This window comes from Pongo abelii, chromosome 15 (assembly GCF_028885655.2).
Source record: "Pongo abelii isolate AG06213 chromosome 15, NHGRI_mPonAbe1-v2.0_pri, whole genome shotgun sequence".
NCBI lineage: Eukaryota > Metazoa > Chordata > Mammalia > Primates > Hominidae > Pongo > Pongo abelii.
This window is the reverse complement of record NC_072000.2, coordinates 30,550,117-30,622,205: the sequence shown is the minus strand read 5'-3', so window position 1 is coordinate 30,622,205 and position 72,089 is coordinate 30,550,117.

Sequence of the window (72,089 nt, the reverse complement as noted above, 5' to 3'; positions counted from 1 at the left end):
ATTTTAAGCATATACATATTCTGGCCATGCCTTCTTTCACAGTAGACAATGCCTCTTAAGAAGTGCCTGGTCTAGAGAGGGAGGAGAAATAGGTCTTCTAAGGAGACAGGAACAAGAAAATGGCATCTAACTGTGCCTAGGAGGATCAAACAAAGTTTCCTGGAGTAATGGAAAGGAGAAAGAAGAGATCTTGATGTGAGAGAAAACATAAAACTGCAAAGAATTCAGCAGACTGAGGTGAATTTACAGACTATTTTATTTTGCTTTCTTTTGCTTATTTTTAGCTCTTCCAAACATTTCTTTAAATATAATTTCTATTATTTGAGATATGCATGCTGTTTCAGTAATTAACTCCACATACAAAGAGCTTGTCACAAACAGTGATTAGAAATTTTTATTCAGAACTCCAAAGCAACATTTGCAAAAGTTTTTTATCATAGATCAGTGGGCCCCAAACTAGGCATATGTAGGCTTCACCATGCATTTTACCTAATAGGTGGGAGGACTGGCTATATTTGTATACCTGGTACATTTCAGCCAGTTTTAAGATTATGAATACTCTACATCTATGTCAGTAAACACATTTTCCTTAGTTTCTGAGAGTCTATTTATAATAGTCAGCTGATATAGTCATTGTCATCTTAATCTTAACGGTTTTCTCAATTGACAGAGAACAATTATGACTTAAAAAAATTGTACATGTGGAATTGTAAATTTCTCTGGCTGTAAGATGGTCTAGAATAAAATGATGAGTAATTCATAGTATAATATTTGCCATCACCTCACGGTTTGTGTTAGCAGTATCAGTACTTATGAAGAACTTGATTTCCAACTTTATATCATGCCTATAATAAAAACATAAGTAGTACCAAAATACAGCTTGCACTTGCAGTGAAATAGAAACTGCCTATCAAAGGCAGGAAAAGTGAATTAATATCTCTGTATTTCAAATGCTCAATACTGTTGGTATTAGTAGTTGCTTCATAAATGTCTATTGAATAGATAAGTAAAAATATGCGCATAAGCACTGTTTCCCACTCCCTGTATAGGAGCATTTTCAAGTTGGCTTAGGAATGCTGGGTTATTTTTCCTCTGTCGTCATATTGAGTTTTTATTCATTTAATTCATGTGTTAGAGAAAATTGATTTTCTTGCCTGGCTTCTTAACTCAGCAGTACAGTTTTGACAACGCTGGAGCCTGGTGTTTTTGTTTATTTGTTTTTGTGTGCTCTGAATGGATCCCATTGGTTTGTTCTGTGCTGTTTACTATTGTAACCTGAATTTCAATGAGAGTTTTGAAGTGTCACAAGATGTGTGTGTGTGTTGTGCGTGAGGGGAGAAAGCCTAAGGTTAGTGGGTTTAATATTCATTATTCTTTACTTGTTTTACTAGACTCGTTTATGTGTATTAGCAGAGATATGTTTTTTACACAACAATATCTGAAATGATTATGGGATGATCGCATAATTCTGGGGAGTTGTTTACACATTTGACATCTTTAAATGAGAAAGAAAAACTACCAACCATCTGTTTATTTACACTAAATAATCAAATTGTCTGTCTTTAAAAATAAAGTCAAGCTCTTTGTATAGCTTTTTCCTCCATTGTATAGCTTTTTCCTCCATTGTATAGCTTTTTCCTCCATTATAAAATGTTTTTAATTTTAATAAAACAATATTTAACAATAATGAGTTATTTTTACTGTCAAACATGACTGAGTCAAAAAGACATCACAATAATTTCCCAGAGATCAAAATGACAGTGGTAGAACACACTTTTCCTGGATCTTTGCCCTGGTTTTGATTCCATTGAACTACGAGGTACAATAGAATAAATAACTGGAATTTACTAAATTGCTTTTTCAAGCAATAATTTACATACATTTAGAAGACTTTGCCTCTTAAAATGTCTTTATATCAATTCTGGTGGATTTTATTCTATAAATGATACAGGACATCTAAAGGTACAGTGATATGATAATGGAAAGACACCATCAGAAATAATTATTTAAGGAAAAGTATGAAGAAATATAGATCATTAAATAAATAGGGAGGTTATGTAGCATATTACCAGGCTTTGGTATAAATTTCCAAGTTCCCCCAAAGTTTCCCAAGAAAGCATTCCAACCACATGAAAGACACTTTTCACTAGACGTGAAGAAGCCCAGTTTTGACATTGCCAAAGGATATTTATACAGTTCCCAAGTCCACCCCACCTTCACCACGCGTCTGTCCTGAGAATGAGCTGTGAGCTTGCTAATCACAACGCATAATTGAAACAAAACTAGACAATATTATTTTTCCTGGAGCAAAAGTTAGTTCCTAAAGTGAAGCAGTGTTTTTTAATAGGCTGGGTGACGCTATTAGCATTCGAAGCAGGATATTTAAATCCCTGGCTCCTCCCTAATAAATTCTAGTATTGTCTTTTGGTCATTTTGCAAGGAAAAGAATATCTGATACAAAAAATATCTGATTCACATTTGCAAGTGCCATAGATTAGACCAATAGAATGGAATGCCTGATAAATCCTCCTCTATCAAATGTTTCTTTAAACAAACAAACAAAAAAACCAAAAAACTTTTATTTTAGGTTCTGGGGCACATGTGAAGGGCTGTTACATAGGTAAACTTGTGTCACTGGGTAGTTGTACAGATTATTTCATCACCCAGGTATTAAGCCCAGTACCCAGTGGTTATATTTTCCGCTTCTCTCCCTCCTCCTGCCGTCTCCCCTCAACTAGACTCCAGTGTCTGTTTTTCCTTTGTGTTCATGAATTCTCATTTTTTAGCTCCCACTTATATGTAAGAACATACCGTATTTGGATTTCTGTTTCTGCATTTGTTTGCTAAGGATGATGTTTCTAAAAAAGAAAAATTTCTGCTTTTATGTCTTCATATGTTGTCGGGAAAATACTGCGGAGTTTCCATTAATCAATCTTGTTCAATTTTTTTCTTCTGCAAAATTAGCTAAAAGACAACTATCTAGAAGGGCTAATGAATATCATATATCATATATATTGCATAAGTACATATATTATGGATAATAACAGTTAACAATGGCTGACGCAGCATATACATGGAGTGGGATAGAAATATGTAATTGAATATAAAAATCAAAAGTGAACATTATCACTACTATCCCCACCTCTCAGTAAATTCAAATACACTTCACAGAGGGATCTATTCTCTGTGTGAATTTTTTTCTGACAGGAAATGTGTACCCTTATACTTCTGAACAACTATAAATGTTAAAGTTGTTTAAGGAATTTCCTTATACACCCATTATCTGCTTATTTATCAACAAATGGTTTTAATTTTGATGTCTAGAGTCACGTAGAATGACTAGTCTACCTTTTCCAAGATAATCCTTAAAAAATTTAGAACAGTAAACTTTCTAACTTATTAAATAGCCCCAGTTCCTCCATTATCCCACATATAACACCATGTCCAGATATTTCTCCATTCAGAACCCTTTTCTCCAGATAGATGGCAAGCAGTCAATTTGTCTATTAATATGCAGATTCCCAAAGTGAACAAAATAGGCAAGACTATGTAATTAACACAGAATATTGTGGAGATGTCACAACCCATGTTCTGGATAGTACCAGGGCTTCTACTGATCAAATTTGTAATATCGTTTGTGGTTGGGAAGTGTGCCTTATGGTTAACAAAAATTGTTACCAATTGATTTTAAACATTACATTTTTGTTCACATAATAAATATTTTGAAAGTCCTATTTGCAGTAACAATTTTTAATTTAAGTATTTCTATATAAATGTAGTGCCTTATATAATTCTCTAATTTAATATGTCAATTTCATCTCATAATTCTGATTATTCATCCAATATTTTGAGTATACTTCCAAACTTCATCTTTCAAAATTCAATAAAATAACCTAGGCTAGTTATGTACTCATTTTTATCTGTAAAGTTGTAATAATAATATCTGTAAGTCATTAATAATAGTTTAAAGTTGAGCAGTGCCTACATAGCAGACCCTCAATAGCTATTAGTTCCTCTCCCCACTCTTCATTATCTCTTACACTTATTGCAGACTTCAAGATGAAGCTATAAGATACCACCACCAATTTCCCTCTAGATTCATCATGATCTATCAACAATATACTTGGAAATGGTGATTAATTAACTATTAATATGCCAATCTATAATCCATTCAGTCTACCATCTCCCATGTTATTTTAAATATATTACAGTAGAATTTATTTAATGACTTACAGAAATAAGATATATCCACACTGTTCACCTCTTCCATCGCTTTAGTAATGAAAATCAACAACCACAAACATGGTTTGCAAAGATTTATTCTTATTAAATTTATTCAGCTCCCTAAGTGATTAACAAATATTTCTTTTGTTTTTACGTTTTAAACATAATGTAACACAACATGACATAAATAACATAACACAACATAATAAACATGCATTGTGCAGTGACTAATTTCCCCTAGATTTTTTCTGCGCTTTTTCCATTTTGTACTAGAAACCAACTCCAGTTCTCAGAGCATCAGCAGTGCATACAACTGCCCAGTTAAAGATCATATTTCACAGTCTCCTTGTACCTGCATGTGGACATATGTTTAAGTCCTTGCAAAAGGAATATGAATGGAAGTGGTATCTACAACTTCCATGTCATTTCCCCAAGAGAAAGTTACTTGCTTTCCTCTGCCCTTCTGCTCCCTTACCCTAGGCCAGAAAGGGATGTGCTGCTGACCAGCAGCTCAACCACATGTCAGGCAAACATCCTTTTGAAAGACAGAGCTAACATTAAGACAGAAGAAAGCCAGACCCCATCTTGATCTTGTTGAGTAGAGCTGCCTGCCTCTACACCGCATACTGTGTAAATAGAAATAAGCTTCCGTTGTGTTTTCAGCTTCTGTGTTGGTGTCCATTTCTTTACATCATATTAGCTTATATCCTATTTTTTGCCCCTATATAGTGAACATTGAATTTTTAAGCATTAACCTTTACCACATTTACTTCAGACCTTTTTATTTTGCAAAATAAATATTTCAAACACCATCAAATCATTTTCCTCCCAATGGTCATATTTTCCTCTCTCTTTACACAGAGGTAATCACGTATTTGAAATCAGACTGTACCTATTTGGCTAGACCAGACCACAAAGGCAAGTAGGAGTGACTATTTATTGCTTTAACTCTGATTTGCTATTGACCCAGCAAACAAACAGCAAAAAAGATACACTACAAGAAGTATGAATGAGTAAATAAATACAGCTTCTCAGTGGCTGCCTAGTTGCTCGTAGATTGAGTTAACAGTTTGATGAGGAATGTAGTATGTATAGAATGAAAGATTTGCTGTAATGAAGGACCCCAGAGTGGTTTATACAATTAGGCTTGAGAAGAGGAACATCTGAGTACTTAAGGTCTACCTGATACATTAATTTAATTTGCTGTATCACAGTTATATTCACCTGTGAGTATATCATCAGACTTTTAAAATACTGAGCTGTAGAATATCCACGCTTTATGCTTTTCTGACATTCAACAATATCTTTAAATGCTCAATCTTTACAACCTATTAATTGGGTTCAGGGATAAAGAATCTTAAAGTAAGAGCACCCAGTTAACATTGCACTGTAAGTCTGTAATACATTTAAAGCTAAATTAAATTTATATTATAGTGCAATGCAGTCAAAACTAGCAAAAATCAGGTAAAAATTCTGAGAAGTGTAATGATTCTATACACTGAGAAGTGTATAGAATTTTTATTGTGATTTAGGGCACTCTGCTTTTTAGTATGTATGAAAATTCATACAGTAAGAAAAATATGTACCACATAATGGATGAACTCATATAAAACTGGTTTTATATCATCACAAGGGAGATATTTCCAAATGAAACACCTATGTTGATATCAACAAAATTAAGCATTAACAGGCAATACCAAAATAGTCCATCCTTTGATTAGTGTAGCTTCCTACTGTGGTTTATACTTTTACCACCTTTGCATGTTTTACCAAATCAATACCATTACATACACACACATATATCTATGTGTGTATGTGTGTGTGCATGTGTGTGTGTGGTGTATGAGTGTGTACATATATTATATATATAGTGTAGTAGTATGTGTGTGTATATGTATATATAGTGGGATGTATATACATATATATACAAACACATATATAGTGATGTGTGTATGTGGTGTATACATATATGTATACACCATTATACACACACCTACACACATACATATATCACTACATATATATACACATACACACTATACATACACTACTATACATATATACTATAAACCACAATATTTATATATACACATACACACATACAGCACTATATGTGTGTGTATTTGTATAGAGATAGATATATACAGTTCGTGTGTGTATATGTGTGTGTGTATATATACAGTGTATACATATATAGTGTGTATATATATATAGTGTATATATATATAGTGTGTATATATAGTGTGTGTGTATATATATATATACACACACACAATTGTTATTTTATCCTGGTCCCAAAAGTTGGTGATAAATGCTGATAAAGTGTTGGAATACAGATTTAAGGAACAGTAAACGCTTTTTGAAGAAGAGTTTAATATATCAGCTTCAGCAATTCTCAGTATACGCTAGTGACTGGAGCTTAGACTTTACCTAACAGCCAAAACATCCTCTAACCACAGCATCCAAAAGTTAATCCCAGTAATTTTATCTTAGCTTGTGATACCTTTGCAAACAGAGCCTTACATAAGGATTTAAATATTGCTCTAGTTTGAATGTATCCACCAAATTTCATGCATTGGTAATTTAGTCTCCAAAGCAACAGTGTTGGGAGGTGGAACCTCATGAGAGGCTCAGCCCTCTTGAATGGATTCATGTTGTTTTCAGGAGAGTGAAGTTAGTTATCATGAGAGTGGTTTTGTTATAAAAGTGAGTTTGGCTGGCTCTTCTTGCTCTCTCGTGCCCTCTTGTCCTTCCACCTTCTGCCATGGGATGACGCAACAAGAAGGCCCTCACCAGATACAGGCCCCTGGATCTTGATTTTGAACTTCTCAGCCTCCTGCACTGTGTGAAATAAATTTGCTTTCCTTATAAACTACCCAGTTTGTGGTATTTTGTTATGGTGGCACAAAATAAACTAAGTCAAACATGAAGTGTTTGTTTGGGAAAGTCATCTAGAGTACAGAAGTGAAAGGACAATGTAATGAAACAAAGCAAGAGGAAACGCAAATGCAAGTGTCCTTTATGAAGCCTATTTCCATCATGAACAACAGTGGCTTAATTCTACTAGAGATGCTCTGGTTGTTTCCCAGAATGTTTCCCAGGATTCTCTGCCTGTTACAGAGAAAGGAGAGTATATGTTTACCTCTCCTCTTCTTCTAGCATGTCTTTAATACCAAGCTAAGGAATTTCAATTTCATTTTATAAATAATAATATATTGAGCACTATATATGTCACAAAAACTTTTCTAAGTATTTCTATGTAGTCTACATTTTAGAGGACCAAAATAACATTAACTATTATATAAACATATAATATATATGAATGCATAAATATTATTAAAAATAACATTAAATGAATTTGCAAAGTTTACCCAGGAGTAAATGGCAGGGTCAGGACTTGGAAATAGATTTTCAGTCAGGAAAAAGATGATACAACAAAATTAGTATAATACAAGAGAGTTTAATGAAGGGATAATCTATAAAAATATCATATAGGATTAGTGCAATGCCCCAGAGATAGTAAGGGGGTGAGGGCTAGTTCAACCTTTGCATCTGAAAATGTAAGGAGAAAATGTTACTGGAAATTGGAAGGAGAGCATCCCATAAAGAAAACCACATTGTCAAGAGCTGTAAACTTTCAGCAGTGGGACACAACCAGACCAAGGCTGCAAGGATAGGGCAGGGAGAATAAACAATGTACAAGAAACTGAAGGATGTGAATGTAGTCCATGATACTTGAGCCTCTGCTGAAGAAAAAAGCAGGGTGGAAATGAGGAGATGGTGAATCTGAATAGAATTCAAAATAAAAGACGTTCAGTAGAAGAGGACCATTGAGTCCCAAAGAGGACCACAGAGTTCCATATTTTAAATCACTGTTATTAAACCATTTTAAAAGGAAACACTATGTAATCTAAATATTTGTTCCAGAAGTTTGATCTACATGCTAATGTATAAAAAATATTGAATGGAAATGGGGAAAATAGGTTGATTTACAGTGATTAAAGAGAGAGTACTGAGGACTTACAACTGTTGTTGCTGTCTGTGTGAACTGATAAGGATTACCCTGTATACGTAGATTCAATAATACTTGAAAAATAAACTACACACAAAAATATAAGACAAAAGAGAGTAAATGAGTCATGTTTTAAGCATGGATGCCTTGCACAAAATGACTCTATTAAATAAAGAAGAAAAAATAAGAAAAAAGCAGATATAAGAAGAAACATAATTATTTAATTTGGGGCAGACTATATTTGAATATACTGATGAAAAACATCTAGCAAGTGGACATGCAGAAATGTATGTAGAGGAAAAGTAAGGATTTAGGATACAGATGAAGGAGTAACCTGTGAAGAGGTGATATTTAGTCATCAGTTAGGATAGGAAAGAACATTAAATACATAAAGAAGTGCTTTATATAGTGTGTACAATTTACATGAAAAATTACATTTGCTTGAAAGATGTAATAAACTCAATGCTGTACCTAATAACTTCAAATATATAAAGCAATAATTGACAAAACTAAAAGTAGCAAATGAGAAATTCATCTTCAGAGAAAGACAGTTTAACCTATTTTAACAATTAGTCTATCAGCCAAGTTATCTGTAAATTCATAAATGATTAGAATAATGCAAACTAACAAATTTAATCCAGTCGTTGCACAGAAAAATAGTGCTCCCAAGAGTGCAGTCTATGGATCCTTTTCAAGAACATTTGTGAGGAATAAACAAAATAAAACTGAATATTGCTTTTTTCCTGACATCATATTTTTTAAAAAATATATTTCTACCAGATAAAGTGATACATGTAAGGGGAAAGATTTTTAAACTTTGAGAAGATATTATGTGAGAATATATTTAAGAATTTGAGGCAGGGAATTTTTTTTAATGGCACAAAAATCACAAACTATAGTACAAAGAGTCATTTATTTTACTAAATTTGAATCCTTTAATTGTATATGTCTAGAACACAGTAAAGAAAATGAAGAGAAAACCCACAACAAGAAGATTTTTGGCACATTTACACTGAAAAATATTAATAAGTGAAATTTTTTTAAATTCCCATGTATCAATTAGAAAAAGATCAACAATATACAAGAAACATGTAAAAAAATGCACACACAGACTGCACTCAAAATCATCAGCAAAGAGAGAATAAACAATGAGCCACCACTCACATACACTAGATTAGCAAAGCTTAAAAGTCTGACATCATTTCTTGGCTAATGGGGGTCTAAAGGTGAACTCTTACACTATTGGTAGTTACATAAATTGACGCCACCACAAAGTAAAACAATTTGTGGTTATTTAGCACATTTGAGCATGTAAAAATGAGCCAACAATTTGATTCATAGATATTTGCCCTAGAAAAATGCTTGCATGTGTGCCCAGGAACTATGTAGGACAAAACACATAGGATTGTTATTCATAAGAGAACAAAACTGGAAATTACCTAGATTTTCATCAATAACACCATAGGTAAACTGTGTTATAGGAATCAATGAACACATTAGAGCAGGAAAAATTAGATTGGCATTCTCACCTTTGAAACTCAGCCATATTGTGTACTTCAAGGCACATGTAGGCGGTCTGGCTGATAGACCCACCTGAGGTCCCAAGCTGTAGCCAGGAATGAAAGTGAATGAACCCTAAACTGAGTTTAGTCTCCAATTTTCAAGTCACACCACCTCACACTGAGTGGAGCAAAGACAAGATGTCCCTGCCAAGCCCTTCCAAATTGCAGATTCATGAGCAAAATATTGTTATTTTAAATCCCTAAGTTTTGAAGTAGATTGATATGCAACAAAAGATAACTGGAAAAGAAGAGCTTAAATATACTGCTAATATTGCATTTTAATCTGAATTGAAGTATATTGAGGTTTATTTAATGATTCATTACATTTTCAAATTAACTATTTTTATGTATAATACATTTTTCATGTAAAATAATGTGCCAGAAGGTGCTCTCCCATTTACAGTAGCAAGACAAATATTTAAATATCTAGAAATAAACTGAAGACATATTGATGTTGGATATAAAGATAATTTTGAAGTCTTGATATATTTAAATGAATAGAAAAATAGTGAATACTGTGCTCAGATGAAGATGATAATATTGTAATGATTTTCATGCTCCCTGAATTGATCTATAAATTCAATGCACTTCCATTGCATTTAAAATAATTTCTGGTTTTTATTTACTTTTTAACCAAGACTGAAGGTTTCACACATTACATTTGTTTGTAAGGTATCTTCAGTGTCTTAGTAGTTTCTTAATTTTTACTCATGACAGTTTTTTTGTGAAGATTCAAGGCCAGTTATGTAGAAAGTCCCCTGTTATACATTTCACTGATTGTTTCCTTGTGGTTATATCAAAAGGCTTAATTGGATTCAGGTTAAATATTTTTGGCAAAAATACTACATAAAACATCATATTAGAATGACATAATGTTAATTTGTCCCACTCTTAATTAGCTGTGTTTAATTATTGCCTTATCATTACCTGCAAAGGAAAGTTTATTCATTTGAAATAAAAAGTAGGGTAGGATTCAGTAAGCCTGGGCAGGTCAATGGCTCTTGCTGGCAAGAGCTAGTAAAACATGTATAAATTACAGACAAACAAAACAAAAAAAATTTTAAAGGCTTCAGAGTGCTGTGAAGTAATGAGAGCTAAATCATTTCCGGAAAGTGAAAAACTGGTCAGAAGTGAGCTGATAACTCAGCAACATTTTGTTGCTGTTGTTTCTGTTTCTCTTTAAAATTTTCCCTGCCCCAGAATGGGCAGAAGGAGGCATGTGATGATTCTGAATGCAGACTGTGGATCAATGCCTATACTAGGTAGAGGACATCTTCTGGGGAAAGAAACATCCAGCAAAGCTTTCAACAGTTGCCAGGGCCTTGAGTGGTAGAACTGGAAGGTTGGAGATCCTATAGACCACACAGAGACATCCTCTGAAGGTGTACACTGAATTCAGAGGCTGGGTAAGAGGAATAAAAGTTTGGCTGAGAGCTTTTAAAAGTCTTCATATTTTACATAACCCATGTTTAGAATGTCTTCTAAACATGGGGTATTGGGGAAACAATTGCTCAAGGAAGTGGACCTGAAACAAAATAGTCAAGAGATGAAAGCCCGGGATGGGATGCTGGATTGTCCTTGAGTTTGCACAGCCTCTTCACAAATGTCAGTCTGGTCCAACTCTAGGGGGCAAGGGGAGGCTAAGAACCCAAGGCTGGCCCTCTTAGAGGCCGGTGCTAGGGACAGAGAGAGCAGCAGGAATTCTGGCCTTCACTGGAGGCTGAAGTGATAAAATGAACAATTTCAATAACCTCAGACACACAACCAGTCTCACCTTGAAATATTGCCCAAATTATGAAGCCCTGTAGGGTGGGAGATTGAAAAGCTCTAAAGGTTAGGGCTGTGCCAATATTTCAGAGCTGAGCAGAAAAAGACTTACAAAGCTCACAATCAAAATAGACACACAAAAAAACAAGGGCAATTCAGATGTAGAGTTACTCCTGCTCTGTTACTCAGCTCCCACTCAGCTTATCCTTGGATGGATTGAGATGATCAGGTCATCGCCCTGCTAGAAAAAGGAAATAACTCTTTCTCTTGAAAGATACTACCATCTTCATTTCCCAATGTTGTTTTATAGATAGCCTGTAGAATAAAATAAAAATTGTACACTTGTAAATAGACAAGATTATTTGAGAAATAATAAAATATTGTACTTAATGGAGAAATCTTGACAGTATCCTCTCTGAGATTGGGAATGAGAACAAAGAAACATGCTCTCATCATTTCTATTTGAAACTGTATCGAGGATACTAGCCAGCTCAGTAAGACCAAAGAAAAGTATAAGTAATACGAGAACTGTAAAGAAATAAATAAAACTGCCAAAGAAATCTATGAATAGAATATACAAATAAGTAGATTTTGTGATTGCAGGATGCAGATTCAATATGCAAAATTATTTTAATAATTACATGTCAGCAGTAAACAAATAGAAGATAAAATGTTAAAATAATATGCTGAAAAATACCAAATACCTAGCCACAGATGCAATAGACCTCAACACTAGAATGTTATTGTGAGAAAGTAAGGAACATCTGAATAAATGGAATGATATGCTATATTCATAAATTGGAATACTTATCTTAAAAGTTCTATACAAAATAATCTATAGATTAAATGTATGTTTACTAAAAATTATGTTAGTTTTTTCTGTAAAAACAAATTGAATTTAAAATTCACAGGGAATGCAAATAGTCCAGTATATACAAGACATTCCTGAAGAAGATTTCTGTTAAGAACTTAGATTGCTACATATCAAAATCCATTAGAAATCCATAGTAAGATCTTATGATGTTGGTATAAAGATGAGCAAATTGAACCATTGAGCAGAAAAGTCATTCCAGGAACAGCCCAAAATGTATGTAGTCATCTGATTTATGACAAAGGGATACTACAATATAGTGAGAAAATAATAACCTTTAAATAAAGTTCTAGAATAATGAAAAATTGATATGAAAGAAAGTATATCCTGAGTTCTGCTTTAGGCCATACTGTATAACAGGAACTAGAATTATCCCCGCTGTAAATACCTAGAACATGTGACAGAATATGTAAACAACTATTTTCTGGCCGTGTAGGACTATGACCCTTCCTGAAAGAATAAAATTAAATAAGTTAAGTTTTCTAATATTCCAGGTTTTCTGTTTGGAGACATATTGTAAGCTGCAGACCAAAGAGGCAGGACCCAAACAGAGCCTAGAATTCTCACTGAGTTGAGGAGAGAGGAGGGCATCAAGGAGATTATGGTGATGGGAGTGTATTGAATTTAGTAAGCAGGTACAGTACTAACATCAGATAAACTAGGGTTCAGAAAAAATATTATTACAAAGAAGAATATTTCATGATAAGGAAAGGGGCTTGTTCATCAAAAAATCAAAGAGATCTCAAATGCGTATGAAGACAAAAATGATTCAAAATACATGAATTAAAATGGACAGAACTGAAAGAATAGAAAACTCTACAATTGTAGAATATTTAAACACACTTCTCACATTAATTGGTAGAACGATATACAAAGAGTACAACACCATCAATCAACTAGACTTTATTGACATTTACAGAACACACCAAAAAACTGAACCATTTACATTATTTTCAATCATACATGGAATAATCACCAAGATTCATGAAATTCTGAGTAATAAAACAATTGTCAATAACATTAAGAATGATAAAATGAGAAAATGTTCTGTGACAATGGAATAAACTAACAATAACAGAAACACCTCTAGAGAATTAAAAAGCATGTCAATATTAAACAGCACACTTCTAAATAATGCAAGGTTTAAAATACAAATCATTAAATGCTAATATTAAAAAATAAGAAAAACCTCAAGCCAATGATAATACTTCCAAATTGATAAATCATAAAAATAAAAACACGGATGAAGCTGGAAACCATCATTCTTGCAAAATATCACAAGGACAGAAAACCAAACACTGCATGTTCTCACTCATAAGTGGGAGTTGAACAATGAGAACACATGGACACAGGGAGAGGAAAATCACACACCAGGGCCTGTTGCGGGGGTGGAGGGCTGGGGGAGGGATAGCATTAGGAGAAATACCTAATGTAAATGATGAGTTGATGGTTGCAGCAAACCATCATGGCACATGTACATCTATGTAACAAACCTGTACATTGTGCACATGTACCCTTGAACTTAAAGTATTTTATGTATATATATGAAAGTATTTTATATATATGCATATATATATATGAAAGCAAGAGAAATCAGTGAAACACAACACAAAATAACAACACAGAAAATCAATGAAGCCAGTATTTTTAATTAATGAATTTAAATGACTATCTACCCATCTGAAACAGGGTATCACTACGGATCTTGCAAATATTTAAAAAATATATATAACATATTATAAACAACTTAAGTGGCAAAATTGTTTAAAAGACAAAAGTTGCCAGAACCACCTCAAAAAGAAATAAAACACATTTACAGCCCTATATTTATTTTTTAAACCAAATTTATGATTAAAACTGTCCTACAAAGAAAATTCCAAATTCTCATAACGTCTATATTTTTAAGGAAGAATTAATTCCAATACTATACACATATAGAATAGAATGAAACATTTCTCAGCCTATTATATGAGTCCTCATTACACTGATAACAAAGTAAACAAGAAAATACTAAATAACAAAACTAGAAAACAATATTCCTCAGAAACTTAGATGTGGAAATTCTTAAGAAAGTTTTAACAATGTACCTTCTTATCCAAAGAATAGTACAGCAAATCCATATGGAATATATGTCATGAATGCAAAGTTGGTATAATATTCTAAAAGTCAATATCATTCACATGAAAAGATTTATGCTAAAAATATGAACATTTCAACAGGTATAGGAAAAGCATTTTACATAAATCAACACACATTCAAAGTAAAATCTCACCCCAAAGTCACATTCTTTTGATTACTGAGAGGAATCAGTTAGTATATGGAATCAGGTATAGTCTTCCAAATTTGTTCTTTTTCAAAATTGTTTTGGCTATTTTAAATGTGTTGCATTCCTAAATACATTTTAGAATGTTAACTTCTAAATGTCAATCAAAGGGACTGTGAAATTTTGATTAGGATCGTATTGAATTTATAGATCAATTAGCAGAAAATTGACATCTTAACATATATTCTTTCAATTCATGAACATGCTATATCACTTTAAGTATTTTAAAATTTCTATTAGCAGTGTTTTTAGTATTCAATAAAAAGGTCTTGACATATTTTGCTTGATGTAATGCTTTTGGAGGTTATTGTAAGTGGTATTTTGTAATATTTCAATTCTCAACTGTCAGTAGGGAAATACAGTCTATCTCTGTACATTGACCTTGTATTCTGCAACCTTGTAAACTTATTATTTCCAGCTGTTTTATTTAAGATTCCTTATTTCTATGTATAAGATTATTTCATAAAATTTTACTCCTTTATTCTCAATATGTATTCCTGGCATTTATGAAGATATCACAGTAAATTTTCAATGCTCTGACAGAATAAAATTATATATTTTTCATAAGTAATATAAAAGACACTATACTGGCTCCACTAAACATAAGTAACATATCTCTGGACCAGTGGTTTTCAAATATTTTTATTTTATTATAGCCCAAAGTAAAACATTTTATGTTACAACACAGTGCATCTACACACACATAAGCGCACATAACTGGGACATAATTTTCACACAATATTTACCTTTAAAATGTGTGATAACCTGTAATATTTTTTATTATATTGAATTACATAATATTGTATTCTATTGTATTTTAAATTACTGCTAAAAATCCATTAAAATATCTGCTGTTGGGTTACAAATATCTGTAAGTTATTATAAAGTTTAGGTATTATAAGTTCCTCTCAGAACTGTCCCCACAAAGAAGGTAAACTATTGCGGTGAACAAGTATACAGAATGTATTCATCCATTTACAATCATTCAACAGATTTCTATTGAGCACTCATTGTGTTCATTTCCTAGAGCAGCTGTAACGAAGTATCACGAACTAGGTGACTTAACACAACAGAAATGTATTCTGTTATAGCTTTGAAGCCTGAAAGTCTAAAATCAAGGGGTCAGCAGTTACATGCTGCCTCAGAAGGCTCTGGGAAAGAGTCATTCTTTGCTTCTAACACCTTCTGATGGCTCCTAGCATACCTTAGCTTGTAGATACATCACTCCAATCTCTGCGGCTATCATCACATTGTCTCCTCTGTGTCTGTGTCCCTTTCTCTTTTATAAGAACCTCAGTCATCAAATTTAGAGCCCACCTTTAATTCAGGATGATTCCATACTCAGGTTCTTTACTAATTATATCTCTAAGATTCTAATTCCAAATAAGATCACATTCTGATGTTCCAGATGGATCTGAAATTTAGAGGGATACTATGTAAGCCACACCACTACACTTAAACTTTTCTAGGTGATAGGACTATAATAACGAATAAGAGATGAAAAGCCTTGTCCTTATTCTAATAAGCACCCAAGAAAATGGAACAAAATAATCAGTTACTTAGAAACCATTCCAGATGTTATCTAACGAGGAAAGAAAAACAACTCGTTATGACTCCAAGAGGAAAACAGAGTAGGCACCCAAGATAGGCAAATTATTAGTTCACTGAGCCAAAGGGTCCAAGTTGACCATTAATGAATGAGCAGAGCATCTTAGTCAGTTTAGGCTGTAAAAGCAAAATACCAAAGGCTGTGAGCTTAAATAACAAACATTTATTCCTCAGAGTTCTGGTGGCTGAAAGTCCAAGATCAAAGAGTTGGAAGATCCACTTTTTCTGGTTGGTAGACGACCCTCTTCTCATCTTATCTTCATATGACCCAGAGTAGAGACAGAGAGACAGAGAAAGAGAAAGCATCTATGTCTCTTCTTATAAAGGCAGTAATCCCATTCATGAGGGCTCCAGCCTCATGACCTAATTACCTGACTTTCCAATACCATCACATTGGGGGTTGGGATTTCAATATATGAATTTTGGAGGACACATTCAGACCATGATGCAGAGCTAAGATTCAATGGAACCATTGAGACTACTTTGCAGTATATTTGGGCCAAGTGTACATAAGGGATATGATAAGCACAAATGGCGCTTTTTTTTTTTTTTTTTTTTTTTCTATGTGTGGCTTGGCTTCAACGGGGCTGCAGCATGCTCTTCCAGAGGTCAAAACTTTCATGTGCAAAACCAATCTTTTCTCTTAAGGGGCTTGAGTTTTCAAAGGAAAATATATGATCTTTACAATTCATAAATAATTTAACGCAGTAGTTCTCAAAATTCTGTGAACATCAGATTTACTTTTTGAAAAATAAGGATGTTTTAGTCTACCCTCAAATTTCTCAATTAGAATCTCCACAAGGTAGGAATCAGCTATACATATTTTTGCAAAATTTCACAGAAGGCCCAGATAACCACAGTTTTAAGATTAAAAAGGTTAATAATTAAGAAAAATGCCATTATATCAATCCTGTTTTTATTAGAGTATTTGCCTTGGGATTATGTGCCAGCTCACAAATTGAAAAGAGTTATGAGAAATATACACACTTAGGAATGTAACCTTAAGTAACACTAGTTACTGTGACTGGAAATATAAAAATATAAGCCCCAGCCTCTGAGGCAGGGGCTCACAGACTTGATTTAGCCAAAAGGAAAATCATAATGTTCTACATTTTGAGGTTATATTTTTAACTTTTCTTCACAAATTTTTCAATAGAAAGAATTTTTTTTATACTCAGATGTCTTCAGTTCTTCTCATTTGTTGAAATTCACTGCAATTAATAACCAAACTCTTATTCGATTTGACTATAAGTTTAAAAAAATTCTGAAGCATAATAAGCATGGCCTCTGTTTCTTATCCATGTTTTATAGAAGGCCACTAAGTCTCCTGCTCAGGGATGAAGTATAACTTCGTGTAACCTCCAGATTTTCTGACTTTGATGGTGATGGGTCCCAATGGTTTCTTGGTTGCACAGATCTGGATTATAGATCTGTATATTAAAAGTTTCAGACGCTAATAATGTTATCTTTGAGAACTGCATTTCTATCATTATAAATAAGAACTCAAAAGTCATGGTATTTTGTAAAGGCATTTTTTTGTGAAAATCCCACACCTGTTTTCACTTATGATGTCTTCTTCCTCATCACTATCTTAGACCCTTTAGGAAATATTTAACAAAACTTCTCATTGGTAAGACTTTCGTCATGGGCAAATAGTTAAATGAAGCCAACTTTTCCAAAGCCAATGCTTGTTGATGCTTGCTCCCTGGCTGGCAAAAGAACTTTTGCACAAATGCTAAGAGGTTTGTTGGTTCCACTATGCACTATAATTCACCCTGTTATGGAGGAAAACAGCTGTTTTGTGATCATGCTCTGGACATTTGCCATATTGGCTTACTGAGTTAAAACTCCCAACTTGCCTCTCAGCACTGCAATTCAGTCTCTAGGCTATTGGAAAGTGAATGGAGGAGAGAATTTTTGGACTTGCTTTTTTAATTCGATGACTTTGGTTCTCCTCTCTAACTTATGTCGTGTTTTGTTACCTGTCCATAGTCAAATTTATAACAATGTATAGCAATAAAAATATATCTTGAAATTTTATGTCTCCAAATCAAGATAATCAAAGAAACCCCTAGCTGTTCTAAGTGAATCCCCCGTACTGCAATTAGTGGTGGCATATAACTTCACAGGCTCATGAAGATGGTTTTCTCCCAAATCATGTACATAGATTATTGACTGGTGTCAGCAGTTGGTTTGCAGGCAATTTGAAGTCAATAAAAAGCCCTCAATTCTAATTATCATATATTTGTAATGTGCCCAAATACAAATTGCTACAGGAGAAATCTCACTGAGAATGAGAATTCCCTTACCTCCGCAAATGTAAAACCTTATAAAATGAAACTACATTAAAATTTTTATTTTTTTATTATACTTTAAGTTTTAGGGTACATGTGCACCATTAACTCGTCATTTAACATTAGGTATATCTCCTAATGCTATCCCTTCCCCCCACCCCCACCCCACAACAAGCCCCAGTGTTTGATGTTCCCCTTCCTGTGTCCATGTGTTCTCATAAGAAATGATGAATTCATGTCCTTTGTAGGGACATGGATGAAGCTGGAAACCATCATTCTCAGCAAACTATCGGAAGGACAAAAAACCAAACACCGCATGTTCTCACTCATAGGTGGGAAATGAACAATAAAATTTTTATTCTTAAGGGTTTTAACATTAAATACACAAGACACTTGAGAATTTTGTATAATTATGCACCAGCATAGTGTAAGCACATATACTGAAACAATTCACATGGAGTAGTCTATTTGATAATTGCATAATATCCCATATCCTTTCAATAATGTCTAACTGCATCTTACAAGAAAGAATACAGTGAGACACATTGGGAAGAATAAAGAAATTACTTCTTTTCCTACAGATTCATCAAAGTCCAGATTCCTTTGGATACAGCTACTATACTGTTGTGAGATTTCACTAATTTAACCATTACACCATGGAACAATTCACTAATAACCCACTAAGGATCATTAAACTTAATTTAAGGCAGTTAGTGGTTTATCAAAGGGACAAAACCATTAATTCCATCTCCAAATGGACTCACTGGGCATGCAGATTTGCAAATCCACAAATCCATTGTCCAGATGAGAGAGACATGTGCGTGCATATGCATTTTAATCATTCAGCATTAGTGATGGCCATTCCATTTAAAGGGCACAATTTCCATCCTGCTCTTTTTTCTTTATATTCAAAGTTTCAGTTTGTTTATAGGGGGATAATGTTTTTAATACTTTATCAATAAATCGTGATGCACTTAAGAATATCTGAAAATTTTCAGAGCATAAGTTATTTTCCCAAATGCTCTGATTACAGATATAGATTACACCCCAGTTTCTTGGAAATTGTTATTCATTTTTATAACAGAAAATTGAGGTAGAAGTCACAATACTGAATACTTACAATGAAAGAGTGGTGCAAGGGCTTTCTTCCAGTTTCCAGGAGATACCAACCATGCAAAGAAGATTGAAGGAGATCACAACCTGGCACCAGCACCAGGTCCATAGATGCCATACAGCTGTAAGGACATAAGGGTTTTCTTATGTATGTGCACAAAAAAGAATTCCAGACACACATTCTGAATCCCATTTCCAGCACTTGGAGAGGAGGATTATCAAATAAGAGATGGCCATAATTTTTTTTAATGTCACAGATTGCTGAAGATAACCTGGATGTGGGATGAAACACAGTTCAAGAGTTATTAATTTTTAAATAATTTTCAGAAAATTTACTTTGCTTACATTTATTTTGTGACGGAAGCATTTTTCTTTCTTTAAAAGTCTGCCATGGGTAGGGATAAATACAAAAATTACAATTTTTTAATTTTGTATTTTATTATTTTTTAATTATACTATAAGTACTGGGGTACATGTGCAGAACATGCAGGTTTGTTACATAGGTATACTCGTGCCATGGTGGTTTGCTTCACCCATCAACCCATCATCTACATTAGGTATTTCTCCTAATGCTATCCCTCCCCTAGCCTCCCACCCACTGACAAGCCCCAGTATATGATGTTCCCCTCCCTGTGTTAATGTGTTCTCGTTGTTCAACTCCCACTTATGAGTGAGAACACGTGGTGTTTGGTTTTCTATTCCTGTGTTAGTTTGCTGTGAATGATGTTTTCCAGCTTCATCCATGTCCCTGCAAAGCACAAGAACTCATCCTTTTTTATGGCTGCATAGTATTCCATGGTGTATATGTGCCACATTTTCTTTATCCAGTCTATCGCTGATGGGCATTTGGGTTGGTTCCAAGTCTTTGCTATTGTGAATAGTGCTGCAGTAAACATACGTGTGCATGTGTCTTTATAGCAGAATGATTTATAATCCTTTGGGAATATACCCAGTAACGACATTGCTGGGTCAAATGGTATTTCTGGTTCTAGATTTTTGAGGAATCGCCACATTGTCTTTCACAATGGTTGAACTAATTTACACTCCCACCAACAATTTAAAAGCATTCCTATTTCTCCACATCCTCTCCAGCATCAGTTGTATAAGGTGTAAGGAAAGGGTCCAGTTCAGTTTTCTGCATATGACCTGCCAGTTTTCCCAACACCATTTATTAAATATAAAATCCTTTCCCCATTGCTTGTTTTTGTCAGGTTTGTCAAAGATCAGATGGTTGTAGATGTGTGGCATTATTTCTGAGGCCTCTGTTCTGTTCCACTGGTCTATATATCTGCTTTGGTAACAGTACCATGCTGTTTTGGTTACTGTAGGCTTGTAGCATAGTTTGAAGTCAGGTAGCATGATGCCTCCAGCTTTGTTATTTTTGCTTAGGATTGTCTTGACTATACGGGCTCTTTTTTGGTTCCATTTGAAGTTTAAAGTAGTTTTTTCTAATTCTGTGAAGAAAGTCAATAGTAGCTTGATGGGGATATCACTAAATCTACAAATTACTTTGGGCAGTATGGCCATTTAAACGATATTGATTCTTCCTATTCATGAGCATGGAATGTTTTTCCATTTGTTTGCGTCCTCTCGTATTTACTTGAGCAGTGGTTTGTAGTTCTCCTTGAAGAGGTCCTTCACATCCCTTGTAAATTGGATTCCTTTTTATCCTCTTGTAGCAATTGTGAATGGAATTTCACCCATGACTTGGCTCTCTGTTTGTCTATTATTGGTGGATAGGAATGCTTGTGATTTTTGCACATTGATTTTGAATCCTGAGACTTTGCTGAAGTTGCTTATCAGCTTAAGGAGATTTGGGGCTAAGACGATGGAATTTTCTAAATATACAATCATGTCATCTGCAAACAGAGACAATTTGACTTCCTCTCTTCCTATTTGAATATACTTTATTTCTTTTTCTTGCCTGATTGCCCTGGCTAGAACTTCCAACACTATGTTGAATAGAAGTGTTGAGAGAGGGCATGCTTGTCTTGTGCTGGTTTTCAGAGGGAATGCTTCCAGCTTCTGCCCATTCAGTATGATATTGGCTGTGGGTTTGTCATAAATAGCTCCTATTACTTTGACATAAATTCCATCAATACCTAGTTTTTTGAGAGCTTTTAGCATGAAGTGGTGTTGAATTTTATCAAAGGCCTTTTCTGCATCTATTGAGATAATCATGTGGTTTCTGTCATTGGTTCTGTTTATGTGATAGATTATGTTTACTGATTTGCATATGTTGAACCAGCCTTGCATCCCAGAGATGAAGCCAACTTGATCATGGTGGATAGGCTTTTTGATGTGCTGCTGGATTCAGTTTGCCAGTATTTTATTGAAGATTTTCACATAGATATTCATCAGGGATATTGGCCTGAAATTTTCTTTGTTTATTGTGTCTCTGCCAGGTTTTGGTATCAGTATGATGCTGGCCTCATAAAATGAGTTAGGGAGGGGCCTCTCTTTTTCTATTCTTTGGAATAGTTTTAGAAGGAATGGTACCATCTCCTCTTTGTACCTCTGGTAGAATTCGGCTATAAATCCACCTGGTCCTGGGCTTTTTTGGTGGGTAGGCTATTAATTACTGCCTCAATTTCAGAACTTGTTACTGGTCTATTCAGGGATTCAATTTCCTCCTGATTTAGTCTTGGGACGGTGTATGTGTCCAGGAGTTTATCCATTTCTTATAGATTTTCTAGTTTATTTGCATAGAGGTGCTTATATTATTCTCTGATGGTAGTTTATATTTCTGTGGGATCAGTGGTGATATCCCCTTTATCATTTTTTATTGTGTATACTTGATTCTTCTCTCTTTTCTTCTTTATTAGTCTAACTAGTGGTCTATTTTGTTAATCTTTTCAAAAATCTAGCTCCTGGATTCATTGATTTTGTGAAGGGTTTTTCGTGTCTCTATCTCCTTCAGTTCTGCTCTGGTCTTAGTTATTTCTTGAAAAGACAATTATTTTATGAGAAATATGTATACATCAAAGATATGATTTGGCTGTGTCCCCACCCAAATATCATCTTGAATTGTAATCCTTGTAACCCCATGTGTTGAGGGAGGGACCCAGTAGGAGGTGATTGGATCACGGGGGCAGCTTCTTCCACGCTGTTCTTGTGATAGTGAGTTCTTGTGAGTTCTCATGAGATCTGATGCTTTTATAAGTGTTTGACAATTTCTCCTTCACACTCTCTTCTCTCTCCTGCCACCTTTGAAGAAGACACCTGCTTCCCCTTCCACCATGATTGTAAGTTTCCTGAGGCCTCCCCAGTCATGAAGTCAATTAAACTTATTTTCTTAATAAATTACCCAGCCTCAGGGAATTTCTTTATAGTAGTGTGAGAATGGATTAATACATTCATATTCATTAATAGAACACTTTAAAACAAATCTTTTGTGTCATGACAATATCAGCAAAATAGGTTCACTTATTATATAAGGTGGAATTTTTGTTTGTTTAATAATCATTGTCCCCCAAATTCTCTAGCTTCCTTAGGAAGGTCTTTTTGCCTGCCTCTAAAAACATGTCATTCTAAAAGAGGACTTCAGAATATATTTATATCTAACATAAAATAGCTACGGTTAGGTTAAAAAAAAAAAAAACGAACAAACAAGAAATTACTTGCAGTTCTTAAGCTCCTAACATGAGCCAATGCTTTAGAAAAGAAATGTGTTTGCTTTATACAATACTATTCACAACCAAATTATCCCAAAGTGCTTTACAAAGTAATTAGTTGGAGACTAGTTTAAGAGTATGCAGGCAAACATAGGAGCCATTAAGACACTCAGCAATAGCTCACACACTGCTTTGGACATAAGAACCAGTTTTATTAAGAGTGGAGATGTTAGTTCAATTATAGAGTAATTTAATAGAATAATTGGAATTCCTTTGGGCCTGGTAAGTTTTAAAGATCATCAAAAATGATAAGCTAACTCTATATTTTTTAAAAATTCTAAAAATGTCCAAATGTGAATTAAAGCATATATTTTCCCCCAGGTAATTAATTTACAAGAAATGATTGGTATGAGGTTGATTTATAATGGACAAATACTTCCGTGATTCTTTTCAAAAGATAAGTTACAGAATTGGTAAAGAGGAATTATTTCACAAATTCTTTTGTTTACCTTTCCCCATTTGACAAATGTTTTACTTGTATTTCCCTGAGCTTTGTTTACACAGGGATCCAGAGAAAAATCATTTTCTTCTCTTCTCAAGGTGTTTAATCCGTACTCTTTCTTTATGCCACAGTTTAGATCTAACCTCTTCCATGAAAAATTCACCAACTGAAACACCCAGTTTCTTGAGTTCATATCACATTTCTTGTATTTGTCACTTAGCTTTAGATCAAATTATTTTTTATTATCATTTATATTTTGAGAATGATATCCATGAGGATAGTAATAATGCTTATCATTTCATTGTATTCCCAATACTTTGAGCAGGAAGTGGCATAATGACGTCCATGGCTTCCAAAGCTCATGTAGATACCAGTCTGAAGGAGGCATTGGCAGGAGCAGGTCACAGGTATTCCATACTTATCTAAGAAATCACTAAACCAGGATGGAGCAATTAGCAAACAGCCACACTTCTGGCATCTACTCTTTCACAAGCCTGAGGTTTCTTCCTCACTCAGCCATGTTCCAAATTCCTTTGATCAAGAAGCTTTCTTTAGACACCACTTCACACATAAATAAGCACTTATTATAGGATATGGTACCATAACTGCTGTCTTCAGCTTGTCAAAGGCAGTTGACAGATTAGCTAAGCAGCTGTCCTATCATTTCTTGCCTTCCTCTGGTCCCGATGTCACAGCATGGACTGCCCCCAGCTGGCCCTTCTTTTTCCACAGGAGAAAAAATATTCCACAGGGAAGAAAGGATTAAAAAAATATAAAATAGCAGTTGGGTTTTTTACCTAACATGCACCATAAAAGATTAATGGTCTTTTGCTCTAAAATCTGTACTTTGCTTCTCACACAATTGTTAAATGTGCACAGAGGCCCTTGTTTGAGTGTTTACTAAATAAAGGTCATGAAAATAGTGGTTTCTGTTAGGCAGTGGTATGTGTCATCAATTTTGATTTTTCTGTCACTTTTTCTACCTTGGGCAGGTGACCACTTTGGAAGTCTCTTTGGCCATGAGGCTTTTCCCATAACAGGTGCAACCTATTATAAGCGAAACTAGATAGGTTCCATCAGCAGTCTGCAAGGCAGAGCCTAGTTTTATCTCTGTGGTTGCAGTTTGCACTTTATTAGCCTGTCCTAACTCACCGAGATATGCTGTCCCAGGCCATAAGTCAACCTATCAGATTTCAAGGCTGACTCCAGTTGCCTGGGATGAACCCTTTCATCCCAGCCAGTCCTCTTGTTTACCAGGGGCAGAAAACCAATTCAAACAAGGATATTCAGAAGGGATTTTATTAGTTCACACACAGAAGAGTTCTGGTTAAGGCTTGCCTTGCTCCTGGTGCTCATATGATGCCACCAGGACATGATTTATCTCAAGCACTTAACTCTGTGTTCTTCATGTTGCCTCCATTCTTTAATAGGCATTGTTTTAGAGGTGCCAAGATGAATGCAACAGCTTCAGCTTCAGCTTTATCTTCTTTGACCTTCAAGTTGTATAGTCCCAGTAGATATCTGATTACAACTCATTAGCTCTGACTATTTCAGGTGCTCCTCCCTGAAACAATTACTGTGGCCAAGGGAATGCACTGCTTAATTTCCAAAATCGGGGGAAAAAAAGAAAAAAAAAAGTTAGCCAGGGCTTAAAGTAGCAGAAGGATGATTCCCTGGAGAAAGTTGGAGTCCTATTTGGGAGTCAAAGGGGAAGTATATAATAATGGCCAAAATGATATGACTGCTATATCACAAATAGGGCAACTTCTTTCTTGTTCTACTAGAAGTTTGCTGCAATATCAGTAATATTCTTTCTAACATAATATTCATCTATTTCCCTTTAGGTGGACTTTAGATAGAATTTGCACACATATTTATGTAGAAAATATTGTCCTAACAGTCTTATTTACAAATTCTCATAATAGTAAAAATATTCTATATTCATGTATAATTATATATATTACATACCCTAAATATCCATATAAAATAATTACATATAAGTATATAAATCATAGTCCAAGGGAATATGAATATTATGATTATAATAATTATATGTAAATATTACACATAATCATATATAATAGATCCTAAATATATATACATATAATACACATATACACACATAAAAACAATTACTGTATACATATTTGGATTGCATATATATAAAAATATATATTTAGGACATATGGGGCATATGGGCAAGAGGTATTTTGTCAGCTTTCTAAACTCTAGAAATCTTTGTGTGGTCAGTGACCTCTAGAATGGGCAGAAAAGGCTCTCTTAGTTGGGTTAAAGTTTCATGATATTAGGGAACATCAAAATATTTCTTCCAACTTCATATTTATTTATTCAAAATATGTGTTAGGCATCTATTTTGTGCCTGAAACTACATTAGCTACCAGGGATACTATAGGTCCTATAGCATAGGCTAGTATCAGTTCTGCAAAAGCAGAACCTATGCTCTCAGGAAATTTAAGTAGGGTGATGATACGACCAGATTTGCTTTTCGAAAAGATCACTCTCATCAGTTTTAGAGAAGAGATTGTTGTAGTGCCAGGAGTACATATAGGGAGACTAGTCAGGTGGCTACTTAAATAGTGTAGGAGAGGAATGAACCTAAGTTCAACTTGACAAGATAAAGGCGAGATGATGTAAAGTGGCAAAGATAGGAAGAAAATTTGAATATGAATTACTAATAACTTGCCAATAGATAAGAATCGAGGATGAGGTACAATGGAACATTAATGTTACCTCTTACGTAACTAACATGCAAAAACTGAATGATTTGTTTACATTCTCTCTAATAGAGAACATTGAAGAAGGACCAGCTTAAGAGGCACTGAACATTTTTATCTTCTCCTACGGCTAATAGTATGTCTTGCAACCTACTTAACTCTGGGTTTATATTATTTTCAATCATAATTTTTATTGCTCTACTCAGTGAGAGATCAATGCTTAAGAGTTTCGTCTTTATTTTATAGAGTCACCTTGTTTAGATCTTAGTAGTATTTATTGTTCTCAGCCCACTTTTGTGGGCTGACTAACCAAATATTAGATTGGTGCAAACGTAATCACAGTTTTTGCCATTAAAAGTAATTACTTTACACCAGCCTAAGACGAATAAGCAAAGAGCAAAGTGTTGCAGGCCTATAAATACACTATCACATTTTATTCTATTTTGTTCACCCTTGTCTTTTCTAGAAATCCTCTATCAAAGGTAAAGTTCTGAGACTCATCAGTAATAAACTCCTTTAAAATGTGATCAGATTTGTGATCAATTGCAGTAACATATCTCCCTTTTAGAGGGAAGTTTTTAACCAGACAGGAAGGGGCCTGGAAATAACATTGGTGAATTTTTTTTCTGGAGTGAATGGAGAGGCAACCACATGCATCTTTTCTATTGTGTACATCTGGGAAAGCTTATCAAGAAAAGCCAGTTTTAACCTTTAATGTTCCCTTTTCCTTCTTCACCCACAGCACACACGTTCCATGTTCAACTATTTAGATTTTGTCTTGAAGGCAATCATTTGGGGGCTTTTCTTCCTTTTGCCTCTGAATTCCAAAAAATATTTATTTTCTACACATTCATTTGACTATATAAAAGTTTATAATTGACCATATATTATAGCATTGGATTGAAAATTATCTCTTGTTTTGTTATTTAACTTTTCAAGTATTTGTCAAATTAGGTTTTTTTTTTTGTTTTTTTTTGAGTTCCAGTACTATCTTGGTCTTCTTTGTAGCCTAATCTCATCCCTTACACCATCTTGACTACAAGAAGAACTTGCTTGGTTGTTAGGCTTCCTGTTAGTTTTTGCATTAATTTATTAGCTATTTCGTATTCTCTCAATTGTAAATGGTTAGACTTTAGAATGTGCATAAATAACATATTCTTTCTGACAGTGTTACTCCCACCATTTTTACTTTATCTTAATGTTCTTTCTGGATTGGAGTTATTTCAAATCAAAAATAATTTGAACTCACTCATAAATCTCCCATATATCTTCAGAGAAAATGGAACCTAAAGCACACCCTTAGGTTTTTTTTTTTTAATCTTCTGATCTTGTAATCACTAGAGCTCAAATAGTTCCCACACAACTCCATAAACTTTAGAAAAGCATTGATTTATTTTCTGAGTTTTGTCTTGTCAGATCTCTCATTTTAAAGACAGCTTCAAAAATGAGGCTCATGTTACCTTAACACTGGCTCTTTCCTTGAGACGTGTCCTACTATTAACTGAATACATGTCAGGAGCATTGCAAACATACACAGAGCACTTTCTATGCTAATCATTTCACTGATCCTAAAATGATTTTCTCCTCAAGATGACCTTGGGTAAAATAGCACTCTAGTCCTAGGCTAAAGGAATTGCAACATTTTCTAATGAAATATCTTAATGCCTGAATGTTTCTCAGTCCTGGATCTACATGACATCACTTGAGAAGAGTCTGAAAAATATTTATGGTGCGACTTACCCCCACATACTCTGAATTTAATAGACCTGGAGTAGTGCCTAGACATCAATACCAATAATCAGACTGGTTCGAGAAGTGCTGCACCAGTCAATAAAATACATATTCTTGTTTTGTTCTGTTGTGTTTTTTAACAAAACAAGAATCTAAAGATCTAGGTTCCAGTCCCTCATAACTCTACCAGTAATTACCTTGTGAATTTTGGCAAATTATTTTACCTCTCCAGGTGTCAGATTTTTCACCTATAAAGTAAAAAGTTTGGATGAGATAATTTAATCCTTTGTTAGGCAAAAAAATAATAAAAATAAAAATAAATAAATAAAAAAAATCCGTATTACCTACTAAGTTCTCTAGGCACACTAATTTCAGTTTGGAATACAACCAATATGAATCCGACAATGACCATAGTTGATAGTTTTCTAAGTGGCTTTTATAAGTAAGTAGCAGTGCATTTTCAGTTGCAATTCGATCCTTACTATGATAAACTTCCACTTCAACACAAACCTTATTGGCTGTTATGCCAAACATTCTTTTATTTCACCATTCTACTTATAGTTAATTGCTTAATCTAGTAATTAAGTTGTTATATAACTCGAAGAATTTTTGTAGATGGTGATCAGGGTTGATTTCTCACATTTTAACACCACATATATTTTTACCATATTTGGACAGGATGAAGTGGATAACAACAAGCTTAATTTAGTGTAGGAAATAATAATGAGGCAGAAACCATGGCGGAGGAAAGAGGAGGTCAGGCAAGTGGGCTGATGATATTTAGGGCAAGATGAGAGACTTACATCAGCATGTCTGTTTCTGGTCCAGGAAAAACCACCAGTATGATTACCCAGATCCTGCAAGTCAGTTATTGATACTTAATGATCCATCATAAAAGATGGACCAAGAACTGATTACTCAGATCTGGTAGACCTTCTGCACACACATTACCCATTTTGTATCTTTATATTAGTGGTAAAAGGAAAATAATTATTCACAATTCTATTACCTTACTTTTCAAAACTTTATTGTTATTTTATATTCTAGCTCCTCTCTCAATCCCGACAGCCATTCAGCTTTCTCCTACATTTTAATGTCATCCAATATGAGCAGTGTCTTACCTTTCTCTTTCATTTGTTTCTCTCCGCCATAGTTTTTCTCCCAAGCAGATAATACGAACCTCTGAGGCTTGTTGCGTAAAGTATTCCAAACTTTCTGGTTTATAAATTATGAAGCAGTTTGTATCTGTGTACAGATATTTGGACCCTATCGATTTGAATTAGTTGTCTATTACGAGCCTCAGTAACCCTCCTCTACCCTGTCTAGCTTTATTATTTAACTTTTCAAACTCAGCTTGGGGTCTGAGTGTCATTCGGAGTAAAAGAAAATTAGCAATTTGGGGCGATCTTATATTGCATTCACTCTGCAGAGCAGACTGAATATATTTTTAGTCACTGCATGTTTATAACCTAATTTTCCCTCATTACTTTACAGAGGTGACCTTGTTCTAATACCTTCGGCACCTGATGTTACAAAAGTGAAATGCTCTTCAAACCTGCTCTCTTAATGTGCTCCTGCTCAGAAACAAATGCAAGATAACATTAACATTCCTGCCACAAAATACCTGCTAATTTGCTTGCAGTGAAGATAGAAAGCTTTTCATTACATATCACAAACTGCATTTATGTAGAATGAGTCACCAGTCTTGCTGAAAAGCCAATGAGCGTCTAATCTCTAATGCTGCCTTCAGCTCTAACATCAATCCTCCCAGTCCAACTCATCTTTTATCAGCTATTGAGTCTTTCTTTTTTTAAATTTCCATCCTCTTACAAAATTGTGTTGTTCATCTGTCAAAACAGCTTTGATTTATGTTTTTTTAATATTACAGCTTCAGAGAAGAAAACACACACACGCACAAGAATATGCTATTTTCTTATTAAGGTCAGAATGAAATCTATGCAACAGAAAATGAGCACCTTGGTTTCAAACAAATGATGGCATTATTGAGTTTATAAAAATTGCATTCTTGATCTTAAATTCTGCTTGATATGCATCCTCCATGTTAAGTTTCTCTTGAAACTAGTCTGCAGAGAACTGCAGATTTATATGCCCTCTCTAGGCACAAGTGAAAAATAAAAATAAAGAAGCTTGTAAAATCTTGGTTTTTTTCTAAACTCTATTGAGACAATGACATTTCACTGTTTTTTTCTATTAATACTCTTCCCACATATTAGCATGGATGGAGTCCTCTACTAGTCTTCCAGAACTTTCCTGAAGATTAATCCTGAGTCAATCTTGGATCACTGCCACTAAGGGAAAAAAGAAAAAAGAAAAAAACAGTAACTGTGCTTTAAGTATTGTACTTAACTATAGACATTTGTTAAACATTTTTTAAGGGACATTTTTACTTATTGGATGTAAAATTTCCCAAGAGTTTTGGGGACTCAGGAAACTTCAACACATACTTCCCTGAGAATTAATTCTTTTGTACTGGAACAATTAGGTAGCAAGATAAATTGAACTTAAATTTTAATCTTGAAAGTAAAAAGTCAATAAAATTCAGGCAAAGAACATGGGTATAGAAGATTGGAGATATTCTACTCATTTTGTCTTTGTGGCATATTATGCAACATTAATAGTTTTTTTTTCTTTTAAACACCAAAAACATTTATCCTTCCCAACAGGCTAACAAGGAGGTATATCTTTGCTATAAGCCATAGAGCCTGAGGTGATTATGCTCAATTTGTCGTATCCTAGGTCCTAATAGGTCTTCATAGCATCCTGATAAAAAACACAGGTTAAACGGAGCTCCAGGGAGAATTCTTCCTAGAATGAAAGCCAGTCTTATTTGACTACAGAAAAAGCACACACCTCTCTATAGCCTGATTGTTCTGTGTGATTAAAATTGAGCCAAAGACAGGATAGAACAGAGGTCACTAGCTGGTTCCAGCAAGTGACATTCAAATCACCAATACCAAAGGTGTTGGGATTTTAATCTAGAATTCCCCCACAGGTTTCCTACTTCAAATTATGCTTTTTCTAGCCCGTAATTAATGAACATGTACAAACAAAGATTATATGCAAGGGATATCTTTAATATAAAGGTTTCTTGCTTTCTACTTGTCAGCTTTCATAAAATTATTGAAAGCATCCTATCCCCAGTTTTTCTAAATCTACATTCTTCTTTAAAAGGCCAAATTTCCCCAATAAGAAAATAATTATTTTTAATATTACCAACTTACTAAAAGAGAAAAAATCTTCTGAATCCTTTTCTTGGTTTCTATTTACTTACATCACATGTTTATATAGCTTAATGAATAATATTTCTATATATTTGATGCTGATAACAACTGGATTTACCCCAAAACAAACAACAGATGATCTTTCTCTTTCCTTCCTTCCTTCCTTCCTCTCTCCCTCTCTCTCTTTCTTTCTTCAGAGTCTCCCTTTGTCACCCAGGCTGGAATGCAGTGGCATGATCTTCGCTCACTTCAACCTCCACCTCCCAGGTTCAAACGATTCTCCTGCCTCAGCCTCCCGAGTAGCTGGGATTACAGGTGTGCACCACTACACCCAGCTAATTTTTGTATTTTTAGTAGAAACGGGTTTTCGCCATGATACCCACTTTGGTCTCAAACTTTTGGCCTCAAGTGATCCACCCTCTTCCCAAAGTGCTGGGATTACAGGTGTGAGCCACTACACCCGGCCACAAATTATTTTTCTATTGAGAATTTCGCATTTTCAAACACTCTAATTTCTTTGTGGGAAATTCAACCCTGGAAAATTTACATTACATAACAGTGGTATGCAAACTATAGCACTACAGATTTTCCAGTATGTTTGTAAACATAGTTTTTATCATCCTTATATAGAAGATATGTAACCCTATAATGAAAATATGTAATCAGCTAGTATATTATTAGTACTGGGGTATGTTGGAAAGAATTTTGGTTCATAAGGCAAACTTTGGTTCAAAAGATTTGCGTTCTAATTGTGGCTCCAACATTTTTAAATATTGTATTGGATAAGTCACATAATTCCCTTTAAAACATAGCTTTTTCAGTTACTGATTTGGCAAAGTAAATAAAATGAAATACAAGCTATAGTTTGTCCAGAAATAAACAAAATATAATTTACACCTTTAAGTTCTGATCTAGTGGAGACTCATGTATGTAACTAGGACTATCTATATGACACTAGATATATAAATGAAAGTTTGTAAGATTAGTGTGAGAAAAATGACGTGACAAATACCCTTGACAAATGTTATTTAGATTAGACTAAATGAGAAGAAAGGAATTTGAAAACTATACACATACTATGCAATTGCAAAGCATTATCATCAGCATCATCCTAAAAAATAGTCCCAGGTCTGACAGGCAGAATTATGCCTCCAAAAGATATCCACATCCTAATAACCCCTGGGACCTGTGATTATGTTACATGCATGAAAAGACAGGACTCTGTAGATATGACTAAATTAAAGGCTTGAGATAGAGAGATTACCCTGGATTATCTGTGTGGATATAATGTAATCCTAAGACTCCCTCACAGTGGAAAAGGAAGGTGGAAGAGGACATGAGCATGATGAGATGTGAGGACTCAACCCACCAATGCTAGCTTTCAAGAGGCAGAAAAGGGACCATGAGCCAAAAATTATAGATGGCTGCTAGAAGGTAGAGAAGATAGAAATGGATTCTCCTGTAGACCCCCATGAAGAAAGGCAGCCTTTCTGATACCTTGATTTTGGCTCAGTGATACCCATGTTGAACTTTTAACCTGCAGAAATTTAGAATAACTTGTCAATATGTGTGATTTTAAGTCACTAAGTTTGTGATAATTTATCATAGTAGCAATGGAAAACTAATATGACAGGCACTAAGATTTTTGATGTCAGAATAAAGTATTATTTCCTACAAACTCATCCTCCAAGAATGAAAGGTAGACCAGGTGGAAAACTACTCTGGGGAGGCACTAGATGACCAAGAAACAGAAGGGGGAGTTTGGGGCATAAACAAGAGCAGGGTGGATCTCGTCCTAAGTGAGGAGACAACAGAAAATAGATATGCAGCATAATTGATCTATTGTTCACACACTATTAAGCATCTGTAGTACACAAAATTGTACACTAGAAGTTTTAAGGAACACAGGACAGGTAAACTCAATTCATTTTCTTATGTGTAGAGTCCAGTTAAAGAAGGACAAGAGCAATACAGGACCGCAGTATGCAAATGTGATAATTGTAGAAACATAAGCGTAATTTAAATAATATAAACTGTGAGTTCTCTGAGTCAACATATGAAAGTATTTGACCAAAGAATAGTAGTAAGCATAGGAATGTGCAGAGGTAAAAGACAAGGCCTACAAGTCAGACATGGTAAACTGCAGAGTCAATGAAAAGATTCCTAACCCCCACTTGCCACTGCAACTAGAGAATTTCAGTGCTGATATTTTTGTACATATGGGACTCTCATGAAAGTTTTTCTTTGTAAAAAAGATGTAAACTCTTTTCACAAAACTTGACAACCACTGCAGCAATCAATGGGAAACCAGTGAACAAATTTATGCTTGAAAATTCCATAAATACTTTGTAAGGAATGTAAAAGAAAAAAAGACATCAGTTGCAACAAGCCAAGTTCAACGTTAATGAGGGACACGTGAAAGAGAAAAATGTGATAAATTTTAAAATAATAGAAATGACAGGACTTGAGCATGATGAGAAAAAGGAGGGAGATCGAATGACCCTAGATTGCTGTCTTAAAAGTCAAGGCAAATAATAAAATTCCTATCTTGAAAGACAAGATGAATAATGCTGCCGTTATTCACTGAGTAACAACACCAGTTTGAATATATTAACACATTTAATCCTTATAACAACCGTACGTGGTGGCTTGTATCATTATTTCAGATTAACTGATGAGGAAACTGAAGCGAAGTAATTTGCCTACGTCACTCAGTTAGCTATTGACAGGGTCAGGAATCAAATTCAGGCAATGTGGTTCTGGGGGCCCCAGTCTAGCAACTATTCTGCAGAGTATGGAGTAATTCTTCAGAGAAAGAGAGCAACTTTCAATGTGGCCTTTGAACTTTCATTCTGTTTCATTTGAGGCAAATTAAACAGAGTAACTCTGTGTTACACTTTGCTATCCTTACGGAGTGATCTCAGAACATTGCTGCCTTGTGGAACAGAGCTGACTCTGACATAAGATAAATCCAGATACCACTGTTACTGTTTGAGTCAATAGGACATCTTGGCTTTTGCAGAATGTGGTGAGAAACTGTAATATTATTTCATTAGCACTAAACTATAGCAATTGATAAAAAAAAAAATTAGAGAGAGAACTACTTCCCTAGAGACAATAATGTCATATGGCTGTTACAAAGATACAGTTTTAAACACCTAGTCTGGGCAGTGTTATTGAGGTCTGTCATACTATACTAAGTATAATTCGTAAGGAGTAAATAGAACACTAAATAACCGCTGTAAAAAGGAAATTTGCTGGTTGTACATTACTTGGCCTTTATACTTCAAAAAACAAAAGTTATTTTAAAAATTGTCTTTGATTTTTAAAATGCAAGCAAATTTCTCCTTAGGGTTTAGTTACCGAGCTATCACTGATAACCAGTACTAGTTCCGATTTATGTATGGAATTTCTGGTATATACTTAGAGGTCTTCAAACTTTTATGAAGTCAAGAGAAGCCTCATTACCCATAGATAGTTGACAAAATGCTTTACCACCTGCATATCGCCTGTTAAATTTAGACCTAAATTGACAAACTATTTTTTTCTGTGGTGCTTACAACTCAAAGCCAAAACTTCTAAGATTACCTTGCCCTAGTTTCATTTTTTATTTTTTATTTTCCTTTAAGAAATCTTTCTTCATAAAAACCTTCAGAACTCTTGTGGAACTTTTTTTTTTTCTTATTTCTTTGCTGTTTAGCATTCCACTTCAGAGTTACAACTACGTGAAAGCTTTAAGATAACCACAACAAAAACAAAAGTGTGGCATCAAATTGAATCTGACCTTCTGGCAGTGAGAATGGAACAAAATCTTTCCTTCAAATCCCTCCGGTATTTGGTGAATCTTCTCATCCTAAAGAGCTGACTCTTATTGATTACTTTTGGGTTATGAAAGAAATATCGTATCTGAAATACTTTTTATAATAAAAGTCTGGAGATTCTCAGCTACTTTGCTGAGAAGAATTCTAATGTTGAATAGTGTCAATAAGTACCAAAAGAAGAACTGTAACCATTTGGAGAAATATATAAAGAGGAATATTTCATTTCCTTTGATTTTTGAAGTTGAAGTAACTCGTAACATTGTGGCGTATGGTATATTTGATTGTAGAATCTGAGTATATATATATATATGTCATAAGTAGACTGAATTGTTGAGAATATACTATTAATTAACTCAGAGGTGAGTTGATATGAAAACACTAAAATACTTATATATATACTCATATATGTAGGTTTGCTTTTCTTACCATATATAAACTTGTTTTTTACTTAAATTTTCAAATATATGTGTAAGAACAATCAATACACAGATTTTCAGAAATATAATTTGATATCATTTCAGCATTTCCCTTACATGTAAACTCTGAATTTCTGAGTTTTCAGTCCCAGGAGTCATTCACTCTGGAAGCTAGAGAATTGTTCTGGGAGCTCTTAGGTCACTATGCCGCATCTGGGTCACTGAGCTCCGATCCAGGCAGAACAGAATGTTGCTCTTCTCCCAGTGGATTTCCTTTTTAGTGCATGCTGCTTTTAATATTCACTCTCTCCCTAGGGTCTAACTGGGTTACACTCAAAGTCCAGCTCAGCACAGTAGCCAGATTTCTGACACCCTTGAGGATACTGTGAACTACATTAATGTTTGATATATGGGTAAAGTTGTGAACCACATATAGATCAGAGAAATAAATCCCAGAATTTCACTATTTTAAAAAGCCTCTCTCTAGATTTGTCCTCTAAGTTAACCATTAAAATAATTTGAGATAATTCAAGTTACTTAATTATTAGAATGCTGTTATTATTTTTCAATCTTACCTATTAGGTGGGACCATGGCAAGGCTCCCAAAGGCAGTCCAGTAAGGAACCTGTGCTGTGTTCACTTAGTGTCTAGTGAAATATTGTTTAATTGTTTAATTGGGACATACAATATCTTCATAAATTCCCTCTTAATACTGATATTCACACTCAGCCTAGAGATATTTCTAAAGTAACTAGTTATACCAAAGGTGCAATTAGTTTTAAAACAACTAAAATCCATAGCAAAAGTAGAAGAGTCCCTATTGCAACTGCACTTCATCAGCAACAATGTGACACATTAAAATCTCCAGTTCAGAACTAAAATAATAGTAAAGGGATTTTTGGTGAGTAATGCTGAAGCATTTGTTAGAAAAGTGACAAAATGCAAAATTCCATAAAAAACAATAAGAATATGGGTACATTTGATTGTACTTCACAACAAAAGTGCAACATGTGATGAAAATTCTTGAAGTGATATTGAATAATAATCAGAAAATCAAACATGCACATGGGTCCATACCTAAACTCATTACCATATAGGAGAAATTCTGTTCTCTTACTAGAGAATTATATGACTACCTTTAAGAACAATATGAAGTTAGGAAAGCAGAAATCTATTTAATTTTTTATGCAAAGGAAATATGAGATGGATAATTAGTTAAGAAATTGAGTAGAAGTGACTAGTATAAAGCACCCCAAAAATTAGCAACTGCAGGAAGACACCCCATCCCTGGGACAAAAGATCAATGAGAGATGATGGTGTTACCATAGCGGAAGGTAAGACTGACTAACAGATATTAAAGCCCACCTCTTGGCAGGCAAAAGTAGGGACCATGAAATAGGGGTGTCTTTGTCAACTCGGGCTGCCGTAACAAAGTAATATAGACTAGGTAGGTTTGCGACAATAGAAATTTATTTCTCACAGTTCTGGAAGCTGGAAATCCATGACCAATTTACCTGCAGAGTCAGTGTCTGGTGAGAACCCATTTCCTGGTTTATAGGTGGCATATTCTCACTGTGTCCTCACATGTTGGAAAGGGCAAGGCAGTTCTGCGAGTATCTTTGATAAGGACAGTAGTAATCATTCACCTACCAGAGGCCCCATCCTAGTACATCACACTGATAGTTAGGTTTTAAAATATAAATTGGGGGGAGGGATAAAGGAGCACAAAATATTTAAGCCATAGCAAAGAGCTTTTCATAAGGAGCTAAAACCAATATGGATGAACGGGCACTGCCAGAAATGCCACTGTAGGCAGAACAAGAGTGGAGTGATACCCTGACTTGCCTCCTACTCACACCTACCAATGCCTACCATGTGTTGAATGTAACTAGAAGTCAATCGTTATGAGAATTTATAATACAGAACTAAGAAAGGAATGTGAGAAATAGACCAGCAACCAAGCCGGCAAGTAACCAGCATATGAATTATGAGAAATGGAAATATAACTAATGGGTGCTAGGCTTAACACCTGGGTGATGAAATAATCCGTAAAACAAACCCCCGTAACACATTTACCTGTGTAACAAACCTGTACGTGTACCCCTGAACTTAAAATATTTTTTAAAAGGAAAAATTAAATAATCCCTAAATATCAGATCATCCACTCTCTTACCTGCCCTAAAGTTTTCATAGCCAGAAATGGTGCTGACACATGTCCGTGTTTATGATGAAACAAAATCCTGTATTCTGTAGTCTGATCACATTTTCTAATGTTCACTTATCTGGTCATCATTCTTTTCTATAGCTCTTCACTTGTACAAGTTCATTTGGTGACCTTAATGATTATTTTATTTGATTAGATATAGAAGTTACACATTACTCAAGCTCATTGCTGAGTGGTTATCTTCAAGAATGAACAAAAGGACATGTTGAGATACCATGGCAGAAGCCTGGAAAACGTATAGTTTCATCTACTTTAAGTATTTCTTAAGCACTCTGTCTATAGGCTTTTATGTTTTTCTTTAGTCTTAAGGAGAAAGAGGTATTTAGTTAATCAAAGCTGTTCTCATACAATAACTTCAAGTCATACAATCTGACTCATATCCTTTTCTGCTTAAAATACCACCTTCCATTTTGCATAAATAATTCTAGGGTCCTAACTATCTTTCTCTGAAACCACATTGAAAAGATTTATCACTTCCTTTCCTGGGAGGTAATACCAAATCTTACCCATAAGAAAATGCCTTTAAAAACTATGCATATATATGTATATATGTGTGTGTATATATATATACACATATATTTATGCATATATGTATCTGCTTTCTATTTTATATATGTATATATGCAATGTACAGTATATATACATATACATACTATACATTGCATATATACATATAGTACATAAAATAATGTATATATTTATATGTATGTTCATAGAGATTGAGATTCATTAATTTATTTTTATTTATATATAATTCTACATATTTTTGAGGTTCATGTGATGTTTTTATACATGAATAAAATGTGTAATAATAAAATCAGAGTAAACGGAATATACATCACCTCAAACATTTATCTTTTCTTTGTGTTAGGAGCATTCAAATTATTCTAGCTATTTTGAAATATATAGTAAATTATTGTTATGTATAGTCTCTCTTCCATACTATGGAACAACAGAACTTATTCCTTCTATCTTACATAATTTTTGTAGCCATTAACCATCTTCTCTTCTTAGCCCCCCTACCCCTTACCCTTCTCAGTTCTGGTAACCACCATTCTACTCTACCTCTATGAAATCCACTTTTAGCTCCCACATATAAGTGAAAACATGTGATATTTGCCTTTCTGTGCCTGGTTTATGACTTAACATAATGACTTCCAGTTTCATTCATGTTGCTACAAATGATAGGATTTTATTATTTTTGTAACTGAATAATATTCCATTGTATACACACATACCACATTTTCTTTATCCATTCATCCATTGCTAAAGCAATCCTGAGTGAAAAGAACAAAGCTGGAGGCATCACACTATCTCACATAAAACTATAATACAAAGCCAACAACATGGCACTGGCATAAAAACCCACAGAACAATGGAACAGGATAGAGAACCCAGAAATCAATCCCTACATTGATGGCCAATGTATTTTTGACAAGGACACTAAGAACACACAATGGGAAGAGGACAGCCTTCCTAATAAATGGTTCTGGAAAAATTGAATGTCCATATGCAGAAGAATGAAACTGGATTCCTATCTTCCACCATATATAAAAATCAACTCAAAATGCATTAAAGACTTAAATGTAAGACCTGAAACTATGAAACTACTAGAAGAAAATTTTTTGAGAAACTCTATGGAACATTGGTTTGAGCAAGATTTTTTGTGTAAGACCTCAAAAGTGCAGGCAACAAAAGGAAAATTAGACTAATAAGATTACATCAATCTAAAAAGCTTCTGCATAGCCAAGGAAACAACCAACAAAGTGAAGAGTTAACCTAGAGGATGGGAGGAAATATTTTCAAACTACTCATCTGACAAGGGATTAATAGCTAGAATATATAAGGAACTCAAACAACTCAATAGCAAAAAAAAAAAAAAAAAAAAAAAAATCTGATTTAAAATGGGCAGAAGACCCCAACAGACATTTCTCTGAAGTAGACATGCAAATGGTCAACAGGTATATGAAAAAATGTTCAACATCACTAATTATCAGGAAAATTCAAATCAAAACTGCAATGAAATATTATCTCATCCCAGTTAAAATGGCTACTATTGAAAAAATAAGCTAACAGATGCTGGTGAGGATGTGGAGAAATGGCAATGCTTGTATACTGTTGTCAGGAATGTAAAGTGATATATCCACTATGGAAAGCACTCTAGAGGTTTCTCAAAAAAAAAAAAAAAACTGAAAGTAGAGATTTATTTATTCTTAGGTATTGGGTCAGGCAACTGTGGGAATAAGAAATTTTGAAAGTTTTAGGGCAGTCTGGCAAGCCGAAAATGCTGGCAAGAGTTCATGCTGTAGTCCTGAGTCCAAAGGTAGTCTAGCAGCAGAATCTCTCACTCTTTTGGGGACTTCAGTCTTTTTTCTTAATGTTTTCAACTGACTGATTGAGGCCCACCTACATTATAGGGGATCATCTGCTTTATTCAAAGTCTACAGATTTAAATGTTAATCACACCTAAAAAATGACTTCACTGCAATCTGGACTGGCTTTTGACTAAATAGTTGGGTACTATAGCCTAGCTTAGTTGACACATCAACTAAATCATCACATTTTTCTTTACCACAGTTTCCTTCTTTGCTTTTTCATATGATCAGAAAACTTTTTCACTTGAATTGTATTGCATCATTATCTACTATAAAAATGAAGTGATATGAAATAACTTGGGGACCATGCATTTGGAATGTATTATTCAATTAAGCTTTATTCTAAGTAAATTAATCAAAATGAAAAATAATGGGCAGTATTTCCCAAGCAGAAAATTCGGCAAAATTCCTGTAGGAGAGATAAATCAACTTATATTTATTATGAAATGCCCTGAAACACTAACTTGAGTTTATAAAAAATTTGTTAAAGCTGAATTTTTTAAATATTTTATTTTGCATTATCCTAATTTTTCATAGATTTTACAAAATTAAACTTTAGTGGCTGTATACCTAAAGTATCAATTTTGAATGAGTAGCTAAATCGATATTTTATTTTACTATATGCATATTTTAGTAAGCTTACAAACCAATGCTTGTACTTTAATTATTATTATTTTAAACCTTATTAATCATGACTTCACTTTATGGATGTTTCTGTTGTACGTTAGCGTCTTAGTTTAGAAAATATTTTTTTTTTTTTTTAGTCACAGTGACTCACACCTGTAACCCCAGTAGTTTGGGAGGCCGAGGTGGGCAGATCACCTGAGGTCTGGAGTTCAAGACCAGCCTGGCCAACATGGTGAAACCGTGTCTCTACTAAAAATACAAAATACTGGCTGGGTGTGGTGGCACACGTCTGTAGTCCCAGCTACTCGGGAGGCTGAGGCATGAGAATCTCCTGAACCTGGGAGATGGAGATTGCAGTGAGCCAAGATCGCTCCACTGCACTCCAGGCTGGGCGACAGAGTGAGGCTCCGTCTCAAAACAAAACAAAACAAAAAAAACAAAAACAAAACAAAACAAAACAAAATATATATTTTCTTTTTTATATAAATAACTGCTTTATCACGTTTTATAAATCCACTTTATAATAAAAAGTTATACTAAAAATGCTGGCAAGTTTATTTCATAGTCACTTTATAGTTATTATTAATTAGATGCCATTTTTCATATATTAGTCTTTCAAATCTTACAATCTCTGCATCTCAGTTTAGATATAAAATAATTATCTTTTAATAATTTTGTTTAGTATTATTTTAATTTTTTTTCTTTGGAAACTTTTATGTTCTTCTTTCAAAATTTAATGGCTATCAAGTTAATAACTTCAAAGTCCTTAATTTTTTTAGTGTCCTACGCATAGAATGAATGTTCTACAGATCGGCACGCCATTAGAAGATAAGTTTGTCTTGCCTTTTTTAATTGAAGAATGTAATAAATATTTTAATGTTTTAATTATGAAACCAGATACTTTTAAAATCAATATATTAAGTTTCAAAGTTGGAGTTAAACAGCCATAGGTTTCCTGTCAGAATCTGTATGCTGAGCTATGTACAAGGAAAATATGGATTATTGATAGTTTTTTTCCTGAAGGTAATGCTTTTCTGTATATAATGGAAAAAATTTTTACAAACATAGCCTCATTAATTTTCTCAAGGTCCCCCAAGAGAATTACGTATGCATGATTGCCGTTTTACAGAATGTAAACTGGCCTGAGGGAACCGGGTATCACAGTTTTCCATTTTGTTTCTCACGCCACAGCTATGATGCACAAAACATTTTAAATTTACAGTGGGCATAAATTTCATTTTGCTCTTCTGTCAAATTCTCCAAACTCTAAACAAAATGCAGTCTTATATGATTAAAAAAAGAAAGTTTCAAAGTCAGAAAATCAGGCTTTAAGACACAGCTTTTCCATTTTGGCAAATTATTAAACCTCTTCAATTTTACATCTGTAAAACATCTGCTTTCTCTACAGTGCGCTTCAGCTTATTACTGAAGCTCAAATGAAAAATGTATGTGAATGTGTGGCATAAATTGCAAATCATATAGATGATAGTTGTTATATTACGTTTATATCCCCCACCACATGGGGCTCAACACAAATTTGTAAACTTGAATGTATCCCAACATAGATCTGTAAACTTTCTTAAAACATTATGAGATTATTTAATGATTTCTTTTTTTCTTAGCTCATCAGCTGTCACTAGTGTTAGTGTATTTTATATGTAGCCCAAGACAATTCTTCCTCTTCCCGTATGGCCCAGAGAAGCCAAAAGATTGGACACCTCTGCTTTAAAGTAAATACAAATCTTATCTACATTGGCATCCTTCAAGCCATAGGACAGGTATATTAGATGTGTCCACCAATCATTTACTGAATACAGAAATGGATGGACATTATTGAAGACACTGTGTCAGGCACTGATGCTGGTGTTGATGAGTTGCATTTTTAAATGTGGTCATCCCAAAGACTTGCATTCAGTAAATTCCTGAAGGAAGTAAGGAGGCAAACATATTGTTAACTGGGAAAAAACATCTAGGCAGAGGTTGAGGCAATGGAAAGACCCGGGTGTGGACTGTGCTAAGGATGTTCAAGCTATTGAAGGAGGAAAACTGGGCTGCAACAGTGTAAACAGGGAGAGGGTAGCAGGAGATGAGCAGGTAACAGGTGTTAGGGGAAGGGGAGATTAAAAGAGGCACTGAAATGGGATGCTATGAACACTGGTTTTTACTCTATAATTTGGCAAGAATTGAAGTGTTTTGTACAAGTAAAAACATATTGTTATTTTTTAACATTGTAGTGCCTATAATGAGAATACACTATAAGAAAACCAAAACAGAAGCAGTAAGACCAGCTAAGAAAAATAAGATGTAGTCTAGCATTGGGGGTGGTGATAAATTGGACTCTCAATACATTTTAAATGTAGAGCAAAAAAAAAAAATCTGTGATAGGGATTAGAATAAAACTATATACAAATTTGGGGAAAATTAACATCTTTGTAAAATTTAGTTTTCCAATGCATAAGCACAGGATATCTCTTCATTTATTTAGGTCCCTCTAGTTGTTCTTAATTAGCTTTTGTAGTTTGCAGTGTAGAACACTGGAACATATTTTCCTGTATTTTTCCTCCAGGTATGTGATTATTTTAGTAGTTATTATAAGTTATTTTATTATTTTTACGCTACCTTAAATTGTATGTATGCATGTGTGTGCATAAATCATTACATACATACACATAAAATATTTTAAGTTCTACTGTAATTACTAAAATAATTTATAATAAAATAATACTAAATGTGAAACAAGAAGATAATAAAAGATAAAGAGGAATTTTAAAATACTTGATTAAAGCAAAAGAATGAAAGAAAGAAGCCATAAAGAAAAGAAAAAAAAAAAAAAAAAAAGAGAGAGGGAGGAAGAAGACAGAGCGAGATGGCCAAACAGATCCCTCCAGCGATCATCCCTTCCACAGAAACACCAAATTAAACCACCATTCATGCAAGAAAGCACCTTATTAAGAACCAAAACTTAGTTGAGCAATCATGGTACTTAGTTTTAGCATTATATCAAGGAGAGAGGTACTGAAAAGGATAGTAAAGACAGCCTTGAATCACCTACACATCCCCCATGTTTTAGCAGTAGCTGCCTGACACAGCAACAGAATCTGTGAGCTTCGGAGAGGGGGAGCGCAGTAACTGTGAAAATTAACTTTGAAACTCAGTACTGCCCGGTCACAGTGGAAAGCAACACAGGGCAGAATTCAGCCTGTGTTCACAGTGGGAATATTTAGACTAAGGAGAATCTCATGGTTAGAAACTAAGTTCCAGTTAGCCCCATCACCATGGCTAAAGTGCTCTAGGGTTCTAAACAAATTTTAAAGGCAGTCTAAGCCACAAAGACTGCCACTCCTAGGCAAGTCCTGGTGCTGTCCCAGGCTTGGAGCAAGTGAACTTGGGGTGCAAACAACCTAGTGGGACACCAGCTGGGGTAGCCAAGGAATTACTTGTGTCACCCCTCCCCCAACCCAAGGCAGTGCAGCAGAGACCCTGTCTAAATAAATAAATAGAACTCAAAGAGAAAGTAGAATGATGGTTACCAGAGTTTGGAAAGGGTAGTGATAGGGTGGCAGAGGTGGACAAAGGGATGATAAATGGGTACAAAAATATAGTTAAAGAGAATGAATAAGGTTTAGTGTTTGACAGAACAACAGAATGACTACAGTCAATGATACTGTACATTTAAAAATAACTGAAAGAGAATAATCGGAATATTTATAACACAAATAAATGATAAATGCTTGAGGTGATGAATACGCCATTTACTCTGATGTTACTACTACTACACATTGAATGCCTATGTGAAAATATTTCATATACGTCATTAATATATACACTTACTATTTACCTATAAAAAATCAAAAAGTAGGCCAGGTGTGGTGGCTCACACCTGTAATCCCAGCATTTGGGGAGGCCGAGGGAGGCGGATCACCTGAGGTCGGGAGTTTGAGACCAGCCTGACCAACATGGAGAAATCCCATCTCTGCTAAAAATACAAAGTCAGCTGGGCATGGTGGCACATGCCTGTAAGCAGCTACTCGGGAGGCTGAGGCAGGAGAATAGCTTGAACCCGGGAGGCGAAGGATGCGATGAGCTGAGATCACGCCATGGCACTCCAGCCTGGTCAACAAAAGAGAAACTGTCTCCAAAAAAGAAAAAAAAAACCATGAAGTAAAAATTTAAAAAAACTGACAGCAGTGTAATAGGCTTAAACATAATTATATAACTACATTTAATGTAAATGTAATATGCATATGTATGCAATATACATACACATTGTAAGATTTTATACACAATATGTATATGTATAAAATGTGGGAGTTTTTTGCATTTTACTTGCATATTTTATGTTTTATGGCCTTTACCTGGATTAGCCAAATATTTTTGATCACGCTATTTTTTCTGTTACCTCTCTTTACTCTATTTTTATTTTAATGGCTGCCCTAGATGTTTTATGTATCTTCGATTTATTACAGCCCAGTGGAAATTATTTGTTTTTACCATTTTTCAAATAATGCTGGAACATTAGGACTCTTTAAGCTGTTTAATTCTCTTTTGACTTTTGCACTAATTATATATTGTATAATTCTCTTTCTCTCTCTCTCTATATATATATATGCATGTATATATTTACATCCAAAGTAATTATTATTAAATACTCATTTAGATGTAATCATATATTTTTCTTTCCATTACTCTTCATTTTTACCTGAATTTTTGTGTTTCCGTCTCATATTGTCTCTTACTTAATGAAATTCCTTTAAAGAATGGCTTTGCAGGGTATAGAATGCATGTTTCCATATTTTACATACCCTTTTATTTTCTGCTTTATTTTTTAAGTAATTTAAAAAGTATTTTCTATTTTATTTTTTAAAGGTCTGTTGCTGCTACTGATACTAATTTTTGGAATACAAAGTATTGTATCTATCTTACTAGCTTACATTTGACCTTGGTATCTCTAACCATAATTTTCCTTGTATTTACTTTGCTTAGTTTATAGAAACTTTGTGATATTTCAAATTGATATTCATTGTCAGTTTTGAAAAATTTTTATAATCTCAAATGCTGTTTTTCATCTCTCTCTGTATCCTCCTCTTCTAAAATTCTAATTACATTTATTTTGAACAGTTGAGGTCCCACATATATCTTGCTCTTTTCTTATCTTTTTCTTCTGTTTTGGATTAAGATATTTTATATTTCTTGTCTTACAGTTTACTAATTATGTTTTCTGCTGTATCTGTTTGTTGATAAAAATCATCCATTGAAATTTCATTTTCAGTACTTTTGCTTTTCCTTTCCAGATTTCCCAATTAATGCTGTTTTTTCATATTATTTTAATTTTTGGTAAAATTCTCCAGTTTTTCATCAGTGACCTTTCATCTTTTTTTGTGAACATGGTAAAAATGTTTTAAAGTCTTTGTCTTCTTACTATCTTTGATAGTTTCTGTTGTCTATATTCTTTGTTTTCAATTACATGATCTTGTATCTTGGAATGCCTTGTAATTTTTTGTCAAATTTTTATATTGTATAAAAAATTATTAAGGCTCCAACTGATGCTATTTTTCAACCAGGGAAGGTTCAGCTTCTGATCTCCTAGGCAAATAGAACGTGCTTATGACCTTGATCCATGCATGCACCAAATCAAAGTTTGAAAAGCCTCAGCTTTTGGGTAAAGCAGATAGGGTGAAGTTTTCCTGGGCTTCAAATTGAAAGCTTGGTGTAGTCACTGGTGCTCCACTTCTCTTGATTTCTAAACTCTGAACATTGTAATTTCTGAATAACCTCACAAAAATATAAAATAAAGTAATAAATAATCAGAACAACTTTTTTCTTTCAGTTTCTTAGCCTTATACTCTTTGCATCATCAGACTTTGGCAAACACATTAGAAGAAATATCAGCCTTATATCTGGATCAGTATTGTTCTGTCTCCACTACTGTACCCTAGTATCATGGCCCATAAATGCTTAAGCTGTTTGTCTTGTTGTTGTTGCTGTTATTGTTGTTTACTTAGTTCTTCTGATTTCTCTGTTCTCAGGAGGGCCATGTGAAAATGAGGCCTGGATTCTCAGCCTCCCGTCTTGCTTTTAGAGTAAGCAAATGCCCCCAAGGAAAAGATGGCTGCAGACTGTCAGTTCACACCTGTCTATTTTTATCTGCTTTGTAATTTTGCAATCCTTTTCCCTCCAAGCCTGGTTGCTTTCTCTCCAATGCCTTTAAGAAAATATAATTTGTATTTTATCTGTTTTTTGTTTCTTGTTCTGAATAAGGTTGATCTGTTGCATGCTATACCATCACATTCAGGGGTAATAATTTTGATCAAGATTCTATCCTTTCACATAATATTTCATTTAGCTTGTTGGCATTTTGTTTCAAAAGTGTTTTGCATCTCATTTCCTGAAAGTAAATAAATATAAATATAAATATATATATATTTTTTCTTTGTCTTTCTTGGAATGTAGTTAAGTTATGATTTATTTTTTTCTTTTCTGTGGCAAGGTTTGGTGTTTTTTTTTTCTTAAATATTTCATATTATTTAACTCTGGAGTCGTCAGGTCCTGTAGCTACAACTGTTTTTTTTTTTTTTTTTTTTTTGAGACAGAGTCTCACTCTGTCGCCCAGGCGGGAGTGCAGTGGCGCAATCTTGGCTTACCGCAACCTCTGCCTCCCAGATTCAAGTCAGTCTCTTGCCTCAGCTTCAGAGTAGCTGGGATTACAGGCGCCCGCCACCACACCCAGCTAATTTTTGTATTTTTAGTAGGGACGGGGTTTCACCACGTTGACCAGGCTGGTCTGAAACTCCTGACCTCAGGTGATCCGCCTGCCTCGGCCTCCCAAAGTGCTGTGATTACAGGCCTGGGCCACTGTGCCCATCCAGCTACAGCTATTTTTAAGCCAGTTGCACTTGATTTAATAGTTATAAGATTATTTAAATTTTATTTTTCTTTTTTGTCTATTTTGTAAAATTATGTTTTTTTCTTGGAATTCCAGGAATAAGCCTGTTTAAATTTTCAAATTCAATTTAATAAAGTTGTACATAATAGCTTTTAATTATATTTTCTTCAACATCTTTATTATTTCTTCATTTATCTTTTGCCCCTAAACTTTCTATTTAAAGTAATTCAATTAAGTAATAATGCCATTTTAACTGAATTAATTAGGCTTGGAATGCAATCTGAATGTCTTTTTAGCTACTGTATTCTCAGTACACAATAGGTGCCCAAACACTAATAAATGAAAGAATGACTGAATAGATGAATGTATGGATGAGCCAATGCATGTTTATCTCCTTGCATGAAGAGTGAAAATTTCAAAAAATTATTTTTATATTTATTTTTAATTAGTTCCCACCTATAATCGCAGGACTTGGGAGGCTATGGCTGAAGAATCACTTGAGTCCAGGAGTTCAAGACTAGCCTGGGCAACATAGCAAGACCCTGCCTCTGCAAAAAAAGAAAATAAAACTAGCTGAGTGTGGTGGTGTGCACTTGTGGTCCTAGCTACCCGGGAGGCTAAGGTGATAAGACTGCTTGAGCCCAAAGGTTTGAGGCTGTGGTGAGCCACGATTATGCCACTGCACTTCAGCCTGGGTGACAGAGCAGAACCTGTCTCTAAAAAATAAAGAGATAAATAAATATTTTAAAATCACTAATGTTAAATATTTGAAGAGCTAGTTTACCTTTCTTGTTTATACTTTTACCACTTTTTTTTTTAAAGGATAAGATCATTCCCATCGCTTCCACAAATTTATCTGTTTAAATATAAAAAAATCACTTAAAGGATACCAGAATCTAGGTCTTTCTCTTCAGATACTGTAATTTAGTAAATGATTAAATGGTGTTAAGTCAATCAACTATTCTTTGTAATAATCTCTTCTTCTTTTTAAATGCACTGTGCTTTTATTTAATTTAGAAAATAAATATTTAGTAGCAACTTTCATTATGTTTGGAATTAAATTTTAAACAAGCCAGCATACTTTTACAAACTTCTCTGAAGATATCACAAAATAATATTTTATGATTTGAAATATTTTCTCTGAATCAAATAACTGAAATCATAAAGCATAGAAAGTGTGTGTTAAAATTTCTGGGAAGAACAATAAAATGTATAAATATATAATATTCAGTTGCAGAAATATTAGCATTTTTCAAAAATATAAAGAATCACAGAATCCACCTGCATTATCTTTACTGATTGATAAGAAGCAATAAAAATGTGTTCATTTTTTAAAACTTCCTGAGAAGGAATTTGATCCATGATCATTGACATATTATTTCTTTTAAAATGTATTATTATTTTTTATTTCTGAGACAGTTTAACTCTGTCTCCCAGGCTGGAGTGCAGTGTCCTGATCTCTGCTCACTGCAACCCCACCTTCCAAGCTCAAGTAATCCTCCCACCTCAGCCTCTCGAGTAGCTGGGACTACAGGCGTGAGCCACCTCGCCCAGCCACATTTATAAATCCATAATATTCAGTTGCAGAAACACTAGCATTATTTCAAAATATAAAGAATCACAGAATTCACCTCCATTACCTTTACTGATTGACAAGAAGCAACAAAAATGTGTTCATTTTTTAAAACTTCCCGAGAAGGAAATTCACCCACTGCTATTGACATATTATTTCTATATTCACTGATCCTCAGAATCTCCTCTAATCTAAAATAATCAGGATATGCCTTAAAGTACACACTCAGACTTACGCAGTAATTTTAAATAATGCATTATTAATACATACATTGCCAGGTAAAAGCATTAATAATATATTGTAGGCAAACAAAGCAAGTCTGTCAACATTATATTTATGATCATTCTGCTGTGTGTGTGTCTGTGTGTCAAAATAGATGATTGAAGCTTTCATAACTTTATATTAGTTATGAATTTATTTGGAATTATTTGTATTTTAAAAATATCTACAATGATTATGCATAAATCTTTAAATAATTTTATCATAGTTAAATATATTAACTTTTATTGCCACATCTCAGAAATAGAAATTTATTCCCATTATTCACCTTAAAAATTTTTTCACCATTTTTAAGAGTGTCTTGATAAAATTGTGTCTTCTATGTAAAACGTATATGAATATAATGGAAATATATGTATGAAAATAAACGTGATTGAAACTGTAAAATGTATTTTTGTCTATTTCCTGAAATGTCAAAAATATGAAAGAATATTAGGAGGAAAAAAGAGATATGACCAATAATAGACAGTAAGTAAATAGCAAGAAGTTAGATTTAAACTTAAATATATTACTTTTGAAAATACAAAGTCATCTAATTAAAACACAAAAATTTCAGAATAGATTTTTAAAAATTTAACTATTTGCTGTGTACTAGAGTTATACTTTCTACATAAAAACATAGAAAATGTGAATGTCAAAGGATGCAAAGTATGTGCCATGCATAATAATCAAAATTAAGTTTATACTTTATTAAGCAACACAGAAGGTTAAGCAAGAAGTGGCAGTACGGTGGAGGAAAAATTTCATAATATCACACAATTAAACAGAGAAGTATTTAAAGGCTTTGACATGCCAATACGCTATCTTCATAGCTGATAGAGCAATCTAACAAAAACATTATTACAGGTACAAGTGATGTGAGCTACAACATTCATAAACTTAACCGATTAACCATTTATAGATTATTAAACCTATCAGCTCCATAGTACACATTATTTACAACTGCACACGGATGGTTTACCAAAATAAGCCATATGCTGGATCATCAATATTTTCTCAGCAAACTGCAAAATTTTACAATCATAAAGTTCATGTTCTCTGACTTCAGTAGAATTAAGGTAGGAGTCAATAACAAATAATTAAATAAAAATCCTAAGTGTTTAAGAATGAAGCAACATGCTTCTAAGTAACCCATGAGTCAAAAAAGATCTAATAATGAAAATTAGAAATACATGAATTGAATGAAATGAAAGCATTACATATCAAAACTTGGAGAGATGCAACTAAAGCTAAGCATATACAGAGATACAGAGTTTAATGAATAGATTAGAAGAGAAGACAGAAAATCATTGATCAAGCATTCATCTCAAGATACTAGAAAAATGTTTTTTAATTGAATGGTCAGAGTTCTAAAAATAAGAGCAGAAATCAATAAAATATAAAATAAATGTTGAATAAAAAAATCAACAAATTTAAAAGTTGTTTCTTTGAAAAGACTAATACAATTTAAAAACCCCTATTAAAGAGAAACAAGAAAAAAGGAAGACAATATATTGCATATGTTGAAAATTAATAAGGAACATCAATACAAGTTTTACAAACATAAAAAAGGAATAAGAAGTTATTCTGAATAACATTTGCCAATGCATAATTATACAGCCATTGAAGTTATTAATTTGTAATTTATCACCTGTATCTCTCTCACACACACACACACACACACACACACATATCTTCAGGGACAGAGAATGGCTTCAAGAAAACTCCTGGAAATGTATAAGAAAGAAATAACACCAGCCTTACACAACCTGTTTTATAAGGAGTGAAAACACTTCCAACTCTTTCTATGAAGTTATAACACTCTTGATACTAAACAATACCAGGAAATTTAACATAAGCTCCTTCATAAACACAGATGCAATAATTCTAATTTGAATATTAGCTAATTGAATTCAGAAAAATAAATAAGAAATTAAACCACAAACAAGTTCGATTTGTTCCAAGTATGTAAAACCAATAGCTGGTCATCATTCATGTTAATAAAATATAGAAAAAAATACAAAATATAAAACCAAATCAATGCAACTGACATGGGAAACATTGATAAAATTAAAAACAGTGCATGACTAAATCTCTGCAAACTAGAAATAGGTAAAAACTTTCTTGATTTGGTGAGTGGTATCTACAAATATCCCACAACAAACATTTTAGCTAGTGGTGAGATATTGAAAGTTCTACTTCTGAGATCAGAAATTAGTCTAGGATGTCTGTTTTATTCCTTTTGTTGAACATAACACTGAATGCCCTATTCACTGTGGAAGTACAAAAAAATGAATAAAAGTTATAAGAATTTTAAATGTAAGGCTGAAAACTCACCATTTTAGGCAACATGAGTGTATATTTTAAAATTCAGACAAATCTGCAAGGTGTTAGAATTAATAAATGAATTTAACAAGATTGCTGAATGTGAAGATTGGCCATAAAATCTGAAAACACACAAATACACATAATAAATCATTTATTGATATTATATTGCAAGACATAAGCTCAATGATATCACATGTTTAATATGTTGTCCTTCATTAGCAATACATAATTCCATAATATTGTGTAAAATTCCAATGAAATCTTTAATATGGTGTTTCCATCAGTCCCTACAACTTTCATCTGTGATGAGTCACATTATTTCCCTATAATTTTCACTAAAGAAACCTTTACTTCAAGCGTATCCTACTGTATGTTCAGTGCCTACTTTCAATGGTGCCATCTAGTAGGTGTTCAAAATATCTGCGCACTGAATGACTGAATAGATGACTATAGTGTTTCCCAATTTCTAAAATCTCTTAAATCTATGCTACTAGGCAAATCACCTTTCATTTTAACTTGCATAAATTTTCTTTTTCAGAGAGAGATATTAGTTTTAAGTGCCTCTTATCTTTCAGCAATTTTGTCTATCAAATTTCCTTCTACAAACAAGTAAACTCAGCAACATATTCCTTTTGCATTCCTCAGCTAGTGATGTGTAAAATAATTGCCAAGAGCAGAGAGAGGCAATATGGTATTGCTGTTAAGAGCAGAACACACAGATTAATTGTAAAACACACTGGGTTCCAATACCAGCTAGTAGTTATATCACAATAATTCTATGAGCTAACGCAAGTTAATTTACCTTTTTAAGCCTCGGCTAGCACAATTAAAAATGGAAAAAATAACACATCTCTAAAGGCCACTGTAGATATTAAAACATGATCACTTATGCTAGCTGCTTTGCATAAAGCACAAAGAATTTAATTATTATTATTATTATTACAAATCAATGACAGAACTATCCGTATACATACTGCGCACTGGGAAACTTCATAATTTCTAAACTAGAGCTTAGGCAAAGAAGTCTATTTCCAAGAGGAATTTTAGTAAACATGCTTTGAAACTGTAGCTGCATAGTAAGTGCACATTTTCTACTTAGAGTACATTTTTTATTTGATATGTCTTGTGCAGAATGGGTAATGGAGAATATGAGGAGTTTTGCTATCCTTCCATTGACATTGTACAATTATCCTCTGGATACAATGAATTCCCTGCTCAGAAAAGTCTGAAGCAGAAGAAAAAATATATTATCTTTTAAATGCACAGTCATTAATTCTGAAAAAGAACAAGTTAAAGCTTGGCTGCTAGGTTCTACCAAGTTCCACCAAAAACACTGAAGATATTTGTTAATTGCCTACTGGCTTCATTACTGTTCAAAACAACATTTGGAGTATGTTGGCCTTTATTAGGCAATATGTTGGTCTTTAATGGCATCAGTCAACAGTATAGGTGTTAACAAAGAGAAAGTAAAGTTGGTAGAAGATTACACTCTCCAACACAGATAAACCTAATAAATTCAGATTTTTACACAAAATATAAAATTACATTTCTATGAGATTCAAAATAGCCTCAAAAATTACGTTATTTTTAACAGTATTAGTTGATCAAAGATAATACTAAAGATCATCTTAAGGTCATCTTGAGACAGGAGAGGATGTTAGGTTATTCCCTCTCTAGATTCATTGGCTCTATCTTTGCCTAACGAAACCACAAAGTTAGAATATCATTGGAATTTCAACAAAGTTTAAATAAATACATTCATAAAGCAAATATTTGTGTTATGTTCGGGATTATTTAAGCTAAGCGATGGAAATGGAACAGTGTAAAACTTAAAAGCCCTGCCCTTCTAAAGTTTACATTCAGTCATCAAAACATGAAGTGCCAGAAATTTCTAAACTAGTATTTATGAAGTTGTATAGACAGACTTTAAGCAATACTTACGCTTTGTCCAAACATGAATTATCTGCAATCCGAAAAAGTGAATCAAACAAATTATTTCACATGAAGTCTTTGGGCACCAAGATTTTAAATTAGCAATAATGATTCTTTAGAATCTTCCAATTATAAGGTGCAAAAGAATTTAGGGGGTAAGCTTATCATTTTATTAAAAATAATATCATTCCCAAAGATCACAGGTGCTAATTTAATAATGGAATTTAAAAAATTATTCCATAGAATTGCTTAGAAAGTTTTGGCTGCTAACATTTTTCAATGAGAATTAGAATATGAAAGCCTGAAAAAATAGCAGGTTTTTTTGTGTGTTTGCCTGTTTGCTGGCTTTCTTGCTTGTTTTCTTGTTAAAAATCGAGAGCAACAAATCAAACTTGAAAGAATCTGTTCTCCAAACCCTAACTCAACTTGGTCTTAAGGAGTCCTAGAACTCGAATTCTGACAGAGTTTCTGAAACTCAAAGTGACCATAATGTTCTCCGTATCACAAAACTGAACTGCAAAATTAACCATGAGACTCATGTTATCAATTGGTCGTGTGACTGAATCAACAAGGGTTTACAAGCATCTATCAAGGTGTGCTTAACATTATGCTCAGTTGCTGTGAATATACAAGAGAACTTTTAGATATATTCTTAACTCTCAAACAGTTTAAGAGTTTACTTGGAAATTTACACCATATAAACATCTTAAGAGCCCAAGATAACATGTTGCATATTGAAGACTTACTGGTGTGACAAAGAATTGCAGAGGAGGGGAGATTTAATAGAGGCTTTGGTAATTAGAAAAGAACCCTAGGAAGAAGTGAACTAGAGAGCAGCCCATTGGTCTGGGTGGGATTTGTCCAGGCAAAAAACAAAAAATTGCCAGAAAACTACAGAGAAGAATGGCATGAACAGATATATGTAGAGAGAATGAATATGTACAATTGTAAGTGAGCAGATGGTCCTGAACCATGAGTTGTTAACCCTTGCCCCATGTTGCAATAGAATTTCTTTACCTTGATCCTAGTCAGCATATAGTTATCTTCAAGACTGAGACTTCTTTAGTATTTTTCATCTAGCGATGTAAATGTGGGTGCACATGCAAATAAATTTTAAATGTATATTTTCTAAACACATCTTAATATTGATTAGTCCTTTAAGTAGTATATATTTTGTCAAGGATCTCATAATTTAAGTATGAAAACAAATAATATGGAAAGCAAAAGTGTGCAAGGGTTGAGAAATAATTTTATGAAATAGACCTCAAAATCAGCTTTTTTAGCCAAGAAAGTATATTCTCTTTTCAGATAAAGTATATGATTTTGTATAAATGGTGAACATATTTTTCTCTCTTTCTATGGGAATAAAATAAAGGGACTGAAATTACAGGCAAATATTTTTTAGAAAAGTGTCTTGCCTATAGGGTTTTAACACACAAGAAAAGATTTCTAAGGGGAATCACGATCTCTTAAATGTTTTAGCAAATATTGAGCTCTATTTCTAAAACACTGACTACAAACAAGGGGTGATTAAAATAACTACTTAAAATGGAATCCCTATGAACTCAAGGCTTCCCAAAGAGAATCTATAAGGGTGTTAAAAATATGTTCCTTGTTCAATGCTACAATATAGCTGCATTGACAATATAGTGCATAGTAAGTTATATTACATTAAAATAACTTCAGTTCGGTTGAATAGGGGTTAACACTCCAATTATTTATAATATTATCACAGACAAGAAATCATTTAGTTTATCAACTCAGAGTTGTCAGACACTGGGCAAGCATATTTTTGTTTTGCTTATTGCCAAACTAAAATTAAGAAAGCTCTGAAGGAAAACAGTTCCACCTGTGGTCAAATATTTAAAAGGACCATTACCAGTATCCAGATAGGCACATAAACTCAGTCTTAGAATGTGTTCCTTTGATGTCTCTTGCCTTGATGTAAAATTGCAATTAAAAAAGGAAATGCACTTAGCTCAGTATTTTTGCTAGAGGCTTCCCTATTACAATATCCCACCACCACCTTGAAAGTATTTTCTATTGTTCAAAGTCAGTACCAGTCATTATTTACCACTCAAAATCCATACTGTTCACCTTCTTTAGAAAGTACTGTGATTATTCAATTAATATGCTATATTGATTCAAACATTTGAACAACTTACTGACTGATCTTCAAGCTGATTTTGAACTGGCTAGCATCAAGCAGATAGATACTGTAAAATAATTCAAACAAGGAATCACTAAAAGGAAATCCGTAACTTGCACTCCACTTTGCAATAGAGTCACTCCAGAGCTCACACTACTTAGGTCTCTAAGCACATCTGAACCTGCGTGCAGACAGCATGCTTTGTCAAGATTTGCTGGAAGCCTGCAGAGCACGGTGGGATACAAGCCATATCAGAGGTTCTACAGTCCCTTTACTAATGCCACTTAGGTATACAACCAGGAAGCCACATTGTGAAACATCAGACCTGTCCCAGAAATTGATCCCCGTTCCAGCATCACATTACCGTGACCAGTACACCAGCACTCAGCACAGTTACATACTGTCAAGTCCACTATTGTCTTGAACTTCAGTTACATGAATTATTTCTTCTCAAAGCTATTACTGATGACTTGTTAAATAAAAACAACAATGTTGAGGGAAACTCCTCTGGTTTATGGAAATAAAAATATAAATAATATGTATTCAAATTTCCATTTTCTTTCAAAGTCTTGCATCTAAATTGATGTTTATCTCATAGCAAATTCTGTAAAGCCAAAGGATCCTTTCTGAAGCTACATGCTGAGTTACCCTGAGAAGCTGTGTTAGTCCGGAAATATAAAGCTACCCAAGAATGCTATATTTAATAATTCATGTTGTAAACACCCTGTTAGATTCCAAGTTAAGATCGCAACATTCTCTCAATACATGTACTTCATTATTCTTGAACACTTAAATACCATAACTTTATAACACCTTTACACAAGACAAAGGTGTTAAAATTATCCCCAGATAACTCTCAATCATCTACTGCTCCCTGCTACCCCACAGACTAAGCAATCTCTAAAAGAGGGCTATGTTCAAATGATCATGGGGTTTCATCACCTCTCATATGTATTTAGTTCCCAGGCTCAGCATCCACACTACATGGGATTTCTTACTTGAAATGAAATAATTTCAGCTAGTTATCTTTAGTCCTACTCTCATGGAAATACGTAAGATTTAATAAGCAACTGATCATTATTTCATATGTTTCAACCTTTCCCTTGTCCAGCCTTTCCCCTGTCTTCTCTTCTATTCTAAGATATTGTAAATGTCCAGATTGAGAGCATGGACCAGCAGATCTTTTTCATATCTATCCTTTGCCTTTTACAGCATGTCCTTGCTGGCTGACCTCTTTTCAAATTTTGTTTTCCTCTGAATGGGCTATTGCACTGATGGCTTTTGGCAGCTGCCGAGTGCTAAACCTGCATATAAAATCAATCTGTGGGGCCAGAGCCACAAAACAGGACCTACTTGAAATGATTTTTTCAGCTTTCTGGTTACTGTCGTATTAGAGTTTTAGCACAATGGGAAAGGACAATAATTCATTTTACTTTATGAGAAAATCTTTATTTTCAAGAGCAACTGCTTGAGTGAATTCTTTTCAGATTGTCTTCTTGACTATATACAGCACATATAGTAACTCAACACTCTCCTCTTACTCTAAATATTGTAGAGAGACTAAGCCAGAATCTTTTGCACCAAGTTTTGTATTAATGTGTAAAAAGTTATTACAATATTATGATACACTCATTATTTTCCATACAGAAGAGGAAACTACTATGCCAAAAACCATTTGATACTATCTTCCCCTTGTAAATTTTTCTACTCTATCTCAAGAATAAAAACTCTAGTTCATTGCAGTTAAGACTATAGAGTTTGGTGTCAACTCAAACCTAGATTCATTTCCCAACTTTCTTTGAATGGAAAGAATGATTGTCCTTGGGCCAATTGCTCATGTAATATTTAAACCTCATTATACTCATGTATAAAATATAATGATAGTTTCTCCCTTAAAGAATTTAGGTGAATATAATTTAGTAAAAAATAAATTAATAATTCACATAATGCATATAACATGATATGTGACATGCAGAACCTCCTAAAATATGTCATTATGTTTTTAATTAATTACAAAAAACTGCCACCTCTGTTGTCTACCAGTATGAGAAAATTGTGCCTTAGTAGCTTACCCTATTATAGCTTACCCTATTATAGTCACTTTCTCCTCTGAACAATAGAAATTAAAAATGTATGACATTTCCAGAATAGTTAAAGCAACTTAAATAGTTTAAGAATACAATGAGAGTTAAGAGTTCTTTAAATGCAATTTTTCAAAAAGCCCTTTTAATCTTCATCTTTACTGCTCAACAAATCACTCCAAACTTTGTGGCAGAAAACAACAAACATAACTTACAAAATCAGTGGGTCAGATCAGTGGGTACGAAAGTATGCAACAGGATTGGCTCCTTTGCTTCACAATGTCTGGGACTCAAATGATCCAGGGCTTTAACAGCTGTTCTAGAGGAATCACTTCCAAGGCATCTTCCACATTTAAGTGTGGCTCAGTTGAGGCTGTTGAATGGAGCACTGTAACATGCCTTCTACCTATGGCTTGGGCTCCTCACAGCATGGTGTCTGGGTTCTAATAGAGAATTTCCTGAAAGCGAACTTTCACGGAGCTAGTATTCCAAAGGAACCAGGTGGAAGTGGCATGACCTTTTCTGACCGAGCCTCCTGTGTCACTTGGTGGTCACACCAGCTGTACTCTCTTAGGTCAAGAAAGTCATAAGCCACTCAGGCTCAAGGAGAGAAGGCATATGCCTCATCTCGCTTTGCAGGTAGAGTTAAAGAATTTTGAGGCCATATTTTAAAATACCACACATATTCTCCACAAACTATCCTCATGTTGATCATTCCTTCTTTTAATGCTTCTTATCCTTAATTATTCAGCATTACTCAATACTCATTATACATTGCTTTATATTTATTCTGGAGTTTATTAGACTTTGTAAAGTGTTATAACAATATAGTAAATTTTAGAGTACATCGTCATATCTTCTTTTCATTTGTATCTTCAAATAATTCCCAGCATTGGCCTTTCCTTACACATGGAAGATTTATTCAATATGCTTAAATATTTAGCAGTGTCTTACAAAAATGCACATGCATTGGCAATAATGGTTAATAACTTTACAAAATAATACTAGTGTCAGAGATTAGGGAACACATGATAGACACAAGTGCACATTCAGGACAGCCTGATTAAACTAAGACTTCCCCTAAAAGGGTTAAAAATGGAAAGATAGCTTTTTATAACATGACAAAAATTTTTAATTCATGAAGAAACTGAAGTAGCTGTCAGTTTTTGAATCAGATATTTTCTATTTGCTCCTATCACATGCCCCAAATGAATACAGACACAAAAGAGAAGGGTTGGAATCTATCAGTCATTGTTTAAGGAAAAATTTCCACTGTATTTTATTCAAAACACTCATGGTTGATTTGAGATATAGCATCATTACATAGTTTCACTATTTTACAAACACTTGGTCTATCATTCTAAATTTGGAGAAAGTTAGATTTTATTAAAGCAAATTAAAAAAAAATTTATTCAAAATTGTCTGTTGAACACCTATTTCCTACCGTCCCGGATGCTATTAAGACAAAAATGAGTAGGATAAAATTCTGGCCCACACAAAGATTACCTTCTAGTTACAAAGATAAAGTAATTCTATAACTATAGAGTGTGATAAGTGCTCTGAGAGAGAAGCAGTCAAGGCCATATTGGGACATATCTTAAACACTGAGATAAAAGAAACATTGTAGTGGATACCATGATGTGTTTTTCAAATTTCCCAGCAAGACTATGGGAAATATTGCTTTGGCTATGGGGAGTATTATTGCTAGACGGCACTCAACTTGTCACGCTATTTCAGGAGTTATTGCCACTGAAGAGTCACCTTGCCTAAGGCCATGGCCCCTTCCTGGGGCAGCTTATATTCAAGGACTGTCCCAATTCTGAAGAACTATACCAGCTTTGGAGCTCCCATTAGGATCAGAATTTTTGTTTGTTTGTTTGTTTTGTTTTTGAGATTTATCTTTCCATCTGATTATATTTTCTTCACTTTCCTTCCACAGGTACGGATCCCAAGAACACTCACTAATAAACCTCTGTGTGCTGATATTTATCACTAAAAACTACTTCTCAGGAAACTCATAATGCAACTCAAAATGCATAAACGTAAAAGAGTACTTCATTAACCTATCAATGACTGTATTAGTCCGTTTTCATGCTGCTGATAAAGACATACCTGTTACTGGGCAATTTACAAAAGAGGTTTAATTGAACTCACAGATCTGTATGGCTGGGGAAGCCTCACAATCATGGCAGAAGGCAAGGAGGAGCAAGTCCCATCTTACATGGATGGCAGCAGACAAAGACAGAATAAGGAAGAGGCAAAAGCAGAAACCCCTGATAAAACCATCAGATCTCGTGAGACTTATTCCCAACCACGAGAACAGTATGGGGGAAACCGCCCCTAGGATTCTATTATCTCCCACTGTGGTTGGGGTGTGTAATTCCCACTGTGGCTGTGGGTGTGTAATTCCCACACACGTGGGAATTACAGGAGTACAATTCAAGATGAGATTTGGGTGGGGCCACCGAGTCAAAGCCAAACCATGTCAATAACTCTTATAGGCCAGGCATGGTGGCTCACACCTATAATCTCAGCACTTTGGGAGGCCAGGGTGGGCAAATCATTTGAGGTCCGGAGTTCGAGACCAGCCTGGACAACATGGTAAAACCCCATCTCTACCAAAAATACAAAAATTAGCTGGGCATGGTGGCGGGTGCCTGTAATCCCAGCTTCTCGGGAGGCTGAGGGAGGAGAATTGCTTGAACCCGGGAAACGAGGTTACAGTGAGCCAAGATCGTGCCACTGCACTCCAGCCTGGGCAACAGAATGAGACTCAGTCTCAAAAATAAATAAGTCAATAAAAAAAAATAACTATTACAGAAGCCACCTTCAAACCATCCCAAACATCACTGCCATGTTAATCTTCATGAGACACAAAACAGATCTTCTCAAGAAAAATCAAGATTCTCTTACCTAATTAATAAATTTCAAATTACTCCATGTCGGATTCAAAACCCTGATCTGATTTTGTGTGTCCTACCTTATATTTTAATTTCCCATTCTTTCCATTTATTTCATGCTCATGTGAACAAACTTAATTGCTGCTATTAAATCTTTTTCCCACTTCCATGCCTATGTGCATGAATTCCTCTGTCCCGTTGTACCCACATGGCCACTTTTACCCTTACTCTAACTCTCAATTTAGAGAATCTCCATCCATCAGACTTACACTGACCTTTCCTTTCCCCACCACTCAGCTAAAATGGACTTCTCTCTCATCTCTGAACATTCATTGCATTCTATCTGTGCTTTTCTTTTGAGATTATTACCCAGTTGATATAATAATTATTTTAAAATATGAAATCTCATTTTCTAGATCCTACATAGTGAGTGTGACAAAGATATAAAGAATAAATGAAAGTCCAGAGAGGTGAAACTAGAGGAAAAAGTAGAATGATGAGGAGGGGATGGAGTAAAGAAGAAAAAGGAGGAGGATGGGAATAAAAAAAAAAAAAAAAAAAGAACCAGAGAATGGACAGCAAAAAGGAAGAAATGGTAGCACTTTTTCTTTCAAAGGAGCTGATGGAAAAAATACAGGCTAATCTACTTTTTTTCTCAATATCAGTAACATTTTCTGGCCATTTCATTGTAGTTAAATAATATAGACCATCATCATTTTGTACTTTGGTCAAGACAGTAATGAAATGGCAAGCTTTAGAAGTGAACTTTGAAATATGCTCCTATTAATTAATGTACTTTTGTCCTTGAAGCTGAGATTGTACCAATATAAACTATTTTACTTCCTCTTGGGCTATTTTATACACTATTACAGGGCTCTATATTGCTCATTCAGGAATTTGGAAAGAGGAGCAAAGGACCTAAAGAAAGATTACTTTATGGATGCTCTAGAGAATTAGAAAAAGAGCTAGTTGGGAATGTTCAGCAAACTCATAAAAAAAACCAAGATATGAATGCTTCATATCCTGGGAACCCAGGACCTTCTATATATCATGTTTCAATTCTTCCTGAAGCAGCACTCAGAAAGGCAAATGGAACATTTAACATCAAATATTGGAAGAGCTTTAATTTGAAAATACTTTATTGGGAATCAGCACAATGCCAGTTTGGGTGACAATAGATCTTTGAGTTTTTTAGTCCTACCCCAATCAGATTTCCAGTATGTATCACAGACAGGTACAGAATCACTGGCCTGAGGTTGGCTCTCCCTGTATCTCCAACAGATTTTTTTGGACCCAGAGACAAAAACTCTCCATGTTGGCAATATTGAACTCTGGCCAGGTATAACTTTGTTGTCATAAGCACCTCAGGCAAAGCCATCAACAATTACTTTATACTGTTTACAAAGTAAAATACATTAAGCAAGCAGTCATCAAGATTATGATAGCACCACGGATTGCTCCTTTCATCTGAACTGCCCTTTTGCCTGCTCCTAATTTCATTTAGTTTCAGCATCATTTCTCTCAGAAGTGGAGTCTGATCATCCCCAATAATTGATGATGCTGAAAGAAGTCATCTCATCAAAATCCTGAGCAGCTGTAGATTTTACATTTGCTGACTCTTTTGTGATTGTTATTATCCAGGCTACTGGTCAAAACATTTCAGAATGGTTGGACTATTTCCATCACGTAGTCTCAGCAAATTTCTATTTGAGGGCAGCTTGCTCAGCCATTATCCCTTCACCATTTCTACCTGTTCCTTAGTGGAGTGCAGAAAGTGCTGCACAGATCTTGGTTGTGGAGCAGCTAATACTTCTTAATCCAACTCTGCATTCCAGGTCACTAAAGGTCATATCTTTATGGTGTACAGAAAAGCTCATGTCATTTTCACTTGCCTAGGAACTGTAGTAGAATGGAGATAATATGGAATTGGTAGCCAGAAAATTTGAATTTAAGACTCACCTCTATCATTGCTCCCTATATCATCTTTAAAAAAGCTGCAACATCTCTTCCTCTATTGCTAGTCTAAAAGTGGGAGCGTAGAATGCTAAAGTCATTAATATTTCACCTTTGTTGGGAAAATTAAATAAGATAACGGACATGAAATGGCTTTCCAAATAAAGTTTCTAAATCTTTACAAACTTTTGTACTAAATAACTAAATTAGTTCTGCAAACTTACAAGCTATTTCTGAACCGGCATAACCTAACCTTAGTAAATTACCAGGGTCAATTAAGAAGGAAAAAGTTATACTCTCTTTTCTATTTCAGGATACATATTTTTTAAATTTTTTCCTGTGGAAGACTTGTGAAGCTTAAACAGATGGTGTTTGTTAGAAAAGAAAAGTTAATTTAATAAAGTCAAACTCACATCGTTTATAACCCATTTTAAAAGCACAAGGCATAAACTGTTTTACTCTTATCTGGTGACATCAGATCACTGCTTCACCAGAAAAGTCAACTTGGAAAGACTTGCAGTTTCATAGCCTCTTCTCAAAACTACTCTCTGACCGTATTCAATGAGGCTCTTTTGAATAAAGAAAAAGTTAAGCAAGGATCAATTTTCAGTTCTATTCTAATGCTTAAAATGGAGTGGTTGACTTGACATCAAGGAATAAATATATTTCAAATAAGAAAGCAAAACTTTAAAGAAATTATGTGATACAAAATTTTCAAAAGCTCGTGTCTCTCAATATTTTCCATTTAAGCAATGATGCTTCTTCCATTTCTCTTTGGCATATTAAGACCCATCAAGTCAGAACACAGGCCTTGAATATCTGCAGTCCTCAGTCGGTGGCTGCATTGGCCCCTCGGCCTGATATTTTGTTCCTGGTGGAACTGATGACTTCCAGAATCCAGCAAAAATAATGCTCCAAAATAGCAGTGAGAGCTGGGCAAGCTGTGTACAGGGCATGTAAGGAGCTTGACCATTGAAGCCAAGTGACTTAGGAGTCAGCAAACTGTGCCTGCAAACAAGTTTTCTAGTTTTCTCTCACAGGATAAAGTAACAAAGTGGCAAAGTGTCCTTGATAGAACAGATGACGGCAGAGTAAAACATTTAGGATACAACCTTTTTTTTGTTTTGTTTTGTTTTTGGATAGGGGCTAATTCTTCTTCAAACTGCTTAGAGAAAGGTACATTTTAGAGAGGATCAGATTGACTTAAACATGTGGGAATTTGAATTGCTACCTTTCCTAAACACATTTCTCAGAAAAAAAGCACTAAAACTGATTGGTGCAAAGACATTTGACTTGCAGCAAACATTACATTAGGCTCTGAAATCTCTCTCTCACGTGTGTTTGTGGGTTTGTGTCTGTCTGTGTGCATATATAGATATATATATACACACAAACATGTATAGCATATATTGCATATATATGTGTAATATATACTTAAATCACACATACCTAATGTGTTATACACATATGTGTATTTTGCATCCAGAAAGTCTTTCCCAAAAGCAGTAATATTTCACCATCTGAGTCTCAATACCATCACTGCCTAACTAGGATGCATAATAGATCATGGTCAATAGTCTCATTAACAGAGATGGATTCAAGGCAGAGAAGAAATAAAGAAAAGCTATACTCTAAAATACATGTTAATCCTAGAACCTCACTTAATGACTTGTAATTTGTATGATGCTTTGATGTCTTATGGCCTCAATTTTTTAAAAAAAAGTAAATCTGAATAAACCTTTTATAATTTGTTAAAGTGCAGCATGAGTAATGTTAGCATGTGTCGAGGGGAACAAAACCCTAGAAAGATATGTGGAGGTATCAGTAATTCATCAGGGCCAGCCTATTTTAGCACCTAATAATTTTTTCTGTGCTCCTTCTTTAGAAGAGAACAAATCAGAACGACAACACAGTAAATTCTCACAAGGGAAACCATAATTCTATTGATGTACTTCAAGATGGCTTTTTGTTTCCAATTCTGCAAAAGCAGATCAATAAATGCAGGCTCCCTCCTAAGATTTTTCTTCTACATTCATAGTTAGGTGACTTGATAACACTGGTTTAACTGATTCAGCACTGGCAGGCATAATGGAGCAAGCTTTTGCAGACAAGTGGAATATAAGAGGCAAAAAAAAAACAAAAACAAAAACAAAAAACAAAAACAAAACACAGTCTGTAGAGCAAAGTTTGGTTTTACAGTTAAGCATGTGAATTCTTGAGGTAAGATACATAAATTTGCATCTTAGTTCTACTTACTACTTGTGTGACTTCCTCAAGAGATTAAACTATTTTATGCTTTATTTACTTTACATGTTAAATGACCAGAATAAGAGGTAAGAAAATTAAATGAGACTGTCCATGTAAAAATCTCTTAGACATTGTAGCAGATTCAAAGTATTCAATAAACGTTAACTTATTGTTACTCCTGTGGTATGACTCCAGTGCACCAGGTCTTTGTGCATGGGTGCCCTTCCTCAGCAGTCCCCAAACTTTTTGGCACCAGGAACCAGTTTTGTGGAAGACAATTTTTCCACGGATGGGGTGAAGGGAGAAATGTGGGTTCAGGGGAGATCAGTGGTGGAGTGATGGTTTTGGGATGAAACTGTTCCACCTCAGATCAATAAGCATTAGATTCTCATAAGGAGCGTACATCCTAGATCCCTCACATGCGCAGTTCACAATAGGGTTGGTGCTCATATGAGAACCTAATGCCTCTGCTGATCTGACAGGAAGCAGAGCTCAGGCCATAATGCTCGCTTGCAGGCCGTTCACCTCCTGCTGTGCAGCCTGATTCCTAACAGTCCATGCACAGGTATTTACCCTCAGTGGTCCTACAGTTGGGGACTCCTGTGTTGGGGACCCTTGCCCTTCCTAGATAACTCAAAACATGTCAGAAGAAATGATGTCATACAAGGAAACAAGAATCAATGCTTCTTACTTTCCATGAGAAAATGCATTTGAATATAGATTTGGAAGAGTTTGGTATAGACATGTGGAAGGAGTCTATGGTCTATGAGGGAAGGGGAAGAGTTTGGAAAGTTTTCTAACAATTCCTGTCTATGTTTCTTTTTATTTGCTTCATCCCTAAGAGCTAACAGAAAAGGAAAATATAATACAGTAAGTCCTCACTAAACATCATTGAGAGGCTCTTGGAAACTGACTTTAAGCAAAATGACATACAGTTTGTCCTCAAATAACATCGTTTCATTTAATGTTGTTTGATTATAACATTGATGAGAAAAAAATGGTTTTCTGATATGTCATTTGGCTTAAAGTCACAGTTTTCAAGAACCTATTGATGATGTTAAGTGAGGGTTTACTGTACATATTCTTAACAGGTTAATGGGGCCTAAGAAGAAATATTAGCTTTCAGTTGCTAACATTGTCTTCTAATGCTCATTTAAGTTAGACTTGCTCTTCTTCGAAAAAAATTCTCTCTCTACCCTCAACCAGGAATATACTCAGTCCCTTTGTATGCACTTAATTAAAATTGTAAGCTCATTCTTATATGCTCTTTTCATGTACTCTCTGGAATGGTTCAACCCCTCCTCTCTGACAACACACCACTTAGGGCTCTCTTTAGCACTAATTCTGATATCATCACTCAATAGCTGTAGCATCTTGAGCAGATAATTTAACCTCTTGCCTGTGCCTGTAACATAGCTTCTTGCCTATGTACTCATCTATAAAACAAGACAACAGTTATTACCTGCTCCATAAAGTTGTAAGAGAATTAAAAAAAAAAGTATGTAAAGGGTTTAGCAAATGAAAACTGAATAATGAGTGGTAGCTGCTAGTACCATGATTACTATTTTGTTTTTAACTTTATTTTGTATCATTATTGTTTCTATGTCCTGCTCTTGCTCAACAATTGCTTTATCTATGAGACCTATACTGGAAAATTGTAAGCTTCAATGCATTTTTATTATTCTAAATTTCTTAAATCCGTATGTTCTACATCATACACTCAAGCTTTTGAAAAATTTCAGGATAGTAAATTGTCCTTTTATAGAAACATCTATGTATGTTCATTTACATTTGTCAGCTGGGTGTTTTTGTTCTTCCCATATATTATTAAAAAATGTAAAGCATTCTTACATTTTTCATGTTGGAATAATCTTTATATAACATATTAAAAATTGGACCATATAGCTGTATCGCTATGTATGAAATTTCTGATTAGGAATGTTGGCAATAGGAAGGTGTCAGAGGGAATTAAGCATATTTCCAGTCCCAAGATTATAATTAAATGGTTAGTACCAATGGTATCATCAACATGACGCTAAACATAAAAATACCAATAATACATGATGCTTGATTTCTAGATAAACAACAAAGCTCTCTTCTCTTTCATACAAGCTTAACATGAATCATAAGTCAATATGAATCTTCCCTGAAATCAATGATTAAGAGAGTTCAATCAAAAAGAGAAATGACATTTCTTTAACTTTTGTTAATTAAAAAAATTCTTCAAGTCCGGGCGCAGTGGCTCACGCCTGTAATCCCAGCACTTTGGGAGGCCAAAGCGGGTGGATCATGAGGTCAGGAGGTCAAGACCATCTTGGCTAACCAAGGTGAAACCCCGTCTCTACTAAAAAATACAAAAAATTAGCCTGGCGTGGCGGCGGCGCCTGTAGTCCCAGCTACTCAGGAGGCTGAGGCAGGAGAATGGCGTGAACCCGGGAGGTGGAGCTTGTAGTGAGCCGAGATCGTGCCACTGCACTCCAGCCTGGGCAACAGAGCGAGACTCCGTCTCAAAAAAAAAAAAATTATTCAAAACTTAGGGTATTGTCTTTAGCAATTGATATTTTATGCCTTTATGCCTTTATTTAATACATCCAGCCAAAGCTTCTACTTAATACTTCCTAATAGTTCCCAGAAAATTGGTTCACTGTGCAAATGTGAATTCAACTATATTTGAAGAGGACATTGATAGTGAGGAACAAAAATAACTTACTGATAACAAACTACTTTTTAAAAAAAATTAATATATTTTTAGAGAAGCTTTAAGGTTATAGATAAATTGAGCAAAAAGTGCAGAGAATTCCCATATACTCCCTCCTCTCCATACACATACACAGTTTCTCCTATTATCAACATCTTGCATTGGTGTGATACACTCTTACAACTGATGAGTCAATACTGATGCATTATTATTAACTGAAATCCACAGTTCATGTTAGGGCTCGCTCTTTGTGTTGTACATTCTGTGTTGTACAAAGGTGTAATGAAATGTATATATCATTATAGTATCAGAGAAAATAGTTTCACTGCCCTCAAAATCCTCCCTGCTCCATCTACTCATCCCTCCTTCCCTAGGAACTCCTGGAAAACCCTGATCTTTTTACTGACTCCATAGTTTACCTTTTCCAAAATACCACATGTAGTAGGACTCACACAGTAGCCTTTTCAGATTGACTTCCTTCACCTAGTAATATGCACTTAAGATAACTCCGTATCTTTTTGTGGTTTTATTTATTTTCATTGCTGAAGAATATTTCATTGTATGGATGTAACATAGTTTTTTAAATTCATTCACTATTGAAGGACATCTTGGTCAATTCCAAATTTTGACAACTATGAATAAAGCTGTTATACCCATTTGTGTGCAGGATTTGGTGTTGACATAAGTTTCCAGCTCACTTAGATGAATACCAATAAGCTGCACCATTGTGAGTTTCCATTAAAAATAAAAGTTCGTGCTCCGCATCCTTGTTAGCATTAGTATTGTCAATTTTTACATTTTAGTCATTTCAGTTTGTAGTGGTATCCCGTTGTTGTATTAATTTGCAAATACCTGATGAAAAATGATGCTTATTTCTATGCTAATTTATGCTTATTTGCCATCTGTATATCTTCTTCTTCTTCTTTTTTTTTTTTTTTTTTTTGAGACAATATTTTACTCTGTTGCCCAGGCTGTAGTGCAGTAGTACAATAATGGCTCACTGCAGCCTCAACCTTCCAGGCTCAAGCAATCCTCCCAACTTAGCCTCCTAAATAGCTGGGACTACAGCCGTGCCACTACACATAGCTAATTTTGTATTTTTGGTAAAGATGAGATCTTACTATGTTGCCAAGGCTGGTCTCAAACTCCTGGGCTCATGTGATCCTCCCACCTCAGCTTCCCAAAGTGCTAGGATTACAGGCATAAGCCACCGCTCCAGGCCTTGCCATCTGTGTATCTTCTTTGGTGCGATGTCTGTTCAGATCTCTTGCCTTTTTAAAAACTTAAGTGGTTTGTTTCCTTTCATTGAGTTTTATGCACATTTTGGGTACCAGTCCTTTATCAGATATGTGTTTTGCCATCACTTTTTTTTACAACAGACTTTGTTTTAGAACAGTTTTAAATTTACAGAAAACTCGAAAAGCTAGTCCAGAGTTCTCCTACATCTGAAGCCAGTTTCCACTGTTTTTAACCACTTAACATGCATAACAAGTATCACTTTTTAGTAATAGTCATCAGAAAACATGAAAATTGAAATAAGACCCGAACACTATCAGTTTCTTGATAGTGAACCAAAAGAATCTGCTGTGTAGTGACCCCGGATGCCGGTATTTAGAAGAACTCAGGTATTTTGCACTCATTGTCCACCTAATAGCAATAAAAATAATCACAACTTAACTTTAATTTTAAACAGTTTTTAAGTGATTTTACTATGTTTCTCAGAAGGAACTGATAAGTGGGTAAGAGTGAACAAAATAAATGATCAAGTCCCGTTCAACTCTGTGATTCCTTTACTTCTCAACCTCTGTGTTTTAGGTAGAAAAGGACAACCTAATGGAGGGATGTGTTACCTTTATTCATCAAAGGAGCTAAGAAAAGCCCCAAGAGCTATAATCAGGTCTTCACATTTTCTTTCCAGTGCTCACTCATCTATGCCGCTCAGAAAAAGGCTTACTCCCCTCAAATTCATCAAAAAAACTGAAGATAAATAAGATCTATGTTTCCATATCATTTATAATGTCTCTTTCTTCATTGCTTGTTTTTGCTAACAGGAGATAATTTCAAGAATAATGTTTATTTTTTTTTCAAAAAAACAAAACAGGATAACCCAAAAGACCATCATCTTTTTTTTTTGTAAATGCACAAGGTTTTGCTTTATGCTTACAATACCTTCTGTGAATACACTGATTCTTCAGTAAAATAAAATGCTCTGTGTTATATCACATGTGTTAAAATCTTAATCCAAGTATCACATTTATGTCAAAACTAATATACAGGCAAGGCAGTTTTGCTGTTAGGAACATAGACATTAAATTTATAATGTCAAATCTTGGATCAGTACTACAATTAACAAAACTTTTGCCTATCTAATGTGTGTGTGTGTGTACGTTTCTGAACAAGATCAGCTCTCAATACTAAAAGCCATTTCTTTTCCTATCTGTTTATAATTTGTTTTCAATAAATGCTATCAAACTATCAAACTATCTACTGAGCACAATCTTCTTGAGACCTTGAATTTTCACATTGGTTTCACATTTGTCATGAAGGGTGTTTTTTGGTAAGTAAGGCATTTTTGGCTTAAGTTTCTTATATATGAGAGATAATACCTCAGCAAGATGCGAATGAATTTTAAATCATTCTCGGAGGTATAAAACAACTGTGTCCATTACAACATTCAAGACATTTTTTAGAACGTTTTATGTTATGTTTCAGATTAGGAATTTAGTCTTGTCCCTTGAATTAGTATTTGTAGCTCAACATGGGAATTTGTTATCTAACATTAATTTCCTTGGCATTTAGTTCTTGGTTTTTCTATGATGTATAGTTACATGTTCCCTCCAAAACACTTCTAAGTCTTTGTGATATTATGTACAACGCTTTCATTATATTTTGCTCTTTTCTGTGTGTATGTGTGTGTATATCACTTGGAAGGGAAACAGGTATTTTAAATATATTCAAATATTAAACAACCAACCAACAAATATGCATAATACAGTGTTTATAAAGAGACGATTTCTTTTCAAAATAATAAACAGTGAATTTTTAAATTTTTATTGCATCATAACATACATTCAGAATGCGCACGCATTTTGATGGGATTTCAAACACTGAAAATCTCTATGTAATCATAACCCCAGGAATCCTCCTCATGCTTTCTTTCACGTCCTGTGATGCACACACCACCTAAGGATTATTGCAATGCTGACTTTATATTTATATTGCAACTATATATTTATATTGCAATGCTGATTTATACATGTAACTTTTTCTCATATTTAACATCTTAGTTTTCAATGCTGTACAAATTTCATTTGCATCATGCATATATTCCCAGGATCCAGGAATGCTCAGAATATAACACATAGACACACACACACAAATCATCCAGTTAGTTAATAATTAGTTACCTACTCTAGTTAGCACAAGTTGTGTTCTGTCAGTACAAATAGAGAACCCCAAAAAGTGACGTTGGTCAGATAATATATTTAAAAGCCTAGAATATTGTTGGCATGCTCTTCCATAACAGTTAACCTCACCTCTACAACATTTTGCCCCATGGGATATGGATGCAGGCTATTGTGAGAGAAAGAAAATAATGCTTGGGAGTTGAAACCCAGAGTTTGAGCATAGGATCTGCAATTCAGTATGACTTGAAATACATCAATTAAATAAATTGCTGAGCCTCAGTTTCTCTATTGCTGTAGTAAGTATGATAATGCATTCCTTCAGAATTTTATGAAGTTCTGATCCAAGGACACAATGAAAGTGCACTGTACATTTTAAAGGGCCCTGAAAACAGTTCGTTGTATTTTTGAATGTAAAGTGTGGGCTTTCTCCAAGGTTTGTGAGTGCTGTAACTCTTCGATGGTCAGCCACAGATCTAGAACATCTCTTAGCGTTACAGAACAAATTTTGTCTATACTTGCATAGTATTTATCTGAAATAAAATTGCCATGACATGAGCATCATTAGTAACTGTTTTCTTAACTATGCTTCCACCATAATACTTCAAAATTTCTTCAGAAA